Source organism: Lolium perenne, chromosome 3 (assembly GCF_019359855.2).
Source record: "Lolium perenne isolate Kyuss_39 chromosome 3, Kyuss_2.0, whole genome shotgun sequence".
Lineage (NCBI taxonomy): Eukaryota > Viridiplantae > Streptophyta > Magnoliopsida > Poales > Poaceae > Lolium > Lolium perenne.
In genome coordinates this window covers 21393537-21465625 of record NC_067246.2, presented here as the reverse complement: position 1 = coordinate 21465625, position 72089 = coordinate 21393537, and the positions used below count along the sequence as shown (strand labels likewise).

General features: G+C 44.6%; 2 protein-coding genes, 1 long non-coding RNA gene and 1 pseudogene across 3 annotated transcripts; 2 read left to right on the top strand and 2 right to left on the bottom strand.

The window, feature by feature from the left end:
- Positions 1–23767: 23767 nt before the first annotated feature.
- On the top strand, positions 23768–25097 carry LOC139837485 (uncharacterized). The gene is made up of 3 exons (XR_011753968.1): positions 23768–23876; positions 23972–24139; positions 24974–25097. It is a non-coding gene; the product is annotated as an uncharacterized lncRNA (long non-coding RNA).
- A 5471-nt stretch (positions 25098–30568) lies between these two features.
- LOC127339139 (uncharacterized) lies at positions 30569–48193 on the top strand (annotated as a pseudogene).
- An 11707-nt stretch (positions 48194–59900) lies between these two features.
- On the bottom strand, positions 59901–62107 carry LOC139837484 (uridine 5'-monophosphate synthase-like). Its single transcript, XM_071826914.1, has 3 exons — positions 61540–62107; positions 61100–61186; positions 59901–60192 (listed from the first exon to the last, which is right to left on the bottom strand). Exons 1-3 carry the CDS (start codon positions 61657–61659, stop codon positions 59977–59979), a joined length of 423 nt encoding a protein of 140 aa, XP_071683015.1. The 5' UTR covers positions 61660–62107; the 3' UTR covers positions 59901–59976.
- A 1226-nt stretch (positions 62108–63333) lies between these two features.
- Positions 63334–68800, bottom strand: LOC127339138 (uncharacterized). The gene is made up of 8 exons (XM_051365021.1): positions 68326–68800; positions 66284–68199; positions 64321–64834; positions 64103–64217; positions 63913–64023; positions 63744–63813; positions 63550–63645; positions 63334–63465 (listed from the first exon to the last, which is right to left on the bottom strand). Exons 1-8 carry the CDS (start codon positions 68798–68800, stop codon positions 63334–63336), a joined length of 3429 nt encoding a protein of 1142 aa, XP_051220981.1.
- Between the last annotated feature and the right edge of the window lie 3289 nt (positions 68801–72089).

Sequence of the window (72089 nt, the reverse complement as noted above, 5' to 3'; positions counted from 1 at the left end):
TGAGGAGGAACCGCAGGAAGTTATGATGATACAAGTTCCTTGGATGCAGGTTTATGTGGCATATATCACAAGGAAAGAGATACCCGAAGATCCGGTGGAGGCAAGACGAGTCATCCGACGATCTAAAGCCTTTACCGTGGTCAAGAGAGAGCTATACAAGCGAAGTATATCAGGAGTGTTGCAAAGGTGCGTCACACCCGAGGAAGGAAGAGTTCTACTGAAGGATGTACACGAAGGAGTATGCGGCCACCATGCAAGCAGTCGAGCAATAGCAGCCAAAGTCTTCAGGGCAGGTTTTTACTCGTTAACAGCAGTAGAAGATGCAAAAGACATAGTGCGTACCTGCGATGCGTGTCAAAGATTTGCGGCTAAACCTCATTCTCCGGCAGCAGAGCTGATGCCAATACCATTGGCTTGGCCCTTTGCACAATGGGGTCTCGACATTGTGGGGAAACTACACAAGGCTTGGCCAGGAGGATACGTATATCTGCTCGTGGCTGTCGACAAGTTCACGAAGTGGATTGAAGCAGTACCAGTAACTTCGGTGGATGCAGCATCGGTGGTGAGCTTCATCAAGGGCATAGTTTTTCGATTTGGTGTCCCTAACAGCATAGTTACAGACAACGGCAGCAATTTTACCTCCAAAGAATTCAAGACATACTGTGCAGAGGTAGGAATCAAATTGCACTTCGCATCGGTGGCGCACCCGCAAACCAATGGTCAAGTCGAAAAAGCGAACGGCATTATCTGCAACGGCATCAAGAAACGGCTGATAACACCATTGGAGAAAGCTCGACACACTTGGCCAGATGAATTGCCTAGCGTGCTATGGAGCATACGAACAACACCCAACACAGCGACACAAGAAACTCCGTTTTTCTTAGTCCATGGAGCTGAGGCGGTACTCCCGATAGAAATAGAACGTAATTCTCCGAGAGTGGCGGAATATGATGAAGAAACCTCGAGAAAGGCGCTGGAGGATGATGTCGATGCACTCGACGAAGCCAGAGACGAGGTACTGTCGAGAGTCACCACGTACCAACAGAATCTGAAAAATTACCATAGTCGACGCTTGCGACCGAGGTCTTTTCAAGTTGGCGACTTGGTTCTTCGGCTCACACAGGACAGCCATGAAAAATTCGAGTCTCCTTGGGTAGGACCATACATTGTCACCGAGGTGATCGCAGGAGGAGCATACAGATTGAAGGACAAGAAGACAGGGGTCGCAGAACCAAACCCCTGGAACGTGGCACAGCTCCGGCGTTTTTACGCATAGAAGCCAAAATAGAGTTACATATGTAAGCACACAATGTACTGAAAAACTCGCGGGTTTTCAGACGCACTCTTTTCCTTTCAGGGCACCGAGTGGGGCTGAAAGGTTTTTAGTGAGGCGGGCTCGCGATGCTGCAATATAGTAAAAATATTGGTGATATATATCTTCTTCGTCAAGACTCGGGGGCTTAAAACCCGCAGATTTACCAATATATACTTGATCCTTACAATATATAACTCAGAAACTATTCGCCTTGGTTCAAACACCTCGCGAATAATAAACATACATACACCGTACCCACCGAAACACTCGGGGGCTAGAGAAAAAGAAAAAACAAACTTGCTTTAACTATACATGGTTCTCGCAATATACAGACAAAACTCGACAGCAGAAAAAAGAAGACAGGGCTCATATCAAGTCATCTATATTTATTCTTTCATCCTCCGCAGAAGCACCCATGGTATCAGCATAATGGTATTCCTTGAAGAAAGCAGCATCCATCCGAAGAAGATCCTCAATCATTTTCTCAGCTGCGGGTGTCACCGCGTCATTGATCTTGTCGACGTTCCTTCTTCTTTTTCTCAGTTTGGCGTGGCAGAGGTCAACAACGTTGGACACATCCAACTTCGGGTAGCAGATTTGCAACATGATCAAAGAAAATCTAGCACCAGCCATTAATTGGGCTTTCACAAATCCATGGATTCGACGAACACTCTTGAATTTGTCCATCAAGTCAGGAAGAGTTTTAGGCTGAAGATTCCGAGGAAACATGGCATTGTAAACCATGGCCAGTGTCTTCGTGCAGAATTCAAGATATTCCCGAACCTGAGCCGCGCGGTCTTGAAATCGTACAATTCGTCGGGTGCGGTCTGGGCTAGACCAAAAGCTAGTATTGTTCTGCAGAGCAAGTTGAACAAGAACCTCGGATCTTGCATCAACACGCTGATCTTCGGCAGCAGCGTCCAAAAAGGAGCCTAACCACGTTAAAGGGAACAATGAGGTATGAAAAAGGCACATACGGATAGTAAAAGGAGTAATGAAGCGCAACATACCCGCCATATGTAGACTTGCGTCAGTCAACTGCTCAAGCATGTAATTTTCTCGAGCGGCAGCCTAAAAAGCTTCGGCAACTGCAGTTTCTTTCAGTTCCAGAGTTTCCTGAGACTGTCAGAGAGCAATTTTCTCACGTTTGGAGGATTTGCGAGATTGGTCCATGACAGTGATAGCTTGTTTTTTCGTGGCTTGAAGTTGCTGTCGAAGTTCAGTTAGTTCTTGCTGAATCGAGTCAGCACACGAACAATCGTCCAAGAAAACATCGCCAGGTATCCGCTTAGAGTGAGATGCAGCAGGAGAAGCAGAGGACGGTCCAGCGGTCTCAGAATAGTTATCAAATATGAACTGGAAGAAAGAAATATCGACATCAATCATTCAGCAAGGGTCACCTTTTTTCATTAATAGTTGAGATATTTACATAATTGAGGCCCCTTACAAAAGATGACGCTTAACGAGTCGACAAAGTCGCAAATCATAAAGATAGCGACAACTACAAAATAAAAAAGAAAAGAAAGGGATAAGTTGATCTACTTGACCTCCGGCTTGGCAGTGCTAGTAGATGCAGCAGGTTTGTGCCCCAGGAAGGCAAGGATCTTCTTCGAGTGAGGCTTTGCAGCCTTCACTAGAGTCTTCCATTTGTCCTTGTTCATTCCCTTGGGGTCGCCAACCTTTGCCCAGTCAACATCTTGGCGGCTGTCGGCAACCAGAGCAATGGTTCCTTCGACTCCGACCTTCAAATTCTCCTGTCGATAAGCCAACGCAAGGTCTTCCTGGGGAAGGAAGCGTCTGACAAGCTCGGAGAAAATTTGTGGCTGCGTCTGCTTGGGGAAGAAATGGGGGAAGAGGCGCGTGAACGCAGCTCGCGCATCGGAAATATTGGTGCGCGCCAGATCCCCGTGCATCTCGAGGATTGAGAGGGTGTCGAGAAGACGATCCTCCTCAGCTTCATGCAAGGTGAAATCTTCACCCATTTTTCCCGCTGGAACAAAATTCGAGTTCATCAAAATACGCAGAGAACCAATCCCACAAGAAGCTTGGAAGATAAGAGTAAAAACTTACTAACAAACCGTCGGTTCTGAGTTTCCAAACGAGCTATGATGGCGTTTTCGCGCGCTATCTGTTGAGAGACCTTGTCACTCAGAGCATTTTCAGCTTTGTGAAGCCTCTGGCGAAGATCTTCAACAGTAGCGGCTTCCTGTTCAGCTTTCTCGCGAGCCTTTTCGCTTCACTCAAGCTTAGCAGCGAGCTCTTCAGCGTGTTTCTCGGCTCGGTCGAGGTTTTCTAAAAAAGAAGGTCCAAAGGTAAAAAATTGTCGTCAAAAACAAAAGGAGGTTTGCTGAGGAAAGTGGGCTATACAGAACAAAGAAGGTGTTACCTCTCATGTCTTCGGCCGCATCACGATACCCAATAAATTGGGTCCCAAGCTTGATGAGGTGTTTCATCACAGGCTACAAAGAGCATCAAAAAATAAATTCAGAAGGGAGAAAACTCGACAAATGATCAAAGATAGACTAGCAAAGAAAAATAGTAAATCAAGAAAAAGAAGACTTACATCGTCCATAGCAGAAGTTGAGGAACCCCCCGCGACAATCGCATGACTATCGCCAGTCCCAATCCTTGCTCTCTTCGGCGAGGGGGCTCGGGGGCTGGCTGTAGGAGGCGAGGTTTCCATGTCTTGTTGAGGGGGAGGTGAGGATTCCTCGGCAGCACGGCGATCTTCAGAAAGAACCAAGGTGTGGGAGGTACTCGTTAGAGCCGTCCCATGAACCTCGGGTTCCTTTTTTTCCTCTTCTTCGCCACTGTCAACATAGAAAAATAAGCGCCAATGAAAAAACAAAGTTGGAAAAGAAATAACAGTAAAGATAGCTTACGAGCTAACGGAGCCTACGTCATCGTAAGGGTTAAAGGCACCCTCTTCTTCGGGTGACGTTTCTTCGGCAGCAGGGTCCGTGGGCTTGGAGGTGCCGGAATCCTCGACTTCATCCCTCTTCCTCTTGCTCCTGGGAGAAGCAGCGGAAGGAGGGGAGCGCACTGATTCGGAAGCATCCGATTCAGATCTTTCGGAAGAAACCGCGGATTTGTGAGATCCCGCGACTCCACTCTCAGGACGAGAGGGTTCTTGCGAGTCGTCAGTGACAACAGCTCGCTCGTCTACCTCTCCACCTTCAGGAAGGGGAGGAAGAGAAGATAGAACTTGGTGGTTCTGCACGATGAACAAGCAACATCATGGTCAACATACAAATCAAATGAGGAAGCAGTCGAAAAATAAAAGCACAACTCGAAGAATAAGCTACTTACTTTGGGAAGGGCGTGGTTCCCACTATACGGTTCCACGCGGCAGGTGGTTGGAACATCATGCTTTTTGCTTAGCGAGGAGAAACGTCGAATGAGCTTCTCCAAGTCCTTCACAGAAAGATCCTTGGATAGGCGATCAACATCTTTCTCGCCAGCATTCATCCAAAGTGGGTTTTTGCGAGCCTGCAGAGGCTGCACCCTGATCCTAAGGAAATAAGCAGTAATTTGGACACCCGACAGTTCTTGACCGCGGGTGTTCTGCAGCTCGTGGATGCGCTTCATCAGAGCATCCGTAGCTGTTTTCTCTTCATCAGTAGCCTCGGCGTCCCATGATCGGCGCCTGAGGATTTTTGCGGCACCATCAAAAGGAGCAATGTTATACTCTTGAGAGTTGTTGTACTCCTCCTGAACGTATAGCCACCTCTTGCGCCACCCTTGAACGGAGTCGGGGAATTTGACGTCGAAGTAGTCAACGTCGGGACGGAAGCAGATGACAACGCCGCCCACATTGTAGGCGACATTGCGGGAGCTGTTGCGCCGAAGATAGAAAATGCGCTTCCACAGGCCCCAATGAGGATGGGTCCCGAGGAAGCACTCACACAAGGTGATGAAAATCGAGATGTGGAGGACGGAGTTAGGGGTCAGCTGATGTAGCTGAATCCTATAGACAAAAAGAAGTCCACGAAGGAACTCGTGGATGGGGGTGGAAAGGCCGCGAATGAGGTGGTCGATGAAAGTTACCCGGTATCCAATCCGAGGCGTTGGGAAACTTTCGTCGCCAGGAAAGATCAGCGCGTCCTCGTTCATCAGCCCGAGCTTCTTGAGGGTCTTTTGATCTTGGTTTGAGATCTTGGATCTCTCCCATCCAGAGATCTCCATCCCCTCCACCGGCGTGTTGGTCCCTGGAGCGGTGTGCTTGGTGAGCTTTGTGCGCGGTGGCATTAAGGCAAGCGTTGGGGGAGAATGGAGATGAGCGGAAGCGTGAGGAGCTTGGGGACGGCAATGGCGATTTTGGAGAGAGAGGGGAAAGGTGAGCGGCGCAGCGAAGGGGAAGAATGAGGACGAAGGAGAAGATTTATAGCAAGCCACCGATCTGTTGTGCCGTTGGATAAAAAAAGAGATGGATCTCGCGCCCTACGCGTGTCAATAAGGGTACAATCGTCTTTTCGGCAAGAAGTTACTGGACAGAAGTTACTGCGCGCGTGCCGGTAATTGCGGAGGACGTGTGTCCCCCACTTGCGCAACGTGTCGACCGTGCAGAACTTTGGACCCACACTTCAGCGACGTGACAGGAGCCGTGGTTTTCCAGGAGGTGGTCGTGGCTATCGTCAGCAATGATATCATCATGAAGGAAAATATCGGGTGGTTCTATCAAATATAGCGACAGCAAAAACAACGAGTGAGCTAACCAGAAAAGCATCGGGAGCTTGTGATCAAATACAAAGCATTTGATCACACGCTCGGGGGCTACTCTTATCAGAAATATGGTTCATATTTCTGATAAGAGGGAGAGGCGGCAAAAGAAAATATCAATTTGATACAAGATAAAAAAAATTGAGCCTAGAACCAAGTACAAGTACTTGCATGTAGCCTCGGGGGCTACTCCCATCGGGAGCGCTGGTCGCGCACCCGATAAAAATGAAAAAAGATGGGAAGCTGACAATATAGCGACAAAACAGCAAAAAGGTGAGCCTACAACCAAGTACAAGCACTTGGCTGTAGCCTCGGGGGCTACTCCCATCGGGAGTGCTGGTCGCGCACCCGATGAAATATGAGGAGTGATTTTGTACATCTTCGAGTTAAAACATAACTCTTCATATACTCCCATCGGGAGGTCAAGATAATACGACAGCATATGACTCGAATAAATATGCCATTCCAGCAGCCGGAAAAAGCACTCGACAATATATTCTCAGAGCGCGTCCGTCGCGAAAAAATCTCTAAATGCCGTAATATTTTACGAAGGTAAGTCCCCGGGATCTGTCCTGTGTGGCGTGGTATCGCACATGAATGCGCTCTGCTACTTTTTTCCGTATCAACAGATGCGAAGAAAAATCCTAACGGACGCGTTAGGTACCCGATAAAACATGACTGGAATTCGGATCATGGTAAGACCTTAAGCGGCACATGTCGAATTATGCCAGTATACCGGGGTCGAGTCCAGGGACTTGACCTTGAAGTAGGTTCTTGCGGGATTGCCACGAGAGCAGTTAACTGGTACCTGATCCGTCAGATGAACCAGCCCCATTTACCATTATCCCTGTACAATATATAATTATTTAATGAAGATTGTCTAGTAACTCGAAGAAATAGTGTGTTAATTATAATGATGGAGATTTTACTCGATTCTACGATTCAAGAAAAATCTCGGGGGCTACTGACATAGGCATCCCCAATGGGCCTGCCGAAGAAGGTACCCGGGGTTTTACTGAAGGCCCACGACCCGAAGATTATAAAGCTCGGAAGCCAAATAAAGCGTCAATATGGAAGTTAGAGATATATATGGAATAGACTTGTAATTATACGGGACGAACTCAAAGAGTCTCCCGCTGTTTTGTAACTTGTACATCACGAAACCCTCGGCTCCGCCTACTATATAAGGGGGAGTCGAGGGAGAAAGAGAGGATCGATTCATTGTCAACACAACCCTAGTTTTTAGCAGTCGAGCACCTTTTCGGCTGAAACCTTCGAGATCTACTTGCCCTCTACTTTCCGTGAAACCCTAGTCTACAATCTGTAGGCATTGACAAGTTAATACCTTGTCACTTGGGGCCCGGGGGCTCTTCGTCGGCTCAGTGGCTTCAGGAGCAGTCTTCGGCTCGTCGGTGACAGTTAGCGTCTGAGATGTACTGGTTCTTGCTATCCCGGCGACATTGCTTTCTGAAGGCACTTCCTCGTCTCTGGTGGAAAGATAAGAGGTGTTGAGCTAATAACTTAAGCAAGAAGTGTGTGATACAATAGAGATAAACTTACGAGCTCATGCCAAGGGCCGCATCAAAGGGGTTGAAGGCGACAGTTTGACCTTGAGAAATTTCTTCGGGTACGTCCACAGCTAGTTTGGAGGTACCCGAATTTTCTTCGTCGCTCTGCCTTTTTCTTTTCCTTCCATCTGGGGAAGTCGCAGAAGGAGGGCGGAGTCCGTTCGGGAGGATTCGGAGATATGAGTCGATGAGCCCGCATTTTTATCAGATTCCGCGGGCTCGCTTTCGCGAAGTGAAGTTTCCTGGTAATCGTCGGCAGGTGTTCGTTCGGATATTTCCCCATTTTCGGGGACAGGTGGCAGGGAGAAGAGAGAAACATGTTTCTACACAGTTAAATTCACGAGTTAAACTATGAAAGACTAGTTGGGCAGAAAACGTAAGAAAAACTTCGAGAAGGAACTTACAGCGAGAAGGGGGTGTGCGCTACTGTATGGCTCCACCCGGCAGGAGGCAGGAACTTCAAATTTCTTGCTGAGGAAAGTAAATCGGCGAACCAATTTTTCCAAATCCTTAACAGAAAGATCTTCAGAGATCCTTGCAGCATCGCCAGCGCCAGAATAAAGCCATTAAGGAGATGAATGAGCTTGGATAGGCTGTACACAAATCCGAAGGAAATGTGCCAGTATCTGTACACCCGACAGTTCTTTTCCTCGGGTATTCTGTAACTTCCTAATTTGCTCCAGCAGATGTTCTGTCGCCGCAAGTTCCTCCGGAGTAGCTTCGGCATCCCAAGAATGACGCCTAAGGATTTCCTGCGACATATCAAACGGGGTGAGGTCGTATTTCTGGTCGCCAGTTGGTTCATCCTTCACATAGAGCCATTTCTTGCGCCAGCCTCGGACTGAATCAGCAAATTTCAGATCAAAATATTCGGCTTCAGGCCGAACGCAGATACAGACACCACCTACGTCGTAAATGGCATCCCTAGAGTTGTTGCGGCGAAGAAAGAAGATGCGTTTCCACAGGCCCCAATGAGGGTGGATGCCGAGAAAGCATTCGCAGAGAGTAATGAAGATAGAGATGTGGAGGATGGAGTTGGGAGTTAGCTGGTATAGCTGAATTCCGTACACAAAAAGAAGCCCACGAAGAAACTCGTGAACAGGAGTGGAAAGGCCGCGAAGGAGGAAATCAGAGAAGATTACCCGGTATCCTTCCGGAGGATTGGGGGTCGCTTCGTCCCTGGGGATTTTCATCTTCCCCTCATCAGTGAGCAGCCCCAGCTTCTTCAGCTTTCAGTATTCAGCTGGGTTGAATTTGGATCTATCCCACCCAGAGACTTTCTTCTTCTCAGCGCGGCCGACGGCTGCACCGGCGGCGCCGCTCCTGCAGCGCTTGGTCCTAGTCATGGTCGCGGAGGAACAGCTGGAGCGAGGAGAGAGCGCAGGAAGTGGATTGCGCTTGGGAGCAAGAAGTGCTAGTAATGGCGTAGATGTTTTGTGCGGTGGAAGTGAGAAGGGGAAAAAGTGAAACTTAGGGTTTCACCTTTTAACCTGAGGAACGAAGCACGTCAGCCATTCAACAGAGAAGATTTAATCTCAGTCCTACACGTGGCAGAAGACTAAGAATGTTTTTTACATATATTCTGAGGTAAAAGTGGTTACAACGTGCGCGTCGGACGCTTCGGAGAACGTGCGAGCCCCACTAAGTGCAACGTGGGGGAAGGGCAGTTAAACTGGACCCACAAAACAGTGGTCCCTCAACAGTCATAGTTCAACGAGTCGACATCACATTACCTTGGTCAGCATTGATGTCAGGGGCAAGAAAATCTTCGAGTTGGCAAGACAATATAGAATGCGTGGTATTTGGAGCCTATGTCCAGCTGCAAGCACCCGATCATAGGCTCGGGGGCTACTCTTATCGAGAGCATTATTCATGCTCTCGATAAGATACAAGATAGAGAAAAATTCTGGAGTTGATTAAAAGCAAGTTGAGCCTACACCCAAGTGCAAACACTTGGCTGTAGCCTCGGGGGCTACTCCCATCGGGAGCGGTGGTCGCGCACCCGAAGAAATTTGGCAATATAGAAAAAGCATTACAGCAAGACAATATAGATGAATTTGAAGAATCTCGATAGTGGACATACATCTTCGAGTTTTGTAAACTCGTCATGTACTCCCATCGGGAGCGTTGAGATTTCATTCAACAAAATATAGTAATCTAAAGAGATGTTGTGACCCGACGAAATAGGGCATTCCATTAGCCGAACAAAGGCACTTGACAATATATTCTCAGAGCGCGTCCGCCACGGTAAAAACTCTGAATGCCGTGACCCGCAAAAAGGGTCACGAAGGTAAAACCGTAGGATCCGTCATGTGTGGCGTGGCATCGCACACGAATGCGCTCTCCCACTTTATCCACGTCAACAGATATGAAGAAAATCCCAGCGGACGCGTTGGGTACCCGATAACTTAGCTGGAGTTCAGTTTTCGTTAAGTCCTAAAGCGGCATGTCCTGAATTACGCCAGTATCCCAGGTTCGAGTCCAGGGACTAAACCTGAATTAGGTTTATGCGGATTTGCCACAAGAGCAATTAACTGGTACCTTATCCGTCAGATGAACCAGTCTCATTTACTAATATCCCTGTACAAAATAGATGTCGAATAAAAATAACGTCTTCACATACTCGGGGAATTTGTAAAAAGAGACGAAGGATGGAGATTTTACTCGATTCTACGACTCGAATAAAATCTCGGGGGCTACTGACATGGGTATGCCTAATGGGCATGCCGTATATATATCCCTGGTTTATGCTTTTAGGTATCGAAGGAGTTCAAGGCCCATGGATCCGAAGGTTTGAAAGCCCATGAAGATGAGGACGTGCGACTTAAGGAAGCATAGTCAATATAGGAAACACTTGTAATAATATATGGAAAGGTCCAGTCCGGCCCGATCTATGTGTACTTGTACGACACAGAAAGCCTTGGCTTCGCCTCCTATATAAAGGCGAAGCTGAGGCCGAAGAGAGGATCGATTATTGCCAAACCCTAAACCATCATATTACTTTGAGTTGGACGCCTTTGTTCGTCTGACAACCTTCGAGTTCTACTTGCCCTCACGTTCCACGAAACCCTAAGTCTACAATATGTAGGCATTGACGAGTTAATCCCTCGTCATCCGACAACCTCGACAAATATCGACTAAAGCTGAACCCGAACAAGTGCTCCTTTGGAGTCCCTGCGGGGCAACTCCTCGGATACTTAGTTTCGTCTAGAGGAATCGAAGCTAATCCTGAAAAGATTCAAGCAATCTTAAAAATGAAGCGACCAGAGAACCTCCGAAACATTCAACAGTTAGCAGGATGCGCCGTAGCATTGAGTCGATTCATCGCCCGCTTGGGCGAGAGGGCACTACCATTTTATGCCCTCATGAAGAAGTCGGAAAAGTTCGAGTGGACCGATGAAGCTGACAAAGCATTTGAAGAACTCAAGAGGGTGCTTTCCACACCACCAGTGCTGGTCGCACCCAAGGAAAAAGAGCCGCTACTGCTGTATATCGCTGCCACCCATCAAGTGGTCAGCACATTCTTGGTTGTTGAGCGACCCGAGGAAGGAAAAACTCATGGTGTCCAACGACCGGTTTATTACCTGAGTTAAATACTTTCACCTTCCAAGCAACGTTGTGACAGCCCAACTCTTGTAACCTGGTTTAAACAGAGTTTAGTGGTGTAAAAATGAGGGCAACATATTTTTGTGTGATTAACCCCTTGAAACCATGTTTCTTGTCTGTCTATCTTGTCTGATGTGTTAAGCATGACTATTTGAATTGGTAGTCGAAATTTTTTTTTGTGAACCAACACAATCTTGGTGCCCTAGTGATCATGTCATTCAAAATATTACTATCTATTTGACAAAAGTATTATCTTGGCAACTTCTCTTATTTCAACTGATCAAGCTTTTCAAAAAAAACAATGAGCCAAGTTTTATTTTGACACAAAGTTTTTTTTTTCAAAAGCTAAGTATTTATAAAAACCATTTGGGATGTCCAAATTGGTCTGATCCCACTATTTTACAAACCCTCGTGTTAGATAATTTTACAAATGGTTTCAAACACCTTTGTAAAGCTATAAAAATATAAGGAGATGTTCCTGTCTCCACTATTTTCTGGAAAATCTTGCAAAAGCTTTACTCCCTTATTTGAAAACCCTTCTTCAACATTACCATGACATGATCATCCTTGAGCACTTGCTCAACAATCATTTTTCGGATGCCTGGTTAGTTGCTATTGTTGACCTTGTTTGATTAGTGTGAATTTATATGACTTCTTGTGTTTGGTTTTGGTCTACAATTGGGCATTTGGCCCAATCTACCACTACATCTTTGTGTGCCCTAAAAACAAATGAACCAAAGAGGATCTTCACCTCAATAGAATCAGGATACACTAGTAGAAAAAAAGGCCTTCCATACGACCCCTTTAGTCCCCAAAATATTCGAACCGCGACTAATGGGGTCTTTAGTCGCGGTTCTGCAGGTGAACCGAGACTAATGCTCCACCAACCGGGACTAAAGGGCTATGGTGTTACCAACCTTCCATACGACCTCTTTAGTCCCGGTTGGTGTTACCAACCGGGACTAAAGGGTACCCTTTAGTCCCGGTTGGTGTCCCCAACCGGGACTAAAGGTTTTTCCAGGTTTTTTACTCCCCACGCACCCTTCACCCCCCCCCCCCTCCCTGTGGATCGCCTTTTTTTGCTTTGTAAAATACAAAAGAAAATGATAAAAAATTTAAAAAATAAAATGTTTTCAGATTCTTGTATGTTATGCAACCTACTATTCGGTGAAATTAAGAAATTCGAATTTTCACTTTTTTTTTGCAAAAAAGGGTTGAAAAATGGTAAAACAGCATTAACTTTTGCATACGACGTCGGAAAAAAACGTATAATATATCAAAATCATCGTGGGAAAAAGTTACAGCGAGAAGGGGTGTGCGCTACTGTATGGCTCCACCCGGCAGGAGGCAGGAACTTCAAATTTCTTGCTGAGGAAAGTAAATCGGCGAACCAATTTTTCCAAATCCTTAACAGAAAGATCTTCAGAGATCCTTGCAGCATCGCCAGCGCCAGAATAAAGCCATTAAGGAGATGAATGAACTTGGATAGGCTGTACATGAATCCGAAGGAAATGTGCCAGTATATGTACACCCGACAGTTCTTTTCCTCGGGTATTCTGTAACTTCCTAATTTGCTCCAGCAGATGTTCTGTCGCCGCAAGTTCCTCCGGAGTAGCTTCGGCATCCCAAGAATGATGCCTAAGGATTTCCTGCGACATATCAAACGGGGCGAGGTCGTATTTCTGGTCGCCAGTTGGTTCATCCTTCACATAGAGCCATTTCTTGCGCCAGCCTCGGACTGAATCAGCAAATTTCAGATCAAAATATTCGGCTTCAGGCCGAACGCAGATACAGACACCACCTACGTCGTAAATGGCATCCCTAGAGTTGTTGCGGTGAAGAAAGAAGATGCGTTTCCACAGGCCCCAATGAGGGTGGATGCCGAGAAAGCATTTGCAGAGAGTAATGAAGATAGAGATGTGGAGGATGGAGTTGGGAGTTAGCTGGTATAGCTGAATTCCGTACACAAAAAGAAGCCCACGAAGAAACTCGTGAACAGGAGTGGAAAGGCCGCGAAGGAGGAAATCAGAGAAGATTACCCGGTATCCTTCCGGAGGATTGGGGGTCTCTTCGTCCCTGGGGATTTCATCTTCCCCTCATCAGTGAGCAGCCCCAGCTTCTTCAGCTTTCAGTACTCAGCTGGGTTGAATTTGGATCTATCCCACCCAGAGACTTTCTTCTTCTCAGCGCGGCCGGCGGCGGCACCGGCGGCGCCGCTCCTGCAGCGCTTGGTCCTAGTCATGGTCGCGGAGGAACAGCTGGAGCGAGGAGAGAGCGCAGGAAGTGGATTGCGCTTGGGAGCAAGAAGTGCTAGTAATGGCGTAGATGTTTTGTGCGGTGGAAGTGAGAAGGGGAAAAAGTGAAACTCAGGGTTTCACCTTTTAACCTGAGGAACGAAGCACGTCAGCCGTTCAACAGAGAAGATTTAATCTCAGTCCTACACGTGGCAGAAGACTAAGAATGTTTTTAGATATATTCTGAGGTAAAAGTGGTTACAACGTGCGCGTCGGACGCTTCGGAGAACGTGCGAGCCCCACTAAGTGGAACATGGGGGAAGGGCAGTTAAACTGGACCCACAAAACAATGGTCCCTCAACAGTCATAGTTCAACGAGTCGACATCACATTACCTTGGTCAGCATTGATGTCAGAGGCAAGAAAATCTTCGAGTTGGCAAGACAATATAGAATGCGTGGTATTTGGAGCCTATGTCCAGCTGCAAGCACCCGATCATAGGCTCGGGGGCTACTCTTATCGAGAGCATTATTCATGCTCTCGATAAGATACAAGATAGAGAAAAATTCTGGAGTTGATTAAAAGCAAGTTGAGCCTACACCCAAGTGCAAACACTTGGCTGTAGCCTCGGGGGCTACTCACATCGGGAGCGGTGGTCGCGCACCCGAAGAAATTTGGCAATATAGAAAAAGCATTACAGCAAGACAATATAGATGAATTTGAAGAATCTCGATAGTGGACATACATCTTCGAGTTTTGTAAACTCGTCATGTACTCCCATCGGGAGCGTTGAGATTTCATTCAACAAAATATAGTAATCTAAAGAGATGTTGTGACCCGACGAAATAGGGCATTCCATTAGCCGAACAAAGGCACTTGACAATATATTCTCAGAGCGCGTCCGCCACGGTAAAAACTCTGAATGCCGTGACCCGCAAAAAGGGTCACGAAGGTAAGACCCTAGGATCCGTCATGTGTGGCGTGGCATCGCACACGAATGCGCTCTCCCACTTTATCCACGTCAACAGATCTGAAGAAAATCCCAGCGGACGCGTTGGGTACCCGATAACTTAGCTGGAGTTCAGTTTTCGTTAAGTCCTAAAGCGGCATGTCCTGAATTACGCCAGTATCCCAGGTTCGAGTCCAGGGACTTGAACCTGAAGTAGGTTTATGCGGATTTGCCACAAGAGCAATTAACTGGTACCTTATCCGTCAGATGAACCAGTCTCATTTACTAATATCCCTGTACAAAATAGATGTCGAATAAAAATAATGTCTTCACATACTCAGGGACTTTGTAAAAAGAGACGAAGGATGGAGATTTTACTCGATTCTACGACTCGAATAAAATCTCGGGGGCTACTGACATGGGTATGCCTAATGGGCATGCCGTATATATATCCCTGGTTTATGCTTTTAGGTATCGAAGGAGTTCAAGGCCCATGGATCCGAAGGTTTGAAAGCCCATGAAGATGAGGACGTGCGACTTAAGGAAGCATAGTCAATATAGGAAACACTTGTAATAATATATGGAAAGGTCCAGTCCGGCCCGATCTATGTGTACTTGTACGACACAGAAAGCCTTGGCTTCGCCTCCTATATAAAGGCGAAGCTGAGGCCGAAGAGAGGATCGATTATTGCCAAACCCTAAACCATCGTATTACTTTGAGTTGGACGCCTTTGTTCGTCTGACAACCTTCGAGTTCTACTTGCCCTCACGTTCCACGAAACCCTAAGTCTGCAATATGTAGGCATTGACGAGTTAATCCCTCGTCATCCGACAACCTCGACAAATATCGACTAAAGCTGAACCCGAACAAGTGCTCCTTTGGAGTCCCTGCGGGGCAACTCCTCGGATACTTAGTTTCGTCTAGAGGAATCGAAGCTAATCCTGAAAAGATTCAAGCAATCTTAAAAATGAAGCGACCAGAGAACCTCCGAAACATTCAACAGTTAGCAGGATGCGCCGTAGCATTGAGTCGATTCATCGCCCGCTTGGGCGAGAGGGCACTACCATTTTATGCCCTCATGAAGAAGTCGGAAAAGTTCGAGTGGACCGATGAAGCTGACAAAGCATTTGAAGAACTCAAGAGGGTGCTTTCCACACCACCAGTGCTGGTCGCACCCAAGGAAAAAGAGCCGCTACTGCTGTATATCGCTGCCACCCATCAAGTGGTCAGCACATTCTTGGTTGTTGAGCGACCCGAGGAAGGAAAAACTCATGGTGTCCAACGACCGGTTTATTACCTGAGTTAAATACTTTCACCTTCCAAGCAACGTTGTGACAGCCCAACTCTTGTAACCTGGTTTAAACAGAGTTTAGTGGTGTAAAAATGAGGGCAACATATTTTTGTGTGATTAACCCCTTGAAACCATGTTTCTTGTCTGTCTATCTTGTCTGATGTATTAAGCATGACTATTTGAATTGGTAGTCGGAAAAAAAAATTTGTGAACCAACACAATCTTGGTGCCCTAGTGATCATGTCATTCAAAATATTACTATCTATTTGACAAAAGTATTATCTTGGCAACTTCTCTTATTTCAACTGATCAAGCTTTTCTAAAAAACAATGAGCCAAGTTTTATTTTGACACAAAGTTTTTTTTTCAAAAGCTAAGTATTTATAAATACCATTTGGGATCTCCAAATTGGTCTGATCCCACTATTTTACAAACCCTCGTGTTAGATAATTTTACAAATGGTTTCAAACACCTTTGTAAAGCTATAAAAATATAAGGAGATGTTCCTGTCTCCACTATTTTCTGGAAAATCTTGCAAAAGCTTTACTCCCTTATTTGAAAACCCTTCTTCAACATTACCATGACATGATCATCCTTGAGCACTTGCTCAACAATCATTTTTCGGATGCTTGGTTAGTTGCTATTGTTGACCTTGTTTGATTAGTGTGAATTTATCTGACTTCTTGTGTTTGGTTTTGGTCTACAATTGGGCATTTGGCCCAATCTACCACTACATCTTTGTGTGCCCTAAAAACAAATGAACCAAAGAGGATCTTCACCTCAATAGAATCAGGATACACTAGTAGAAAAAAAGGCCTTCCATACGACCCCTTTAGTCCCCAAAATATTCGAACCGCGACTAATGGGGTCTTTAGTCGCGGTTCTGCAGGTGAACCGAGACTAATGCTCCACCAACCGGGACTAAAGGGCTATGGTGTTACCAACCTTCCATACGACCTCTTTAGTCCCGGTTGGTGTTACCAACCGGGACTAAAGGGTACCCTTTAGTCCCGGTTGGTGTCCCCAACCGGGAATAAAGGTTTTTCCAGGTTTTTTACTCCCCCCGCACCCTTCACCCCCCCCCCCCCCCCCTCCCCGTGGATCGCCTTTTTTTGCTTTGTAAAATACAAAAGAAAATGATAAAAAAAATTAAAAAATAAAATGTTTTCAGATTCTTGTATGTTATGCAACCTACTATTCGGTGAAATTAAGAAATTCGAATTTTCACTTTTTTTGCAAAAAAGGGTTGAAAAATGGTAAAACCGCATTAACTTTTGCATACGACGTCGGAAAAAAACGTATAATATATCAAAATCATCGTGGGAAAAAGTTACAGCGAGAAGGGGGTGTGCGCTACTGTATGGCTCCACCCGGCAGGAGGCAGGAACTTCAAATTTCTTGCTGAGGAAAGTAAATCGGCGAACCAATTTTTCCAAATCCTTAACAGAAAGATCTTCAGAGATCCTTGCAGCATCGCCAGCGTCAGAATAAAGCCATTAAGGAGATGAATGAGCTTGGATAGGCTGTACACGAATCCGAAGGAAATGTGCCAGTATCTGTACACCCGACAGTTCTTTTCCTCGGGTATTCTGTAACTTCCTAATTTGCTCCAGCAGATGTTCTGTCGCCGCAAGTTACTCCGGAGTAGCTTCGGCATCCCAAGAATGACGCCTAAGGATTTCCTGCGACATATCAAACGGGGCGAGGTCGTATTTCTGGTCGCCAGTTGGTTCATCCTTCACATAGAGCCATTTCTTGCGCCAGCCTCGGACTGAATCAGCAAATTTCAGATCAAAATATTCGGCTTCAGGCCGAACGCAGATACAGACACCACCTACGTCGTAAATGGCATCCCTAGAGTTGTTGCGGCGAAGAAAGAAGATGCGTTTCCACAGGCCCCAATGAGGGTGGATGCCGAGAAAGCATTCGCAGAGAGTAATGAAGATAGAGATGTGGAGGATGGAGTTGGGAGTTAGCTGGTATAGCTGAATTCCGTACACAAAAAGAAGTCCACGAAGAAACTCGTGAACAGGAGTGGAAAGGCCACGAAGGAGGAAATCAGAGAAGATTACCCGGTATCCTTCCGGAGGATTGGGGGTCGCTTCGTCCCTAGGGATTTTCATCTTCCCCTCATCAGTGAGCAGCCCCAGCTTCTTCAGCTTTCAGTACTCAGCTGGGTTGAATTTGGATCTATCCCACCCAGAGACTTTCTTCTTCTCAGCGCGGCCGGCGGCGGCACCGGCGGCGCCGCTCCTGCAGCGCTTGGTCCTAGTCATGGTCGCGGAGGAACAGCTGGAGCGAGGAGAGAGCGCAGGAAGTGGATTGCGCTTGGGAGCAAGAAGTGCTAGTAATGGCGTAGATGTTTTGTGCGGTGGAAGTGAGAAGGGGAAAAAGTGAAACTCAGGGTTTCACCTTTTAACCTGAGGAACGAAGCACGTCAGCCGTTCAACAGAGAAGATTTAATCTCAGTCCTACACGTGGCAGAAGACTAAGAATGCTTTTTACCTATATTCTGAGGTAAAAGTGGTTACAACGTGCGCGTCGGACGCTTCGGAGAACGTGCGAGCCCCACTAAGTGCAACGTGGGGGAAGGGCAGTTAAACTGGACCCACAAAACAGTGGTCCCTCAACAGTCATAGTTCAACGAGTCGACATCACATTACCTTGGTCAGCATTGATGTCAGAGGCAAGAAAATCTTCGAGTTGGCAAGACAATATAGAATGCGTGGTATTTGGAGCCTATGTCCAGCTGCAAGCACCCGATCATAGGCTCGGGGGCTACTATTCATGCTCTCGATAAGATACAAGATAGAGAAAAATTCTGGAGTTGATTAAAAGCAAGTTGAGCCTACACCCAAGTGCAAACACTTGGCTGTAGCCTCGGGGGCTACTCCCATCGGGAGCGCTGGTCGCGCACCCGAAGAAATTTGGCAATATAGAAAAAGCATTACAGCAAGACAATCTAGATGAATTTGAAGAATCTCGATAGTGGACATACATCTTCGAGTTTTGTAAACTCGTCATGTACTCCCATCGGGAGCGTTGAGATTTCATTCAACAAAATATAGTAATCTAAAGAGATGTTGTGACCCGACGAAATAGGGCATTCCATTAGCCGAACAAAGGCACTTGACAATATATTCTCAGAGCGCGTCCGCCACGGTAAAAACTCTGAATGCCGTGACCCGCAAAAAGGGTCACGAAGGTAAGACCCTAGGATCCGTCATGTGTGGCGTGGCATCGCACACGAATGCGCTCTCCCACTTTATCCACGTCAACAAATATGAAGAAAATCCCAGCGGACGCGTTGGGTACCCGATAACTTAGCTGGAGTTCAGTTTTCGTTAAGTCCTAAAGCGGCATGTCCTGAATTACGCCAGTATCCCAGGTTCGAGTCCAGGGACTTGAACCTGAAGTAGGTTTATGCGGATTTGCCACAAGAGCAATTAACTGGTACCTTATCCGTCAGATGAACCAGTCTCATTTACTAATATCCCTGTACAAAATAGATGTCGAATAAAAATAACGTCTTCACATACTTGGGGAATTTGTAAAAAGAGACGAAGGATGGAGATTTTACTCGATTCTACGACTCGAATAAAATCTCGGGGGCTACTGACATGGGTATGCCTAATGGGCATGCCGTATATATATCCCTGGTTTATGCTTTTAGGTATCGAAGGAGTTCAAGGCCCATGGATCCGAAGGTTTGAAAGCCCATGAAGATGAGGACGTGCGACTTAAGGAAGCATAGTCAATATAGGAAACACTTGTAATAATATATGGAAAGGTCCAGTCCGGCCCGATCTATGTGTACTTGTACGACACAGAAAGCCTTGGCTTCGCCTCCTATATAAAGGCGAAGCTGAGGCCGAAGAGAGGATCGATTATTGCCAAACCCTAAACCATCGTATTACTTTGAGTTGGACGCCTTTGTTCGTCTGACAACCTTCGAGTTCTACTTGCCCTCACGTTCCACGAAACCCTAAGTCTGCAATATGTAGGCATTGACGAGTTAATCCCTCGTCATCCGACAACCTCGACAAATATCGACTAAAGCTGAACCCGAACAAGTGCTCCTTTGGAGTCCCTGCGGGGCAACTCCTCGGATACTTAGTTTCGTCTAGAGGAATCGAAGCTAATCCTGAAAAGATTCAAGCAATCTTAAAAATGAAGCGACCAGAGAACCTCCGAAACATTCAACAGTTAGCAGGATGCGCCGTAGCATTGAGTCGATTCATCGCCCGCTTGGGCGAGAGGGCACTACCATTTTATGCCCTCATGAAGAAGTCGGAAAAGTTCGAGTGGACCGATGAAGCTGACAAAGCATTTGAAGAACTCAAGAGGGTGCTTTCCACACCACCAGTGCTGGTCGCACCCAAGGAAAAAGAGCCGCTACTGCTGTATATCGCTGCCACCCATCAAGTGGTCAGCACATTCTTGGTTGTTGAGCGACCCGAGGAAGGAAAAACTCATGGTGTCCAACGACCGGTTTATTACCTGAGTTAAATACTTTCACCTTCCAAGCAACGTTGTGACAGCCCAACTCTTGTAACCTGGTTTAAACAGAGTTTAGTGGTGTAAAAATGAGGGCAACATATTTTTGTGTGATTAACCCCTTGAAACCATGTTTCTTGTCTGTCTATCTTGTCTGATGTGTTAAGCATGACTATTTGAATTGGTAGTCGAAAAAATATATTTGTGAACCAACACAATCTTGGTGCCCTAGTGATCATGTCATTCAAAATATTACTATCTATTTGACAAAAGTATTATCTTGGCAACTTCTCTTATTTCAACTGATCAAGCTTTTCTAAAAAACAATGAGCCAAGTTTTATTTTGACACAAAGTTTTTTTTTTTCAAAAGCTAAGTATTTATAAAAACCATTTGGGATCTCCAAATTGGTCCGATCCCACTATTTTACAAACCCTCGTGTTAGATAATTTTACAAATGGTTTCAAACACCTTTGTAAAGCTATAAAAATATAAGGAGATGTTCCTGTCTCCACTATTTTCTGGAAAATCTTGCAAAAGCTTTACTCCCTTATTTGAAAACCCTTCTTCAACATTACCATGACATGATCATCCTTGAGCACTTGCTCAACAATCATTTTTCGGATGCTTGGTTAGTTGCTATTGTTGACCTTGTTTGATTAGTGTGAATTTATATGACTTCTTGTGTTTGGTTTTGGTCTACAATTGGGCATTTGGCCCAATCTACCACTACATCTTTGTGTGCCCTAAAAACAAATGAACCAAAGAGGATCTTCACCTCGATAGAATCAGGATACACTAGTAGAAAAAAGGCCTTCCATACGACCCCTTTAGTCCCCAAAATATTCGAACCGCGACTAATGGGGTCTTTAGTCGCGGTTCTGCAGGTGAACCGAGACTAATGCTCCACCAACCGGGACTAAAGGGCTATGGTGTTACCAACCTTCCATACGACCTCTTTAGTCCCGGTTGGTGTTACCAACCGGGACTAAAGCCCCAACCTTTTTTTGCTTTGTAAAATACAAAAGAAAATGATAAAAAATTTAAAAAATAAAATGTTTTCAGATTCTTGTATGTTATGCAACCTACTATTCGGTGAAATTAAGAATTTCGAATTTTCACTTTTTTTTGCAAAAAAGGGTTGAAAAATGGTAAAACCGCATTAACTTTTGCATACGACGTCAGAAAAAAACGTATAATATATCAAAATCATCGTGGGAAAAAGTTACATTCGAATTCACCCGGTTAGCCAAATTTTAAATTCTCAAAATTCCAAATGAAAATACGAAAGCAGGAAGATTTTAGTTTTTGCTATAAATTACGGATTCTATATATTTTTTATTTTTAAAAAAATTAAAATTAATAATTGCATCCTGCATAAAGATTACTATTACTTTTACCCAATTTTTAGATTTTCAAATTTTTAGGTTTTAGGTTTGGCAAAAAAAAATTTTAAAAAAAATAAAAAAATTAAAAATAATACAAATTAAAAAGTTAATATTTACTTATTTATTCAATATTATTATTACATCATTACTTTTGTTTATTAAAAGAATTATTTGAAATTCAAACAATAAAGAAATGTGACATCGACCAACATATGTTAATAGGATTGATATGATACTAGTATCACATACATGCGCGCGAAGCACTTGGATGCGGGATGGGATGGAACTCGGAAGTTAAGCGTGCTAGTGCTAGAGTAGTGGGAGGATGGGTGACCAAGCGGGAAGTTTGACCACGAGTAAGTAATTTGACTAGAGATAAGTGTAGTTAGAGATAGAGACTAAACTATGGAAATAACTGAAATAATAGAAATTCTGAAAAAAATAGAAAAAAAATGGAGTGGAAAAAAATTAGAAAAAATAAAATTAGAAAAATTTACCTGGGGAGACATTTTCGCCCCGACGCACGGGACGCACGCGGATGGACCTTTAGTCCCGGTTCGTAAGCAACCGGGACTAAAGGGGGGGCCTTTAGTCTTGACCCTTTAGTCCCGGTTGCACAATCGGGACTAAAGCTCGTTATGAACCGGTACTAAAGTCCCTTTTTCTACTAGTGATAAAACTCACCCCAATATCGTCTACATCTATTCTGGAAACTAGATGACCATAGCTCTACCAAAAACCTTGAGCTTAAGTCTCAATTAGACCCTGAAGTTTTCTCCCGGCCAATACATGTCTTCTTGGAACGATGGCACTAACCAGATCACCCTGATCTTGTGCATTTTTTTAAGAAAACCTTGCATACAAAGATTCCCACTCCAACTCTATTTTGAGCCCTTCCTCATTTTGCAAACAAAGTCTCTATGACCTATAAATTCTTTCCTTTTTGTTTTTGTTTAAGAAAGAGGTTTGAAAATAATATTTCTTCACTTATTCTCACAACTTTATTTTTATCTTCCTATTTAAAATTTTGTTTCCTCCTTCATTTAGTCACTTAAAACTATCTATCTCCTTGGTTATCAACTTATTTACAAAATGGTTTTTGGCGTATGATATCAAGAAAAGAGTTTGAGGACCAATAACTTTTTTTTCCGAGCATAATCTTTACAAAAGTATACTCTTATTTCGAAAATTCCCTTCTTTTCCTTAATGCATTGAAATGATGTTTCTATCATTTCTTGCATCAAACCATATATTTTGAAAATTTGAAAATTTATGCAATCCTCACATATATGGGTATAAAGCATAACTAGCCCAAGAAACTATCTGGGTTATTTTCAAAATCTCAAAACCTTCAACTTTGTCTCTATTTTGGCTATATTTGAAAATCACTTCAAAAAGGGACAAAATTTCATCTCAATTATTTTCCTCCAAATCTCATGGATTAGTGAACTACAGCTTTTCTATCACTTTTCCACTAGGGGAAGTACACCTCTTGTATTTGGGCAAGTTTTGGACATAACACGTTTCTTCCTCTCTTCTTCTTAAGCTTGTATTTCCTGCACTCTCTCCTTCTGCCAGCCATCTACCTCGCTTGCATCTCCTGGACATCTTTGCATGGTGCGTTGGTTGATTTCACAAAGAATTTGAGAACAAGAGAAGGCCGAGGCTAGTTTTAGTATAAAAAACTCGTGTTGATCGTCCAGCTCATACCAGACCACCTGAATACCTGATCGACCTAGGCCATCCCAGAAACCCTCCCTGGCCCATACTACGGACGCGCACACACGCGCAACAGGCGCACCTGCCCGTGACCAACCCACCCGATCACCACGGCCATGTCGCGAGCAGCCTTGCCGGGCCGACCGAGCCAGACGCGTTCGTCCGCGCGCACGCTTACAACTTCTCCGCCATGATGACGCCAGCACGGCAACGTCAGCAGCGCGCCGCCCGAAGCGACGCCATGACGCCATCTTTTCGTCAAACACCCTCTGTGCAGTGGCCCCGCTCTATCTCCCGCCCGTTCCTGCGCGCGGCGCCTCTCCAAAATTCTAGCCCGCACTGGACACGCTCCTCCGCCGCCCATTCTGCCCAATGGCGTAGCCATGGACCAGTGCACCGCCGCGATGCACCGCTTCCACCATGCGCCCTCGCTCGGCTATAAAAGCGGCCCGACCCTCTCCCCTCCCTCACACCACTCTCTTCCTATTACCGTCACCTCTCAGTTTAGCAGAGAGCGCCGCAGCGCCTCTCTGGCCTCTGCTTGGCGAGGAAAGTTTCCTGCCCGCCGGTCACCGAGCGGGTGACCACCAAGGTGGAGCTCGCCAACGTCGCCGTCCGCTCCCCTTTTAGATTCCATTCGACTCCCCTGAACACCCTCGTCCTAACCTTCCGCCTCTCCATGCCCAGGACTACCGGTAGCCGTCGCCATTGGAGGTTGTTCGGGAGGAGCTGCGACGAAGACGTCGTCCGCGCTGCCGACTGGAAGTGCCCCTTCTCGAGCTGGGCGCATCCCTGGAATGCTCCGGCCCGCCGCTGCACCTCCGAGCTTCGGCCTTCCACCACCGCTGCCTCCCGGTGAGCTCCCGAGGCCTGGTCATCGTCTTTCAGCTAGCACGCACGAGTTGGTAGTTGATGCATGCACGGAACCTGTGTGCACGAATATTAACGCAACCTTCTTTTTCATCTTAAGTCTTTTGGCTAGATAACTGCCGTTAGATCTAATCCAATGGTGACGTGCCACTTCAGTTTACAATAAGAGTATGACGTGTGGGACCTGTAGTCAGGTTTCTTACTTTTTTTTCCATCTCAGCTCAGACCCGAACTGGGCCGGCCTGCCCCTGGCTCCGCTCGGCCCGTTAAAGATTAGCCCGTGTAGTTTTTTTTTTAGGAAAGCTTTTATTCTTTGTTTGAATCAGAGAACTTCAAACTTGAATAACTCAAAATCTACAAACCAAAATGAGATGAAACCAAAGATAGTGGTTTAACAATTTTGATACCTTTCAAATTCCACTGACCCCATACCCATGTGATTTTCCCTAGATTAAGTGGTTAAATATTTGTGCTCTATGTGTGTTTTAAATTCGAAATTTGATATGAATTTTTAGGAAACTCCCTTTGCTGCAAATAAAAAAAAATTGTTTAAACTATACTGTAGACACAACTTTTCTTGTTGTTTGGTCTCAAAACATGGTTTTATTTGTCATTTAAAATCTATGCGTATGTGTGGTTGTAAAAAAAAAACTTTAACCTTAATTATAAAAATCAAATGTTAAGGAAATACTTGCAGAGGTATTTTAAAGATAAAATAAAATCTATGTACCTAGTGCAAAGTTTTATTGTTTGGTGTGCTGTGGTGAAGTACTAGTTGGTGATTGAGCTTGTTTGTATATTTTTATTTCGCGGCGTTAGATTCAAACGTTGAAGGGATTGAAGGAGAGGAAGGATTTGAAGACTTTGAGGAAGACCAGGGACAAATAGCCAACAAAGGCAAGCCATCTTTTGATCTCATGCCTCTATCCTATTTGCATTTCTGCACCACTTATATTTCCTCGCCACTTGCATTACTTTTTGATGTTGATATTATTCATCAAATGCTATGTACTTGGAAATTCCCAAGTTTGAGTACCTCCTTTGACACCCAATTACCACTCCTCACTAGTAGTATGATGAATAGCATCGTGCTCTTATTGTAGCCCTTGTTCAAGAAAATAAAACCATAGGTTGGGAACCCCTTGGAAATACCATTTTCAAAGTTTTGAAAACCTTGGGAAGGATTGGTCTTGCCCAAGTGTAAGTTTAAAGTGGAAATGCTTTATATTTTCGAAAAGTGGTACAAGAATGGATTTGTTGGTAAAAAGGTGTTGTGGTAAATGTTTTTAAAGGAGCACTGCGTATAAGTGTTCGCCAAATCAACTTTTACCCGTGCAACCACACTACCCTGAAGTGGGACGGGGCGTAACTCGTAGTTTGTTTGCCTTAGTATGGGATGCCTCACAACTATATAAGGGTGCAGTCACCCCGGAATCCGGATTGTCGTCAGTTTAGAGCAATCGTATAACGGGATGCCTTCGGGGCTACCCGTCAGGAAGACACTATGGGTCTCCCGCCGTGGCAATGGAGTCACGCTCGAAATGATGAGGTGAGCTGCCATGGTTTGCCGAGGAGGTATACACTCCATAGGGTAGGGTCCTATGTTAAGGCGAATAAGCGAAAGGTTATGTCCGGGTATTTGTCGTGGCATATGTTGTTATGCGGGGATGATGCCCACACGATAGGTATCCGGATAGTTGTGGGGAAAGTGTACAACCTCTGCAGAGTGAAATCTATTCGAATAGCCGCGTCCACGGTAATGGACGAGTTGGAGTGGCCATATTTAACCTGGGCTGGTTTTGTTTTAAAAATGGTTTACCAAAGGAAAGAGGAAGTTGGTTTCGGAGTACCGGAAGGGTACGGAGGAAAGTGGAAAGGTTTTGGGGTCATATGGTGATGGCCGGAGAAAGGAAAATAGGGTTACCCCATCCTAGTGGTTTTAAACTAATCTTCTTTTTGAAGTATCTTCTTCAACAAAAATATAGAGATACTATATCCACAAGAGAAACTATTTCTCTCACATTGTCGCCATAGTTTAGAAGCATGTTCCTTGCTACTGCCATATTGCATCCCCTTGTTTTCTCTTGATGGTTTGCGAGTACAATTCCAAATGTACTCACGGCTCTGTCCCTGGCTATTTACTTGGCTAGACTATGAGGAGGATTATGAAGACGAAGGAGGTTATGATGACGACTATGCGAACTAGGACGTTCTCCCAGTCAGCTGCCTGTAGGGTTTAAGGCATGACTTGGGCCCGATGCCGCTGTTTTGTATCCACTGCTATGTTTGTTTGAATTCAGCCCGATGTGGCATTATTGTAAGACTTGATCATGTGACTGTGTTGTAAGACTTTAAATTTGGTATTGTAATGGATGATGTAACTTTAATATCAGTTCAGTTATGTGTTCATGGCGCACTGATCATGGGATCGTGAACTGAGTACATAACGGGTATTTCGGACAGCTAGTCTGGGGTCCCCACTACTTTTCGGAGCATCCGATCATAGTGGTCAATGAAGCACCTCTATCGAACATACTCAACAACCCAGAGGCAATCGGACGTGTCTCCCTTTGGGGAATCGAACTTTCCCCTTGGTACATCACGTATGAAAAGAGCAATGCCATTAAGTCACAAGTTTTGCCTGATTTTACCGCTGAGTGGATGGAGATGCAAAACACGGTCCTCCAGATCTATCGAGTGCTTAGACCATGTACTTTGACGGATCAAAAAGACTCAAAGGTGCAGGAGCTGGCGTAGTGCTCATATCACCGGAAGGAGACAAGATGAAGTATGTCCTTCGGATGAGTTTCCCAAACCCATCCAATAATGAAGCAGAATACAAGGCCTTGTTGCATGGCATGCGGATGGCCAAAGCATGCAGTGCAACTCGCCTGAAAATCTTCGGAGACTCAAATTTAGCGGTCCAACAGGTCATGAACCGTTGTGACGCTATCAATGAAAATATGGTTTCCTATCGAGATATGTATCTTAATCTGGAGGGCTTATTTGATGGGTGCGAAGTCTCGCACATCAGCAGGGCCAGCAACGATGAAGTCGGCGCACTGGCAAACATTGGGTCCCAGTGCCTGCCTATTCCACCTGGAGTCGTATGGGAAGAAATTAAGGTACGATCCATCAAAGAGAGACAACCCGAAGAAAAGGCCAAAACAAAGAAAGGCAAAGCATCGAAGCAAAAGCTTGACCCGGGGGCTTCCGCGGCACCAGGCAAAGAAGATGAAGAGGAAGAAGACGAAGACGAAGGAGCCGAAGAGGTATTGGTGGTAGAAGTCGCATGGATGCAGCCGTATCTAGCATATATGATGAATAAGGAGTTGCCTGAAAACCAAGTCGAGGCACGAAGGATAGCTCGTCGGTCGAAGGCTTTTCGAGTAGTCAATGGGGAACTATACAAGCGAAGCATATTGGGTGTGCTTCAGCGGTGCGTCACACCACAGGAGGGACATCTGATCTTGAAGGATATCCATGGAGGAATTTGTGGTCACCACGCGAGCATCCGCGCAATCGCGGCAAAAGCATTCAGGGCTGGTTTCTACTGGCCTACAGCAGTGCAGGATGCTAAGGAGATCGTCAAAACGTGCGAACCATGTCAGATCTTTGCACCCAAACCTCACGCACCCACAGCAGAGCTAGCTCCTATACCTTTGGCATGGTCGTTCGCTCAATGGGGACTCGACATGGTAGGACCTCTGCATAAATCATCTCCAAGTGGACATACATATCTGCTCGTCGCAGTCGATAAATTTACCAAGTGGATTGAAGCAAAGCCTGTTACAACTCAAGCAGCACCAGCAGCCGTGGCTTTCATCAAAACCATAATCTTTCGCTTTGGAGTACCCAACAGAATTATCACAGACAACGGCTCCAACTTTACCTCTGTCGAGTTCAACGAATATTGCGATAGCTTGGGCATTAAGTTGAATTTTGCCTCAGAAGCACACCCGCAAACCAATGGCCAAGTCGAAAAGGCCAACGATCTCGTTTGTGCAGGGATCAAGAAAAGGTTATTGGTTCCGCTTGACAGAGCAAAGGGCGCTTGGGTAGATGAGTTACCCTCCGTCCTTTGGAGCCTACGAACAACACCTAATGCTGCTACGCAGGAGACACCTTTCTTTCTAGTCCACGATGTTGAGGTCGTGCTTCCAGTCAAAATTACTCATAATGCACCGCGGGTGACGAAGTATGAAGAAATCCAGTCAACCGAAGCACTTGAAGATGATGTAGATGCAGTTGACGAGGCACAAAACGTCGCACTCGCAAGATCTGCAGCATATCAGTAGAACCTGCGAAATTTCCACAGCCGACGGTTGCATCCCCGGTCCTTTGAAGTTGGCGACCTGGTGCTCAAACTCAAGCACGATGGGCATCGTAAGATCGAGTCTTCATGGATCGGACCATACATCGTTACAGAAGTCATCCCTGGAGGAGCATATAGATTGAAGGATAAAAAGAGCGGAAAGGAGGAGAAGAACCCATGGAATGTCGCGCACCTTCGGCGGTTCTATGCTTCAAAGTTTCTAGTTTATATTGTTCAAAAATAAAGCCTTCGGCCAGGCTTTTTAGACAAAGTATCGTCTTCGTTAAATATAGTGTCCCACGGCCAGGCTCTTCAAGCCAAAAAGACATGTATCTGCGGATTCAACGTCAAAAAATATAAGTTCCTCATGATATTTTTCGATCGTACTCGATATTTCTTTATGAACCACCCGGTACTCAGGGGCTTCCCTACAATCGTACACGATAGGAGTAAAGTACCCATGGCATGGGAGCTCCGAGTCTCCAAGATGAGCATCAGAATTTCAAACACGTCTTGACCCAAGTAGTTGGTCTGACCCCGCAAAGGTGTCAGGCTAATGAAAGTGTCTCACGTCAAGTACAAAAAACATATATACTTCTCAAGGCCGAAGCACTAACACTACACACTAGTAGAAAACAGGCCTTTGGTCCAAAGTCCCTAGGAGCTTTAGTCCCGGTTAAAAAACGAGCCGGGACTAATGGGGGGGCATTGGTACCGGTTCGTTCGGCGCGGGACGACGCCACCCTCTAGTCCCGGTTCGTTTGGGGCCATTGGTCTCGGTTTGTAATACAAACCGGGACTAAAGGTCTTGCGTCAGAGCGCTTCAGGCCGTTTCAGGCCCTGAGCCCCTTTAGTCCCGATTGGTATTACAAACCGGGACCAAAGGCTAACCTTTAGTCCCGGTTTGCCTTACCAACCGGGACAAAAGGCCCATCTCTATATATATACCCTTCCCCTGCCCAAGTGTGAGCCATACTTATCATTTTCCACTTCTTAGCACAAGAGAGGTGTATGTTGCTTTGCTCTCTTCTTATGCACAAGAGGTGTTCGATGAAATGCCTAAGAGCTTTTGCCACTTGAGTTCACACAAAACAAGCCACACTTAAAGCTTGCTCCTGTCTTTTTCCTTCTCCATCGAGGTTAACAACTTTATCATTTCATCTGTCATTGATGAAATGCATGTGTATATATATACATCGCTTCACTAATCATGATGTTCTGTAATGCTTTTTGCTAAGCTTAATTATATCATGCAGATGAATCGGCAATGGATGTACATTGACCGACGCCTTCACGAGTTCACTTCGGGCCTGAATTTTTTTATCGATGTGGCTGAGGAAAACAAACGGGTTGGTTTTATATATTGTCCATGTGTTAACTGTCAGAATATCATAAATTACACTTCCTCGAGGACCATTCACACCCACCTGCTGCGGTCCGGTTTGATGCCCCACTACAATTTTTGGACCAAGCACGGAGAAAGAGGGGATATGATGGAAGACAATGAAGAAGAAGATGATGATGACAACTATCCCATGTTCGCTGAATACGGTGATACTGCAAAGGGGGATCGTTTTCCATTAGAAGGCAATGAAGACAATGAAGCAGAAGATCAAGAGGCATCAGATGAGCCTGCTGATGATCTTGGTCGGGCCATTGCTGATGCAAGGAGAAACTGTGAAACTGAAAAGGAAAGGTTGAACTTTGACCAGATGTTAGAAGAGCACAACAAATTGTTGTACCCAACTTGCGAAGATGGCCAGAAAAAGCTAGGTAGCACACTGAAATTATTGCAATGGAAGGCAGAGAACGGTGTGACTGACTCGGGGTTTGAAAAGTTGCTGAAAATAATTAAGAAGCAGCTTCCAAGGGGTAACGAATTGCCCGCCAGTATGTACGAAGCGAAGAAGGTTGTTTGCCCTCTAGGATTAGACGTGCAGAAGATACATGCATGCATTAATGACTGCATCCTCTACCGCGGTGAGTATGAGAATTTAGATGCATGCCCGGTGTGCACTGCATTGCGGTATAAGATCAGACGAGATGACCAGGGTGATGTTGATGGCTAGCGCCCTAGGAAGAGGGTTCCTGCAAAGGTTATGTGGTATGCTCCTATAATACCACGGCTGAAACGTTTGTTTAGAAATAAAGAGCACGCCAGGTTGTTGCAATGGCACAAAGAAGACCGTAAGAAAGACGCGATGTTGAGACACCCTGCTGATGGGTCGCAGTGGAGAAAAATCGATAGAAATTACCCGTACTTTGCAGAGGATGCAAGGAACTTAAGGTTTGGTCTAAGTACAGATGGCATGAATCCTTTTGGAGAGCAGAGCTGCAGTCATAGCACCTGGCATGTAACTCTATGTATCTATAACCTTCCTCCTTGGTTGTGCATGAAGCGGAAGTTCATTATGATGCCAGTGCTCATCCAAGGCCCGAAGCAACCCGGCAACGACATTGATGTGTACCTGAAGCCATTAGTTGAAGTACTTCTACAGCTGTGGGCCATAACAGGTGTACGTGTGTGGGACGAGCACAAACAGGAGGAATTTGACCTATGAGCGCTGCTTTTCGTAACCATCAACGATTGGCCTGCTCTTGGTAACCTTTCAGGACAGTCAAACAAAGGATACAATGCATGCACGCACTGTTTAGATGAGACTGACAATGTATATTTGGATAAATCTAAGAAGGTCGTGTACCTGGGGCATCATCGATTTCTTACGCGTACCCATCCCGTAAGAAAGAAAGGCAAGCATTTCAACGGTGAGGCAGATCACCGGAAGAAACCTGCCCACCGTGATGGTGCTCATATATTTGGTATGGTCAAGGATCTAGAAGTAATCTTTGGAAAGGGTCCTGGCGGACAGTCTGTTCCGAATGACGCTACCGGACACACGGCCATGTGGAAGAAGAAATCTATATTTTAGGAGCTACCCTATTGGAAAGTCCTAGAGGTCCGCTCTTCAATCGACGTGATGCACGTGACGAAGAATCTTTGCGTGAACCTGCTAGGCTTCCTGGGCGTGTACGGGAAGACAAAAGATACACCGAAAGCACGTGAGGACCAGCAACGTATGAAAGACCCAAGCAAACTGCATGAGACATATAAAGGACGTCATTACTACAGCTACGCTCTTACAAAAGCAGAGAAGGAAATCTTTTTTGAATGCCTGAGCAGTATCAAGGTCCCGTCTGGCTTCTCCTCCAATATAAAGGGAATACTAAATATGGCAGAGAAAAAAATTCCAGAACCTAAAGTCTCATGACTGCCACGTGATAATGACGCAATTGCTTCCGATTGCATTGAGGGGGCTTCTACCGGAAAATGTTCGAGTGCCCATTGTGAAGCTATGTGCATTCCTCAATACAATTTCTTAGAAGGTAATCAATCCAGAAAGTCTACAGAGGTTGCAGAATGATGTGGTCCAATGTCTTGTTAGTTTTGAGCTGGTGTTCCCACCATCCTTCTTCAATATTATGACGCATCTCCTCGTTCACCTGGTCGATGAGATTTTCATTCTCGGTCCTGTGTTTCTACACAATATGTTCCCCTTTGAGAGGTTCATGGGAGTCTTAAAGAAATATGTTCATAACCATGCTAGGCCAGAAGGAAGCATCTCCAAGGGCTATGGAACTGAGGAGGTCATTGAGTTCTGTGTTGACTTTATTCCTGACCTTAAGCCGATTGGTGTTCCTGAATCGCGGCACGAGGGGAGACTGAGTGGAAAAGGCACGCTAGGAAAGAAAGCAATGATAAGTATGGACGGGCATTCTTTCACTCAAGCACACTACACAGTTCTACAAAGTTCCACCTTGGTGGCTCCGTATATCAATGTACACAAGAATTTTGTACGCTCCCAGAACCCAGGGCAGTCGGACGACTAGATTATACGTGAACACATGGAGAGTTTCGGTGGTTGGTTGCAAAAACATCTCATGAATGACACCACTGTTGGAGATCAGCTGTACTTGTTGGCCTAGACACCATCTTCGACTCTATTGACTTTCCAAGGGTACGAGATAAATGGGAATACATTTTACACGATCGCCCAAGATAAAAAGAGCACCAACCAAAACAGTGGTGTCCGCTTTGATGCAACAAACAACAAAGGACAAAATGACACATACTATGGTTACATAGAGGAGATATGGGAACTTGACTATGGACCTTCTTTTAAGGTCCCTTTGTTTAGGTGCAAATGGGTCAAGATAACAGGAGGCGGGGTTCAGGTAGACAAGTTGTATGGAATGACAACAGTGGATCTCAACAATCTTGGGTATAGAGACGAACCATTCGTCCTAGCCAAGGATGTGGCCCAGGTTTTCTATGTGAAGGACATGTCTACCAAACCGAGAAAAAGAAAGAATAAGCAAACGAATACATCATACGATGAGCCAAAGCGGCACATAGTTCTTTCAGGAAAAAGAAACATCGCGGGAGTGGAGGACAAGACAGACATGTCAGAAGATTATAATAAGTTTGATGAAATTCCGCCCTTCACAGTGAACATTGACCCAAGCATCAAGTTAAATGATGAAGATGCTCCATGGTTATGGCCGAAGCGATCAGAACAAGGGCATACACGAAGAAGGTTCATGGCACACATGTGTATCTCAATATGGCAATCAATTTCCCATTTATTTTGGTGTAATAATGTAACTGTATGTAAGATATTAACGGTGGAGATGGTTGTATTGTTTTTACTAGTTAAATAGAGGTTTCCGAAGATGTCCTAGGGTGTGTGCACCAAAGACATCTTCGAGAAACTCCGCCACGGGAGATTTCCCAACCCTTTCCCCAACAATGTTACGGGAGATGGAGGCTTTCACGGCCTTGCGGGGAAAATTTTCTGAGGCGGAGTTTCCGAAGATGTCCTAGGGCGTGTGCACCAAAGACATCTTCGAGAAACTCCGCAACGGGAGATTTCCCAACCCTTTCCCCAACAATGTTACGGGAGATGGAGGCTTTCACGGGCTTGCGGGGAAATTTTTCCGAGGCGGAGTTTCCGAAGATGTCCTAGGGCGTGTGCACCAAAGACATCTTCGAGAAACTCCGCCACGGGAGATTTCCCAACCCTTTCCCTAACAATGTTAAGGGAGATGGAGTCTTTCACGGGCTTGCGGGGAAATTTTTCCGAGACAGAGTTTCCGAAGATGTCCTAGGGCGTGTGCACCAAAGACATCTTCGAGAAACTCCGCCACGGGAGATTTCCCAACCATTTACTCCGGCTATGGGGACGAAGCTCCCTACCTTCTAGGTTGGCTTGTTGAGCTGCTTGCCATGGCGATTATCGACGGTCCTTTTATAGGCACGGTGTCGCTTCTCCTTCGTCTGGTTCCTCCGACAGGGCGTCGTGCGCTACATGCCTTATCTCATCTAGCAGTGCGTCCACCCACGCGTCCTTATCCTGCCGACAGCTTTAGTCCCGGTTGCACCTACCAGCCAGGACTAAAGGTTACCCACACGTCCTTATCCCACCGACAGTTTTGTTAGATGACACAAAAAACCACCTTTAGTCCCGGTTGCACCTACCAACCGGGACTAAAGGTTACCCACACATCCTTATCCCACCGACAGTTTTGTTAGATGACACAATAAACCACCTTTAGTCCCGGTTGCACCCACCAGCCGGGACTAATGGTTGCCCACACGTCCTTATCTCGCCGACAGTTTTGGTAGATGGCTTCTTAAACCACTTTAGTCCCGGTTGCACCCACCAGCCGGGACTAAAGGTTAGATGGCTAGCTCCGACTTCCTCTTCTTCCTCCTCGTCATCATCATCATCGGCGTCATCCACGATGAAGCCATCATTCTCTCGTACTCGTTTTGTCACTCCTCTGCTCAGCACCAGCTCTGGCTTCCTCTTCTTCCTTCTCTGCTCACCACCAGCTCTGGCTTCCTCTTCTTCCTCCTCCTCATCATCATCGGCGTCATCCACGATGAAGCCATCCTTCTCGTAGATCATTTTTTCCCCCATATGCTGACCACCAGCTCTGGCTTCCTCCTCCTCATCATCATCGGCGTCATCCATGAATAAATAAAGGCAAAAGATATAAATTAATGCATTTAAAATTAAAAATGGCAAACTGGTTAGTAGTTTGGATAGTTAGAATAATTATTTTAGAAAACATAAAATGGTTTTAGATTAATTATCTAAATTAAAACACTTTTTATGTTGAAAGTTTTGTCACATTCAAAATTATACATAAGTTATTTAAATTCATATTCAAATACTTAACATAAGGAATTTAAATAATTAAATGTTCATCATGAATAAATTATACTTTTATTACATAGAAATTTCTTTTCTAAACATTTTGATATGCCATATGTTATATTTTGATTTGAAATAAGGCGGGAAACAAAATAATTTGAAAAGGCATAGAGAAATAGACCTTTGGTCCCGGTTGGTAATACAAACCGGGACCAAAGGTCTATTTGCGCGCGCAGCGGAGCAGACGCGGCGAAAATACCCCTTTGGTCCCGGTTCGTGCCACCAACCGGGACCAAAGGGGGGCCTTTGGTCCCGGTTCGTGCCACGAACCGAGACCAAAGGCCCTTCGCCTATAACCGCACCACTTCGTCTCCGCGCGGAGATCAATCGCGCGGAGAGAATCAGAGACGCCGCCAGGCTGCCCGAATCGCCCGCCGCCACCGCCACCGCGCGCGCCTACGCCGCCGCCCGCCTACGCCGTCGCCGCCGCCCGCTGCCCGCCGTCCACGTACTCCTTCCTCGGCCTCGGCCTCGGCCTCCATCTCCTTCCGCCGCGCGCCGACGCCGCACGCCGCCCGCCGGTAAGCTCGCCACCCGCACACCGGCCATTTTTTTGTTATAAATTTTGTTAGAAATTGCACAACTACAAGGTAAAAAGTGGAATTATGTTAGAAATTTTTTGTTACAAAGTTAGAAATTTTGTTAGAAATAGTTTTGTTACAAAGTTAGAAATAGTTTTGTTACAAAGTTTTGTTAGAATTTTTTTTAAGATTAGCACAATATTATGTTTGTTTAATTGTTAGTATATATATGATTTAGTTTTCATAGCTAGATGATGTCGCGCCCCCACCCGCGTCGTGGACTTGGCTCTGGGAGCGTTCTGGACCAGATGATGATGACCGAAGTCCGGGACTGGGCTCCGCCGGGCTGGCACTGGGAGGTGTTACCTTCTGGGGCGCGCACCTTGGTGCGGAATCCGGGTCCCGTCGTCGACCCGGATCTTCTTTGGTGGCGGTCGTGTGGGCCACGATCGGTGCAGGGGGAGCCGGCCCCCGAGGAGGTGGTACATCGCCGCATTAGAGAGGAGGATGAGCACGTTCGCCATTACATGCATGTGTTGGACAACATATATAGGAGCGGTTGGGCGGTTATGCAGGGATCTCACGTGAGCTATGATCCTGTGGCTGTTCCGTATATGTGGTTGTCCACCGCCCGCGGCTCAGCACCCCGCGGCTCAGCACCCGGTCGACGTTGATAGGTTCATGCATGAGAGTCGTTTGTAGTGATGTATTAGGGTTAAATAAAAAATGGACCCGAGCTATATATGTAACTGCAATCTCTGTTTCGAGCACTACATTATCCTTAATTAATAGCTATATATGTAACTCCAATCTCTGTTTTGTGCATTATACTTAATTAATATCTATATATGTGATTATATGATGGTTCCTATAACTTGCAAGTCGTTGCAGAAACTATGGACGCTCACAGAGACGAAGTACAAGAAAAATTGATGGCGGACCTCATAGCCGGTGGAGATGTCGATGTCACCGCAATGTATTTGAATGACCCCGGTGAGGGAGTGGAGGATCTTGAGCGAAGAGAAGATGACGGCTCCGGTGCGGGAGAAGATAATGGCTCCGGTGAAGGAGAAGATGATGGCTCCGGGACCTTAGTTATTTCAAAGTCCACCGAGGTATATAAATTAAGCCGCTGCTGACTAGATGCATTAACTGATTTGTATATATATATTGACGATGAATTCTTTCTTTTTTAGCCCTCCGGATCGAGCCAATCTTCTGTAAAGTCGAAGAGAGGCCCGGCCAAAAAGTTGACCGATGGTGTTAGGTTCGACATCGTCGGAATCGCTACTGATGGCTGGCCGACTGCTCCCTAGAAGGCGGCACAATTATTATTAAGTCAATGCGGAGTGATTGTTAGGGACTGCATCTCGATCACCGTTCGAGACTGGCACAAGCCAAAGGCTGAAGAGGTTGAAGAAGGTACTTATGTCGATGATATAGCCAAAAGCAACCTTTGGCGTCAACTCATGGCACATTTCAACCTACCTCCAGAGGAGAATCCCGATATAGCCAGAAAGATGGAGGAGAAAGTCAAGGAGTTTGCTCTAAAGAAGATGGCTGAACAATTCATGAACCACAAGAAAAGATTGTACCGGTTGTTTGTCAAGCAAAACAAAACTCCGGACTTCACTGGAGCGTATGAGAAGTTAAAAGATCACTGGCCCGAATTCGTGAAGTTCAAGCAGTCTGATGAAGCTAAGAAAAGGTCGGAAAGAAATAAGGCAAATGCTGCGTTGAAGAAATATCACCAAGTTACGGGTCCAGGTGGCTACAAGGCTAATAGGCCTAAGTGGGAGAAAGCTGAGGCGGAACTGATCAACAAAGGGATCAGTTTAGGGACAGAGGGTTGGGCCGAACGGACGAAGGAGTGGTTCTACGGGGTTGAGGGAAAGTTGTGTTGGAGATATGCCCAAGAGGCAATAATAAATTAGTTATTGTTATATCTTAGTGTTCATGATAAATGTTTACATCCCATGCTATAATTGTATTAACCGAAACATTGATACATGTGTGTTATGTAAACAACAAGGAGTCCCTAGTAAGCCTCTTGTATAACTAGCTTGTTGATTAATAGATGATCATGGTTTCGTGATCATGAACATTGGATGTTGTTAATAACAAGGTTATGTCATTGGGTGAATGATATAATGGACATACACCCAAATAAGCGTAGCATGAGATCAAGTCATTAAGTTCAACTTGCTATAAGCTTTCGATGCATAGTTACCTAGTCCTTCGACCATGAGATCATGTAAATCACTTACACCGGAAGGGTGCTTTGATTACATCAAACGCCACTGCGTAAATGGGTGGTTATAAAGATGGGATTAAGTATTCGGAAAGTGTGAGTTGAGGCATATGGATCAACAGTGGGATTTGTCCATCCTGATGACGGATAGATATACTCTGGGCCCTCTCGGTGGAATGTCGTCTGATTAGCTTGCAAGCATGTGATTGGATCACAAGAGATGACATACCACGGTAACGAGTAAAGAGTACTTGTCGGTAACGAGGTTGAACTAGGTATGGAGATACCGTTGATCGAACCTCGGACAAGTAAAGTATCGCGTGACAAAGGGAATCGGTATCGTATGTGAATGGTTCAATCGATCACTAAGTTATCGTTGAATATGTGGGAGCCATTATGGATCTCCAGATCCCGCTATTGGTTATTGCTCGGAGAGGAGTCTCGACCATGTCTGCATAGTTCACGAACCGTAGGGTGACGCGCTTAAGGTTCGATGTCGCATAAGTAGATTGGAATATGAGATGGAGACCGAATATTGTTCGGAGTCTCGGATGGGATCCAAGACATCACGAGGAGGTCCGGAATGGTCCGGAGGAAAAATGTGTTTCGGAATTGTTCTGGAAGAATTCTGCTGTTTTGTATTTCAGAAAAGTTGTTCTGGAAATATTCTTGGAATTGGACGAAACAAAAGCAGAAGTTCCTATTTTTCTGTCATGGAGCCAGAGTCAAAAGAGGAGACGGAGAAGGGCCATGAGTGGGCCACACAACACGGCGGCGCGGGCCCCCCCCAGGCCGCGCCAGCCTATGGTGTGGGCCCACCAGGCACCGACTCCAGATGGTTTTTCGGAAACCCTAACCCTAGTTCCCGACTATATATAGTGGGATAGTTTGGCCGGCCAAAGCTGCGACGTACGCAACCCTAATCCGCCCCCTCTCTTCCTCCACCATACGCTGTTCCGGCTTAGGCGAAGCCCTGCAGCTTTTCTTCCTCCATAACCACCACCACGCCGTCGTGCTGCTGGAACTTGGAGGAGATCTACCACAACCTCCGCTGCCCGCTGGAACGGGGAGAGGACGGGCTTCATCGACACCGTACGCACGACCGAGTACGGAAGTGCTGCCGGATTGCAGCACTGGATGATCGACTACATCAACAACGAGATCTAATCTCGTAGATTTTGGAAATCTTCGAGGGTTAGTCTCACATCCATCTCGTTGCTTCGATCTTCATAGATTAGATCTTGGCTTTTCCTAGATTGGATCTTGGTTTTGTTCTTGTTCACGGTAGAAATTTTTTGTTTTCTATGCAACGAACCCATCAGTGGTATCAGAGCCGTGTCTATGCATAGATCTGTTGCACGAGTAGAACACAATGGTTTTGTGGGCGTTGATGCTCTTGTTGTTTTTGGTTAGTGTACTTTGCATCTTGCGGGATGGTGGGATGAAGCGGCCCGGGCTAACTTTACATGACCGCGTCTCATGAGACTTGCTCCACGCTTGACATGCAACTTGTATTGCATAAGTGGCTTTGCGGGTGTCTGTCTCTCCCACCATAGTGAAGATTCAATCTACTCTTTCTATTGACAACACTAGTATCACCGTTGTGGTTCATGTTCGTAGGTAGATTGGATCTTACTCGAAAACCCTAAACCACGTAAAATATGCAAACCAAATTAGAGGCGTCTAACTTGTTTTTGCAGGGTTTGGTGATGTGATATGGCCATGATGTGATGATGATTATATTTGATGTATGAGATGTTCATTATTGTATTATGGCAACCGGCAGGAGCCTAATGGTTGTCTTTAAATTTGTTAAGACCTGCGTGTCTATTCATCATGTAATAGCTTTATTTCAAGTAGTTGTTATAGTAGCTATAAGTGATGGACAACCATGAAGCGGCGCCATGGACCTTGGTGCAATGCTGGTGATGATGGAGATCATGCTCGTGTGCTTTGGAGATGGAGATCAAAAGCACAAGAAGAAAGGCCATATCATATCACATATTATGAATTGCATGTGATGTTAATCCTTTATGCATCTTATTTTGCTTAGATCACGACGGTAGCATTATAAGATGATCCCTCACATTAATATCAAGATAATAAAGTGTTCTCCCCTCGTATGCACCGTTGCTACAGTTCGTCGTTTCGAAGCATCTCGTGATGATCGGATGTGATAGACTCTACGTTCACATACAACGGGTGTAAGCCATGTTTGCACACGCGGAATACTTGGGTTTGCTTGACGAGCCTAGCATGTACAGACATGGCCTCGGGACAATGGAAACCGAAAGGTTGAACACGAGTCATATGGATGATATGATCAACATGTTGATGTTCACCATTGAAGCTACATCATCTCACGTGATGATCGGTTTTGGTGTAGTGGATGTGGATCGTGTACCACTTAACAACTATGAGGGATGTTGTATTAAGTGGGAGTTCATTAGTAATTAGATTAAAAGATGAACTAATTATCATGAACATAGTCTGAATAGTATTTTGAATTGAATTTGTAGAATTGGCATCCGTTATCTACCATGCGCTAGTCTTGTAATTGAGATAGAAATACTGTTAAATCTGACAAATAACTTTACGGACTGGTACCGTATAGTTAAAAGAATCAAGTAATGATTAAGTCCTATTGCAAACTTTTGGTAAAACTCACATTAGAGCAATGTTTTCAATTAGTACCTAAGATCATCTTGTCTCCGTGAAACTTGAAGTTCAAATCCGTTTGAAAAGTAAGGAGCTGAAAATTTTGTTTTCAGAAATAAGCGAGGTATGAGATATATGTGATATCTAAGACCTTATTGCAAGATGATAGAATATAATCAAGTGAGACTACATAAACTCATAAGTTTTATGGGAATGTACGAAGGTTGAAGACGCCAGGCGTCCCGATCCTCCAACTAGTTGGGCACTAAACGATATTCGCATATCCATGAAGTGATCGTCCTTAGTATGCACCGTTGCTAAGACTCATCGTTTCGAAGCATCACGTGATGATCGGGTGTGATAGATTCTACGTGTGCATACAACGGGTGCAAGCCAGATTTGCACATGCGAATACTGAGGTTAAACTTTACGAGCCTAGCATGTACAGACATGGTCTCGGAAAGTCGTCATGATATGATGGATAAAATTATGAGTGAAATTGTTCATCATATTACAAAGTTACTAATAGTGAAATCTGGAACACTTGTCATATGATGATCAACTTCAAAGTAAGAACCTCAAGGTTATTGGTATTTGACCAATGGACCTAGAAGTTATTGAAGGTGAAGTGTTTTCTAAATATGAGGAAAGCTAAAAGAGAAACTACAAAAGATTTTGGCAGAAAGAAAGTAAAGACTAGAAAGTCTAGCTCAGGTGTATATAGATGATATACGAGTTATGAATGTATTCTTTGATTGGTCACATAATGAAATTCTTGGGTATTTGTACCAGATTGGTTGGTATGAGATGTCATACAACACAACGCAATACAAGAATACAATGGCCTAAGTGACTGATAAGGAATATGGTAATAATGCACGTCTAGGACATAAAGTGTTATTATGTTTGTCGTTGGCATTCTACCTAGCCCTTAGGATTTATAATAAAGAACTTAATAATTGTTATTTTGCTCTGGTCAAATGAAAACAACGAGTTGTTCAAATTATGACCTTACTCCATGTACGATGGATAAGTTATTATAAATCTTAATGGTGAAACACACATACATAACACTGACGCTAAAATGCCATAAGGCAAATGATTTGAATTCCACTTATTTGTGGAACCGTCATTTAGGTCATGTTAGAAAGGAACGCATGAAGAAACTCCATGCAGATGGATTTTTGGAGTCATTTGATTTTTGAATCGTTTGGCATTTGCAAATCTTTTCTAAAGAGAATGACTAAAATACCGTTCATAGGCCAAGAGTTGAACGGGCAACTAACTTAGTGGAAACATACATGATGATGTATGTGGTTCACTGGGCATAGTTGTGTGCGGGAGATTCCTCTACTTCATGAAAACTTCCAACAATGAATTGAGTGTATATATAAGGATATATTTATTCAATAAGGAAGAAGTTTGAAACATTTGAATGGATTCAAATAAATTTCAGCATGAAGTAGAAATCATCGTAAAAGTCAAATATCTATGATTGGATCATGGTGGAAATATTTGAATTACGATTTTTAGCGAACATCTAAGAGAGTTATGAAATTGTTCTACAACTCACGTTTCTTGGAGTATCATAGTGATGATGGAGTATCCAAGAGACGTATCCAAACCTTGTTGGGTTAATGATGAGATAAAATAAAATGATGCCATTATATTTTTGTGGATTATGCTTTAGAGACTACCGCTTTTACACTAAATAGAGCGTCATCATAATCCGTTGAAATGACACCATACGAGTTATGGCATGGGTATAAACCCTAATAGTCCTTTCTTAAATTTTGGTATGCGTAGCATAAGTAAATGAGTTTACAACCAAAATCGGATGAATGTCTTTGTTGGTTATCCTAGAGAATTAATTGGGAATTCTTTCCACTATGGAGTCAAAGACAAAAGTGTTTGTTGATGTTTCTTACTTATTTCCAAGAAATTGTTTCTAGCGAAGTATTTGAGTGGGAGGACAATGGAACTTGATGAGGTTTATGAACCTGAGCATGATGATCAGAGTAGCGCAGCATCGGAAATGGTTCCGGAAGCGGCCACGATGATCATGGCTCCCATGTCTACAAAGTGTTATAGTCATGAAGATCAAAGTACCTATTGAACCTTGTAGATGTGGTTTACTTTGTGATCAAATAAATGATTTGTGGACAAAGGATTGATTTTGAACAATGATAAACCAACTACATACAAAGAAGTTATGATGGGCCCTGACTCCGTTAAATGGCTATGCGCCATGAAATCCAAGATAGGTGACTACTTTTTGAAAGTAAAAAGATCTATAAAATTAAATAGACTTGGATGCAATATCCTTGAAGAAGCTCGACTTGTCGAAAAGATGTTTTACGACAAAGTTCAAAGAGTTGACTACGATAAGATTAGATCTTCCGTAGCGATACTTATAGTCTATACGGATTGTTCTAGTAATCGCTACATATTTCTTTTATGAGATATGATAGTAGGATGGCAAAATACATTACTTAACAGAAGTGTGTATTAAAAGTGTATACAAGATACAACCAAGAGTTTTGCTGGTCCGTGGAATACTAGATAGGTATACAAACTTCAATTGGATGAAGTGAGTATCACGGAGTTGGAATCTTCACCGGATGAAATAGTCAAAGAGTTTTGATTTCATCAGAAACGATGAAGATGCTTGCATTTGCAAGAAATTAAGTGGGAGCGCTAAAACATATTTATAATACTTTATGTAGATGACATATAGTTGGTTATAAATGATGTAATTATATACTTGATTATAAAAGGTTTCATTGAGAATTAACTTCAATGAAAGGATATGGACTGAAACATATTTAGTGTCAAGATCTATGAAGATAGATTGAAACACATAATAAGTTTAAGTCAAAGTACATAGAATGGATATTGAAGTAGTTCAATATAGAAATATAAAGAAGATGTTCTTTTCATGTGAAGGTTTAACAAAACTTGAGTGTATTTGACACTCGATGAGTAAAAACACATGAGTGATTTTAGATCACGAATAATATGTACAAAATCAGATGTCCTGTGCTCTAAAAAGTTAGGAGCATATACCAGAATGATTCATGTGATGATCATTGGACAACAGTAAGAATATCCTTGAGTGCTTTAGAAGAACCAAGGATATATATGTAGTTTTGTATGGGTAATGACAAACAGATCGTTGTAAGGTGTTGCACCGATATTAGTTTGGTCTCATATAAAATAAAATTTCAATCTCAATTAGGCTAAGTGTTGTTTAGAAGGTAGCACAATGAGCTAGAAGAAGTCTATGCTAGATTTAGATGAGTTCTAAATATTGTGACGGATTCTACAAACAAAGGCAGAGTATGTCATTGTTTTGACAATGACTGAGGATGTTAAGTCGAGGAGTTCTTTGAGAACTTGGTGTAGTTCCGATAGTGTCAGAACTTTGAAGCTATATTGTGTATGACAATATTAGTGACATATTTCAGACCGCGGAATTAAGGTTCCACCAGAAGACCAAACATATTTAATGCCGACTCATTTGGAAAATGAGTGATGTGTTGAGACGCAAATGAATTGCAAAATACATACGTTTCTGAGCGTGTCAGATCCGTTGACTAAAACCTCTCCCATGAGCAAAACATGATAAGCACCAGAAGGCCAAGGTGTTATATCTTTACAAATGTAAACTAGATTATTGACTCTAGTGCAAGTGGGAGACTGTTGGAGATATGCCCAAGAGGCAATAATAAATTAGTTATTGTTATATCTTAGTGTTCATGATAAATGTTTACATCCCATGCTATAATTGTATTAACCGAAACATTGATACATGTGTGTTATGTAAACAACAAGGAGTCCCTAGTAAGCCTCTTGTATAACTAGCTTGTTGATTAATAGATGATCATGGTTTCGTGATCATGAACATTGGATGTTGTTAATAACAAGGTTATGTCATTGGGTGAATGATATAATGGACATACACCCAAATAAGCGTAGCATGAGATCAAGTCATTAAGTTCAACTTGCTATAAGCTTTCGATGCATAGTTACCTAGTCCTTCGACCATGAGATCATGTAAATCACTTACACCGGAAGGGTGCTTTGATTACATCAAACGCCACTGCGTAAATGGGTGGTTATAAAGATGGGATTAAGTATTCGGAAAGTGTGAGTTGAGGCATATGGATCAACAGTGGGATTTGTCCATCCTGATGACGGATAGATATACTCTGGGCCCTCTCGGTGGAATGTCGTCTGATTAGCTTGCAAGCATGTGATTGGATCACAAGAGATGACATACCACGGTAACGAGTAAAGAGTACTTGTCGGTAACGAGGTTGAACTAGGTATGGAGATACCGTTGATCGAACCTCGGACAAGTAAAGTATCGCGTGACAAAGGGAATCGGTATCGTATGTGAATGGTTCAATCGATCACTAAGTTATCGTTGAATATGTGGGAGCCATTATGGATCTCCAGATCCCGCTATTGGTTATTGCTCGGAGAGGAGTCTCGACCATGTCTGCATAGTTCACGAACCGTAGGGTGACGCGCTTAAGGTTCGATGTCGCATAAGTAGATTGGAATATGAGATGGAGACCGAATATTGTTCGGAGTCTCGGATGGGATCCAAGACATCACGAGGAGGTCCGGAATGGTCCGGAGGAAAAATGTGTTTCGGAATTGTTCTGGAAGAATTCTGCTGTTTTGTATTTCAGAAAAGTTGTTCTGGAAATATTCTTGGAATTGGACGAAACAAAAGCAGAAGTTCCTATTTTTCTGTCATGGAGCCAGAGTCAAAAGAGGAGACGGAGAAGGGCCATGAGTGGGCCACACAACACGGCGGCGCGGACCCCCCCAGGCCGCGCCAGCCTATGGTGTGGGCCCACCAGGCACCGACTCCAGATGGTTTTTCGGAAACCCTAACCCTAGTTCCCGACTATATATAGTGGGATAGTTTGGCCGGCCAAAGCTGCGACGTACGCAACCCTAATCCGCCCCCTCTCTTCCTCCACCATACGCTGTTCCGGCTTAGGCGAAGCCCTGCAGCTTTTCTTCCTCCATAACCACCACCACGCCGTCGTGCTGCTGGAACTTGGAGGAGATCTACCACAACCTCCGCTGCCCGCTGGAACGGGGAGAGGACGGGCTTCATCGACACCGTACGCACGACCGAGTACGGAAGTGCTGCCGGATTGCAGCACTGGATGATCGACTACATCAACAACGAGATCTAATCTCGTAGGTTTTGGAAATCTTCGAGGGTTAGTCTCACATCCATCTCGTTGCTTCGATCTTCATAGATTAGATCTTGGCTTTTCCTAGATTGGATCTTGGTTTTGTTCTTGTTCACGGTAGAAATTTTTTGTTTTCTATGCAACGAACCCATCAAGTTGGACCCAGAAACATGGAAGTGTATTTATACAAAAGAACATCTCAAAAAACCTGTTGAAGAGCTTGTAGCAGCACATAAGGACGTGCGGGAGGGGAGGTTCCATCCCGAAAGAGAGAACGACGAGCTGACACGAACCTAGGGATGGCACCCGCAGGGTATGGGTACGGGTAGAGCCATCCCATACCCATACCCGTCGCCTTCAATCTTACCCGTCACCCGTACCCATACCCGCGAACGGGTACAAGTTTTTCCCATACCCGTCACCCGGTAGGGTAAATGGGTACCCGCGGGTAAAAAATACCCGCGCTTACAACGTATCAAGTTTTTCAAAAAAATATGAAATGAGGTAAAGCGATCCTAAATAGTGGTCTAATCCTCACTAACCTACCAGCGATTGTCAGATTAGAAAGCGTGAGGTTCAACCAAGCAATGTGAAGGCGTGGTTAGGGCAAAATTAAGTAGTTCAAAACATTACGGCTGCCCACTTGTCAAATTTATATGGGTAAATGGGTACGCGGACATGGGTTGTACAATCCCATACCCATACCCGCTCTACCCCATGGGTATGATATTTTCCCGTTTACAAACCCATGGGTAATATTTTGTCCCATACCCGTATTCCTATTGGGTTTTTACCCGGCGGGTACGCGGGTCATAGGTACCCGTTGCCATCCCTACACGAACCCTTGGGAATAAAGAACATGGCAGACGAACACGAGGCACAACAGGCTCCGTTCCGTTGAAGTATGGCTTCCTTGAGGAAAGGAAGAGATTTCCTGATAAAAGCCATGAGAGGAGAAAGGCAAGGGAAGCAGACCGCATATCGTCCTTAGAGGAATCTGTGAGCGCCCTTAGAGCCGAAATTCAAGAAGTACTTAGCCAGCGATCTCAGGGGCAGCATGAAGATCCTGCCATCGACCCGCAGCAATCTCAGCACCGAAAAAGCAGCGTGGCTTCCACGCAGCTCGACGCAGGTGATGATCAGGTGATGTTGGTTCCTCGCTACCCCGTGGATGATATCACAGAGAGCCGTCCTTGTGAGCTGCATGTAAAAGTTGTGAACATATCCATGAAGGCGGCGGTCGGCTATGTCTTACCTACAACAACTTACCATTCCAGTCCGGTTCCAGATGGCTATGCTGTTGCGGGGGTGGATGAAGTGATGGCAGGATATGAGCCGGTGATGCTTGACCATCCTGCAGGTGAAGATCGGGAATTGATTGAACTGGGAGAAGCCATTAGAACCACCGTTCTATGGCGAAAGGAATACTTTGTGTTTCCAGGGTCGAAGCCAAGCAGGCCACCTCCAGCTCATTCTCCGCCGCCTCCGCCGTCTCCACCGCCTCAGCAGTCTCCTCCGCGTGAGCATACTCCGCCGCCTCCTCCTCGTCAGGACACTAAGCAGAATCAGCAAAAGAGGAAGACTGCCCCGAAGAAGAGATCATCAGCTCCGAAGAGGTCTAAGACTCCTGAGTTGTTACCATACGAGATGACTGATGAGCAAACCGATGAATGCGTAAAGGCCAAGGTGAAGGAGCATTTTGCACCGAAGAAGCCTCAGCCAAAGCTGTTTATACCACCGAATACAGTGAGGCACTTTGCCGAGACGAGAGCAAAGCAAGCTGAGTTGGCAACTGACTATGACCGCTCTCTTGGACAGTCCTCTAGAGCGGATTACGAGAGAAAGTATGGAAGTAGACCTTTAACAGGGAGAACAATTCCCCAGCTCGGACAACAGGAAAACCAATCGCTAGCCCCCTTGGTCGTGCACTCCTATGATGATCCGGAGACTAGAGAATTGATCGAACGGTCGGCTAGACATCTTGGAGCAACCGTTGAGTACGATGACTACTTCCCCATGGCTGAACCCACATACAAATACAAATACGGTATGCCTCTCGTCAGTAAGGACAAGCTCCCGCTTCTACAAACTCAAATGCGAAAATTGCATGACTGGTACATGCAAGCCTCTCATAACTCGGAGGCCTACCTCATAGTGGGAATTAAAGATGAGCATTACTTCCGGGGAAATGAGGAGATAAACATTGAGTTTGAAGAACTATTTTAGTTATTCAATCAAGACGCCCTCGACAAAAGTCTCATGAGTTGCTACTGTCTGTAAGTGATTTATTTATGTAATTAAATCTCTAGCTCAGCTCGTTCAATGCACTAACAATTATCCTCACTATATTCTTTTATACACTATATATTATGCAGAATGAAGATGCTCGAATGCAGAAGAGGCGGACTATATGACATTGGGTTCATTGACCCAAACACCGTTCATGAAGTTACGATAAACAAATTCCCCAAGGACACAGAGGAAAACTTGCTAAGGTTTTTACAGAAGCAAGAAAACAAATCGGAAATATTCTTTCCTTACAACTTCGAGTGAGTGTTATAACTGTCTTACATACATTCGATTTCGCTTACTCGATGTGAAGTCTAACTAATCCGGTGAGTTATGCATGTGCAGCTTCCACTATATTCTCCTAATCATTCAGCTTGACAAAGGAGTAGTACTTGGCATGGACTCGAAACGTAAAGACCATGGGCAATGGGCGAACCTGGGTGCCATGCTCCAGAGGTATCTTCTGTTCGGCATCTTCTGTTCGGCATCTTCTGTTCTCATTTCATGATATCAATTAATTAATAACTCATTTACTCATTTTTTTCTTTGTCGGACAGGGCTTGGAAACGGTTCATCAAGACTGCTAGGGCTGAATGGAAACCGGAGCTTACATTTAAAGATCATCATGTAAGTAGTACTATATATAGCTCTGGCCGCGAATCTCTTTGTTTTTTTGTTTCATTACCATGCATTATCATGCTTGATTATTAGTTTGATCGGACAATTTTTCGTAAAGTGTTTGAAGCAGGAACCCGGGACTAACCTATGTGGATACTACGTCTGCGAGTTCATTCGCGAGATAGCCGTTCACCGGGAGCCGGAAAAGATTTTACATGCCCTTCATGTACGTGAACAATATTTCACAATCTTATTTTATTACCACCAATTGTATTGAGTTCCATTCATATATATTGATCTCCTTTTTTTCAAATTAGATGGAACGCGTGCGGGACTCTCTCCTAACGGAGGATCGCATAAGAGCAATTCAAGAGGAAATTGCAGGATTCTTAGTTAGGGAGGTCATAGCTCCAACTGGAGCATACCATCGGGAGATCATATATGACATTAGAGATAGAAAATAGAGATGGTAAAGAGGATCGACTTAATTTATATTGTAAACATGCATTACGTGTACTGTATTTCATGACGATGTCTATATATTCATGACGATGTTGTGGTTTCTTGAATGATGTATGCATTGCAGATTTGAATGAATAACATAAAACCCTGAAACTCTGCCGCGGCAGAGAAACGCTGCTCCACCCTATACCTCTGCCGCGGCAGAGAAACGGCCATTTCTCTGCCGCGGCAGAGACCCTTTAATCCCGGTTCGTATGACAAACCGGGACCAAAGGTCCTACACCACGAGCCCCCTGGCCGCACCACGTGGAGGACCCTTTAGTCCCGGTTTATTTTTGAACCGGGACTAAAGGGGGATGCCTTTAATCCCGAAGGCGTAGTCCCGGTTGCAAAACCAGGACTAAAGCCCCAAATGGCCCGGGACTGAAGGCATGTTTTCCACTAGTGACAAAGTAAATATATATACCACTCAATGATTACGTCATCATGCAGAAGAACATTATACAAGTAAATTTACACTTTGAAGTTAATGAAAAACTGAGCATCTTGATCAAGCATGTGGTGGATGATTCTGATAGCTAGCTTTTGGGCATCCGCATAGAAGGGATCCATGTTGATCAAGCCACCACCTTCGTGTTCAGGCAGGCTTTGAGAAATAGAGTCCAGATCCAACGATGGATAGTGCACCCAGCAGCCATGCAAGAGCAAGAAAAAGCTAAGGTCGATACATGAATCAACCATAAGAAAATGCAACACATAGAAAAGCTATCCATTTTCTATTCTATTAAGATGCCGCCATCTAGTAGCCTGGAAAAATAAGTCATGAGCAACCACTAGCATCTGGTTGCATCCAGTAACCATATCCTCCCGTTGCTCCGGCGGGAGAAGGAAAACCCATTGTTGAATCTAATGAGCAGCACGCCGAATAACCTGCAAAAAATTAGTTCCACTTTGTTTATTAAATATAATATCATTCCTAGTTCTCCAAATAGACCAACAAAGTGCAGAAACGCCAATACGAATCTTCTCTTTATCGTTCTTTCGCACACCATTCAGCCATTTACCAAACATATTAGTAATATTAGCTCGTGGAGGAATATTATAGGAAAGATAAACCATGCGCCATATAATTTTTGCAAAAGGGCAGCCAATGAACAAATGATTAACGGTTTCAGTAGAATCACAAAAATAACATTTTTGACATCCATTCCACTTCCGTTTAGCTAGATTATCCTTAGTAAGGAGCACCTTGTTACTAAGGAACCACATAAATATCTTAATTTTCAAAGGGATCTTTAATTTCCACAGATATTTACGAAGAAATATAGTATGTCCATTCATCAAATCAAGATAGATAGACTTGACTGAAAAAATACCCGAATCCGTGAGTTTCCAAACAAACAAATCAGGTTCGGTAGACAGAGAAATTGTCATTAGCCGCTGACAGAGATTCAACCATTGCAACCATTTGTTGTCATTCAGACCTCTTCTAAACGAGATATTCAAAGGCGCAGTTGCAAATACCGTTGAAACTAGAACATTTTTATGTTGAACAATATTATACAGTGCCGGATATTGTTGACACAAAGGGATATCCCCCATCCAAACGTCTTCCCAGAACCTCACACTCTTCCCATTTCCCAGTTTGAAAAAAGCCCGGTTAAAAAATTCATTCTTAACATGCATAAGGCCTTTCCAAAAGGGGGAATCATTAGGTTTAGCTTCAACTTGTGGCAGAGTTTTATTTTTGAGGTATTTATTGTGTAACAATTGCTGCCACATACCCTCCTCCGAAAGGAGTTTAAACAGCCATTTACTAAGTAAACATTTATTCTTTAACTCAAGTACCTCAATTCCTAACCCCCCTTGATCCTTAGGTCTGCACAAAATATTCCATTTTGAAAGTCTATACTTCTTCTTATTTTCATCAGATTGACAGAAGAAATTTGAGCGATAATAATCTAGTCTCTTCCTTACCCCAATTGGGATTTCCAAAAAGGAGAGCATAAACATAGGCAAACTTGTAAGAACAGAATTAATCAGGACAAGTCTGTTACCATAAGAAAGCGTTTTGCTACGCCAACAACTTAGCTTAGAAGCAAAACGATTCTCAACAGGGTTCCATTCCGCATTTCGGAGTGTCCTATAATGTATAGGAATACCCAGGTATTTAAAAGGCAAGGAACCAGATTCACACCCAAAAATATTACTATATTGATGCTCCATATCTTTAGCCTTACCAAAACAGTAACTTTCACTCTTATGAAAATTAATTTTTAGTCCCGATAGCTGTTCAAAAATGGATAGGATAAGTTTCATATTAATAGCCTTAGCGGTATCATGTTCCATAAATAAAATCGTATCATCCGCATATTGAAGTATAGAAATTCCCCCATCAATTAAATGCAGTATCAAACTCCCAATTTTGCCATCCTCTTTGGCACGAGCAATAAGAATAGCTAACATATCGGCGACAATATTAAAAAGAATCGGAGACAAAGGATCTCCTTGCCGTAAGCCTTTCCTAGTTTGGAAATTATGATCGGTATCATCATTTACCCGAATTCCCACACTCCGGCCTTGCACAAAATGTTTTATTCTATCGCACCATATAGGGTCAAAACCCTTCATGCGAAGAACTTGTTGCAAAAAAGGCCATTTCACCTTATCATATGTCTTTTCAAAGTCAATTTTGAAAATTACCCCATCATGTTTTTTCCTATGTATTTCGTGTATTGTCTCATGAAGGACTATCACCCCTTCTAAAATATGTCTCCCTGGGATAAACGCAGTTTGTGTAGGTCTAATTACTTTTTGAGCTACATCTGAAATACGATTTGTTGCTACTTTAGTGAAAATTTTAAAACTGACATTCAGTAAACAAATGGGTCTATATTGCTGAATCTGGGTAGCATTTTCCTTTTTTGGGAGGAGAGTAATAACTCCAAAATTCAGTTTATACAACGGCAATCCTCCTTTCTGAAAGCATTCAAATAGTGCCATCAGGTCGGTTTTGACGACCTCCCAAAAATGCTGATAAAACTCAGCCGGAAATCCATCTGGGCCCAGTGATTTATTATGCTCCATCTGAAAAATAGCCTTACGAATCTCTTCCATCGAATAATCCATAATTAATAAGCTATTCTTTAGTTAAATAAAGCAAACCTGTGTGCATCTATTGATGCAGAGGCTGGGGCTATGCTCCCTTATCTATATAAAAAAGCCATGCAAGAGCAACTTTCGCACCCGCAACCAGTTGTATCAGCACAAACTTGTGGATTTCACCACCATCCTTGAAAGTCCTCATCAAAGCTGGAAGCCCTTTGGGTTGTGGATTCCTCGGGAACATGGCAGTATATACAAAAGCCAGGGCAACTCTGCAATGATCCACAAATTCATTGACCTCAACCACTCGATCTTGCAGGAGCGCCAGGGTATGACTTCGGTTGCTATCAGCCCAGAAGTCGTTGGTTGTTCCAACCGAGGTTTCGTGCAGAATGGTCAGTCGAGCTTTCAAACATTTTTCTTCATCCATAGGATTCATCCGAACACCTGAAGGATATATAAAAAGAATCGACTAAGGGAGAGGCTAGAAAAAATCTAAGACTCAGGGGCTTTGCGAAAACTCGCACTTCATGGCTTCACTCGCTCGGGTGATCTCTTGCAAGATAAAATATTCGCGTTCGGCAGCCTTTTTTGATTTCGACAGTGCAACCAGTACTTGTGCCATCAGACTCTTCTGACCATGTTGTATTTTGTTGATCAGCCGAACCTTTTCTACATAGAGTGCAGATCCAGCTGGGGCAGCTGTAGGTTGGTCTATATCAAGAATGGGACGGGTTTCTTCGGGTATTAACCCTCGGTCTGGTGAACCCAGTGGAGGAGATGAAGCATTTACTTCTTCAAAGACATTCTGAAAGCAAATATAAGGCGAAGAATTCAACAGAAAACATACGGAGCAAAGATAGCTATTATTACGGTATCATATTACAGCAAAATGAGTTTGGGCCACAAGATGGGCTAGTGCATTACAAAAGAGTGAAAAGCAGAAGAGTAAGAAATCCTAAGGTGATGGCATGGAAGTAAACATATCTAAGGCACCTCGGATGTGGTGGCACTGGAAGAAGGCTGCGAGGACGAAGCCCCCTTTGCTGGTTTGCTCGGGGGCTGAGTCGTGGCAAGAAAGATCTTCGAAAACTTCTTGGCTTCCTTGTAGAAGTCTTTCAGTGGCTTCACCTTGCCAGCTTCGTCCTTGGCGTAAGAAGAACTAACCTTCAACCAGTCGACGTTCTCCCCATGCATCATCGCCATGGCCATCATCACCTCGATGCTACTCTTGGTAATAGCCCGACGGAACTCTGGAGTTGGGTCGGGGTCAGCACTGAATATCTTGGCCAACTCGAGGAAGCTGACGTCCTTGGAGAGTGGAGTCGAGGGGAAGAAGTGCTTGTGCAGCCGAAGGAACGCGCACTGCGAGTGTGATAGTTGAGCACGTACTTCGATGTTGTTGCCCTCCACAACGGCAAGTGCCCGCATCACGGGATCTTCGGGTGCATTTGCATCCAGGCCCACGTCGGTTCCCATCCTCTCTGTTAGGACAACAGAAGGAAAAAAGCGATGACAACATAAAAATTGAAGGATCTGAAAGAACAGACACAAAACATAAAGACAAGCTTACTGATTAAGGAAGTATTGAGAGCATCAAAGCGCTGGCGGATGTCTTCGTCCTGAGCAGCCATCTTCGAGTTCTCCATCCGCAGTTTTTCTTATTCAAGAACAAGCTAGGACTTTTGATCCGCCCATTTCTTCTCTTTAGCTTGAGCCTTCGATTTCTCCTCCTCGGGGGCTTTTTTCAGCAGCCTCGAGCCTGGACTCTAAATCGTCAGCTCTCTTCTTGGCAATGGCGTAGGCGGATCGAAGGTCCGTCACCTCTCTCTCTAACCCGATGAATCGGGTGGCCACACCAATCATCTCTTGGGTGAAGGGCTGGAAACATCGCAATAATTAAATGGTGCCAAAAACTGAAAGTGCAAAGATAGCAGTATATACTTACATGGTCTAAGGGCGCGGTCGGAGGATTCTCAGAAATGGCGATGCCTTTGGCAGTGGCTTCCATCCTCGCCCTTTTTACGGGTGGCGCCTTGGGACTCCTTGTGCCCTCCGCCACCGCAGGGGACTCGGCGGCTCCCTCTGTTGACTCCGCCGTTTTTGCTGGCGTCTTCACAAAGGCTGCCAGGTCACGGGTGCCATCTCCAGAAGGGTGCCTCGGAGTGTCATCCCCGTCACTACAAGAATAACAAAGGAGAATAAACAAAGGAATAACAAGTCAAAAGAAAATAGTGAATCAAGCATTTAGCTCACGAGCTAATGTTCAGGCAAGCTCTGAAGGGGTCCTCTTGATTCGAGGAGATAGATGCAACCGCACTTATTGGTTCGACAAGTATCGGGTGCACATCACTCGAATACTCTGAATCTTCGGATGCTATCTTCCTCTTTCGCTGGCCCGCAGATTCTTCTCGGCTGCTTGCAGGCGGCAACGATGTATGGGTGCGGGAAGATTCGGAGGCGTTACCCTCCTCTTCTCCGGCAGCTTCAGTGGTGGCGCCAGTTTTGGCTGCCTCACACTCGGTATCAGCCACGACGGTGGCAGCTTCAGGAATCTCGCCACCCTCAGGGAGTGGCGGAAGAGAAGAAAGAAAAATATGGTCCTAGCAAAAACATAGGGAAAGTTGAAAGGAAGAAGCAAAATTACAAAGAAACAAGGTGTAGCATATGCAAAAAAAGTGCGTTCAACAAAGGATCGAATACTTTGTCACCCGACAAGATGTAGGAATCTCGTCCACTCCGGTCAGCTTCGTCAATCGACGAGCCAGCTTGTTCAGCTCGTCGACAGTCAGGTCCTCCTTCGAGATCCTCGAGGGATCCTTGGAGCCAGCATAAGTCCACATAGTAGTGGGTCGAGCCTGCAGCGGTTGCACTCGAATCCGAAGAAAATTTGTCAAGATTTGAAGATCCGACAGTTCTTTACCCTCCTTGGTCTGGAGCTCCTCGATTCGCTGCATTTGAGGCTCGGTTTCTTCGAGTTCGGCATCAGTCAGGGGAAGATCCCACGACTTCAGCTTCACAACCTTCTTCGTGGAGTCGAAGGGGGCGAATCCGAACTCTTGATCGTCGACTGGCTCATCCTTGATATAGAACCACTTTTTCCTCCAGTCTTGGACTGACTCCGACATTTTGATGTTGAAGTACTTCGTGTCGCCGCGGATGGAGATGATGGTGCCGCCAACATCGTGGACGGTACCCTTCGACGCGTTGCGCTGGATGAAGAAAATGCGCCTCCAAAGGCCCCAGTGCGGGTTAATGCCAAGGAAGCATTCACAGAGGGTAATAAAGCATGCAATTTGAAGAATGGAATTTGGCGTGAGCTGGTGTAGCTGCACGCCGTAGATGAACAGCAGCCCACGTAGGAATTTGTGGGCTGGGATGGAGAGGCCACACAAAAGGAAATCCCAGAAAATTACCCGGTAACCAGGTTCTGGATGCGGCATCACATCGTCACCAAGCATCTTGATCGCCGCCATCGCAGGGAGAGCGCCGAAGGACCGCAATTTCTTCAGGTCAGTGGAGGTGAAGGTGGAACGGCTCCAGCCGCTAGCAAGATCCTTCTTGGAGGTGGTGTCACCTGCTCTGCTGCGTTTTGCCTTGCTTTTCCCCATGATCGCCGGAGTTGGGTGGAGGAAGATGAGAGAAGAAAAATGCTGGAGGTCAGAAGAGCGCAAGGAGTAAGTACGAGCGGCAATGAGCACGAGGAGGAAGATGGATGCAAAGGGGACGAATGAACATCAATGTGCGGTGATTTCTCTATTTAACGGCAGGATGGGTTCAGGGTAACCGTCAGATCAAGTTGGACGGACGACGTGTGCCCAATCTAGGGCAACACGTGTCATCAAGAGATGAAGCGATAGGGGCGCGTGTCCCACTACCGCCGTAAAACAAGGAAGTTACTGCACCGCTTTTGACAACCGCCTTGATTTTTACGCGGTCATGGGGTCGTGGTGTCAAGTCAAGAGGTGTGGGCCTGACAGAGCGTCCGTCAAGCTGACCAAGGGGCCCTCTTCTGTCTACTCACGTCAATCATCTCTGCAGAGGTACTCGACCACGCCATCATCGTCATCTCTGACGTCATGAGCGGTACAAAAAATCATTGAGTAATGAAGACAATGATTTGGGTACAAATATATGGAGTTGCTACCCAATTTGGAGCCTATACTCGACTTCAAGCATTCGAGAATAGCATCGGGGGCTAATCCCATCGGGAACGCTGTTCGCGCACCCGATAAAAAAATAAATTTAGTATGGAAATTTCAAATACTTCATAAATAGCTCCCATCGGGAGCGCTGATCGCGCATTCAAATGAACAAGGAGAATTTTTCAGATAGGTACGTATAATCATGATTTCATTATATGTAGCAGGTCTTATAAAGAATCGAGCCTATACTCGACTGCAAGCATTCGAGAATAGCCTCGGGGGCTACTCCCATCGGGAGCGCTGTTCGCGCACCCTATAGAAAAATATTTAAAGGAAGGACAATTAGACGACACAAAAGTCTCGAGTTCATGACCAGTGGTAAACACTTGGCCCATAGTCTCGCCTTTTACTCCCATCGGGAGGATGAGCACTCGATAAATATACAACTCGATAACTTCGGGTACTACAACAGCCAAACAAGCCATCCGATGAAAAAATTCCTAGACCGCATCCGCCGCGATAAAATGTCTGGATGCCGTGCTTTTCAGCATGAAGATAAGACCCCAGGATCCGTCTTGTGTGGCCTAGTATTCGCACAAGAATGCGCTCTGCCAGAATATTTTCTATATCGACGATATGATGAAAAATCCCGACGGACGCGTTGGGTACCCTTAGCATTTAGCTGGAATTCAGAATTCGATAAGACCTCTGCGGCCCGAACTGAATTACGCCAGTAATTCGAATTCGAGTCTAGGGACTCGAGTTTGAAGTAGGTTCACGGTGTCTTTGCCCAGGAGCAATTAACTGGTTCCCGATCCGTCGGATGCACCAGACTCGTTTTACCCATATCCCTGGAACAAAATGAAGAGTTTTCTGTAAATGTTAAATAATTATTTGAAAGAGATTTCGAGTTCGTCAGATTATAAAGAAGACGTTAAGATTGGAGATTCAACTCGAGTCAGCAACTCAAGTAGAATCTCGGGGGCTACTGACATGGGTATACCGAATTGGGTATTCAATATTATCATCCCTAGATAAAGGTCCAAGAAGGAATCCGCGATAGCCCAAGAGGCCCAGAAGAAGTACAGGCTCGGGAAGTACATAGAGTCTTAGGCAAGTTGTAATCGAATCGGGTAAACCGACATAAACACTGTAACCTCCCCGGATGTGGACTCTGAGACCTAGCCCACTATATAAGGGCTAGGAGGAGCCACCGGGGAGGGTATCCAGAAGCTCTTGTACTACCCAAACTTGTAAACCCTAGATTTGAATACAATCTCGGCGATTCTTTTCCTCCACGAAAATATACGTCGGATGCCTAATTCGTCTGACAAGTATGCAGATCTACTAGCGCACTCTTTTCCCCATTGCCGAGGTTCTCCCTCGTCAGCAGCCACCACCATCCTCCATCCCCGGGAGTGAGGAGAAGTAGACGGAGGCGGAGGCGTAGGAGGTGCAGCAGATGGAGACGGCGCCCGGGAGGAGATCAGAGGCGGTAGCGTCGCAGGCCTCTACCTCAGGTCTGAGGAGGAACGGGGCTGACGGCGTCGAGGCGAGGTCGGGGAGGCGGAGACGCGCTGGGTGGCGCTTGGCCGAAACCCGGTGGGAGCTAGAGGTGCGTGGCGCATGGTTGGCGCTGTCCTCGTCGCCCACCACTCCTACGGCCGCAATGGGGGCGACCTGGTTAGGGGAAGAGGAGGCTCGAGCGGAGCTGCGCGGTCGAGCTTCGCTGGAGATGCGCTAGAGCTGCGCCGGGTGGAGTCAAGCTCGTGCCGGAGAAGGGCGCTGCTACCAGGGGCCCATGGCCTCGATCTGATACGCGATGGTCTCGAGCTGAACGAGCCATTTCGCCGCTAGGCTCCATGGGGAAGGGGTGCTTGCTGGAGAGGGTCGCAGGGAGGAAGAGATGAACCAGAAGATCACCTCCCGGAAGGCCCTCTCGATCATCCTCTGGCACGATAATGGCAAGACCATCATGCAACAGGAACAATCAGTATGAATATGTTTTCAGATGCTTCTTTCTAGCTGTCAATGCATAGCTCTGTATGACATGGTAGTGTGGATTGAATATTGTGTACTTGTCATGATATTTTTCCAGGTAATTGTGCTCCATGTTGGTTAATTTCTGAACCATGTGAACATGACTCCACCAGCAGCCCGAGGTGAGCCCAGACCTAGAGAACTTCCTCTTATTTGCTTTTGAAACGCCATGTGTTATCACTCCCTTGTGCTAGTTGCAGTAATTATGCTTATGATGTCCTCTTTGTTTTCTCCCATCAAACTATAAAATGTTTGACAGAACTTCCATGGTTCTCTGCTATGCTGTCGAGCTAATGTCCCGATCTATATCGAGCAGGTTAAAAAGGAGAAGCCTGACTTGGACTTTGTGCTACTGGTGGTTTGTTCAAATAGGAGGTATGATATCTAACTAACCACATCACATTTTCTGTCCAGTATTGACTCCAAAACTTATTTGGGCCATTGGTTAATCATTATAACAGTGATTTGTTCCAAAGCACCATTTAATCATTATCATGGTGTATACTTCCAACATTTTTCCGAGCTGATTGATGTAATTTCCACCTTACAGCTTACCTAGATGTCATTTCTGCTAATATATTACAGGTGTATTATTTGTCTTCCATCAGTTTTCTTGATTAAAGTTTGCTAGGTTTATTTCATTTCCTACATTTTTTTTGGCATTTCCTAAGAACCGGGTTGATTGTTTGAGCAGTTTGTGATATTTGGACGGCATTGAATAAAATTCTTAGTTTTGTTTAGGATTAAGTAAAGCAGAGAGAAACATTTGCTGCCTAGCCTGTTCTGAAGAATGCTTGATAGGTTGATTGGGTATGGAGTTTTTATGTCAGCCAACATTGGCGCCTCATATTGGATTCCCATTTACCTTGTGAGGGTTGACTGAATTACACTTTGTTTTATAGGAAGTGGTGTTTACTTTTGTAGTTAGGTTGTATTCATAATAATGCGTGATCCCTTTATTCTGCTGGAAACATAAATTTGTTTGAAACATACTCTATTAAAAATATTTAGTCTCCTGGACAATTATATAATGACATGCTTTCGTTGTCTTCTATATATTCTTTTTATCATCAACTTTATTTGCATGTTCATGTCCCTGCTTTCTTTTGTGAATACCTTATGCACAACTTTCTCTTTTTCTCCGCAAAATGAGTTTCTTTAGTCAGATAGTCCTTTCTTCAGCATGCTAATTTTTTTTTTGATGCTGGAGACGGATTTGTAGAAAGTTTTAGTAGAAAATGGGAAACATGTGTGTCTCCTACTACTAGGTGTGTGCAATGTTCAAACAATGTTATTTTTGGATCTGTTCCATGTTCTTAATAGTCTATCTGTATTCAGTTTGTAATATTCAGTAAAAAGTATAGCTTCGTTCGGCACATCCTACTACTGATTTGTAACTTTGCTTCCCTAAGCCAGAGTATCCATACACGCAAGTTGTACTCTAGGTTTACCCTTTTGGCAAACACTGCAACATGCCATTTTTTTTATGCCTACTCTTGCTTGCTGCACTACTAGGAAAAGGCTTACCGCCGGCGACCTAAAAAGGCTTACCGCCGGCGCTTTCGGATTCGCCGGCGATCACCTCGCCGGTGATAAGGGGTTATCCCCGGCGCTTTCGTGTTCGCCGGCGGTAACTCCAACTTATCACTGGCACCTTCTCCAATTCGCCGGGGGTAACTTTGTGTACCGCTGGCGCTTACGTTCTTGCCAGGGGTAAAACTAAAATATCGCCAGGGGTAATAATAACATGAGCCAAAAAAAAATCTCAAATTACACTGTATATACACCATAATACACAGTATATACACAAAATATACAGAGAAATACCAGAATAAGATACACATCAGTAACACAACAGATATAGAAAGTACCCAAATGTTCATAACATGCATGCATCAATAACACAAGTGTAGTTCAAACTTCATCTCCAACTAGCAAATATTACACAAATAGATACAAGTTCTCCAGAGTTGCACATGTGAATACAAATCTCCGTCCAGCGGCTAGCTAGCTTCTGGCTCCCCGCTAGCTGCTCACCAGGCTTCTCGCTGCTCCGCTGCCTGCCGGCCAGCCTACTTGCTGAATCGCCACCAGCCAGCTCCTCCTCCTGCGTGCTCGGACTCCGAAGCCGAGCTCCCTACACATGGAAGTATCATTATTGTTTGTTTAGTTCAACCGAAGAAAATGATAGATTTGGTACTCTAGGATTCAGTGAACATCTCTCAAAACAGAAAATGATAAAATTGGTACTTGACTAATCAGCTAGTAATACATAAGTCATGCAGTTCATTTGGAACAGCGAAACAACTTTACAAAAAATGAGTTCTGTCATCTAGTGCAGTTTACCATAACCAACAATATGCTTGTAATCAAAAAACGATGCAAAACAAAAGCATCTTCATTTTTATATTATACTAACAAGCTATAAAGTCTTCCTGCTTATGAACACATGCTTATTAACACAATGAATGGCAGCACTGCTGCTTTTTAAGGACAACCTTCCTGCTTATTAACACAATGGATAGCAGCAGTATAACTTATTAACAAGCCTTACTAGTAGCCCCAGTTCAATGAATAACAGTAGTCATTCGTTCCTCATATAGTTTGTGCTACGGTTTGGTTTGTTTGACAGCTAATTATGTACGTGAAATGAACAATCAAACTAAGATTGCAGATTATCCAAAAAGGTACGCGCCAAAGAGGATTTGCTTCCAGGAGATTGCACAAAACGACAATGACGGAGGGAGTTCTGGATTGCACGAAATTGATGTGGAAGAGGGGGAATCGGAAGGAGGGCTCACCGTGGAGTTCTGGATTCTAACAAATGCAGAAGAGACACTGATACATGCTCCATAAATATAACAACATGAACAAAGACACTATGTACTGAACCTACACCTGGTTTTTTTTCCCATAATGATCCAACATCAGATTAGTGACAGAAAATTCCATTTCATATACTAGCAGACATAAAAATGTGAAAAAAGATCATCAATCATAAGGATGGTGGACAGAAAATTTGGTTGCATCTTAAGTTAACATACCGATCGGAGCTTGCCACCAAAATCTGGCGTGAAATCAGATAAATTAATATCCACATGGGTCTTTAACATGCAAATCTCCGGACCAGCCTACATGTTAAGATTGGGGACATAGTAACTCAGATTCAAAAGGGCATGCAAATTAGTCGAATTAACTTTGGAAAGATAGTGGAAATTAATGTCAAATCTAATCCAGCTTAGGGAAGAGCAAAATGCGACTATGAAATAACACTACTTAGTAAGTTAGTATTACAACAACATTAGCTTGCTCAATAAAAGTATTTACAACATTATGCTAGCGCAGGTTTACCGATAGGAAGATTTATAAGCCAGTGTCATCCAAAATGACAAGTGACTTGCTGACGTGACTTAATTCCAAGTGTCTAACTAACCCATCTGCTCATGAACACTAACAAAATGCAAGTTGCTTATGACTTTTGTACCTTGTTGGCGAGCTCAAGCAGTTGTTTTGCTGTCTGAACATCCGCAGCAACACACAGGTTGCTGTGCTTGGCCTCCATAACCTCGCACAGCCTCCTCCCCATCGGATTCACAGCCAGCATCGCCCTCTCCGCAAACCTCGATGATATGGTTAGTGATTAATTAGTCTCACTGCCCCATCTCTTCATAAGCTGATTTTCTGTTATTCTACCATTAGCATCTACAGAACCACCGGTCGGAAGCTTAGCGAACCCTAACTGAAGTCCCGGCGGCAGCACGGGGCGGCAGGGGTGGGGCGGCCAGGAGGCAAAGCCCGCGCGCAAAGTGGGGAGGGGAGAGCGAGCGGGATGCGTTACCTCCTCCTTGAATCCGCTTCCGTAGAAGGCGGCTATGGTGGCGTCGACCACCTGGACGTCGATGGGATGGCTCAGATCCCTCAGCTTCTCCGCCATGGCGGCGGCAGGGAGAGGACGGGCGGGGGCGGGGGAGCGGAGCCGAGTTCTCGCGGCGGGGGAGGGGGCTGCGAAGTGGCGCGGCGTCGGAACCCTAGGAGAGGCGGCGGCGGTGGGGAGAGGCGGCAGCGAGGGGTTGGGGTTGGGACTTGGGAGGGAGAGAGGGGAGGGGGAATTTTGGTCGTGCCCCGAGTGGATGGAGATGGGGGGCCGCTGCTACGTGCACCGAATTGTGGTCTACTTTATCCCCGGCGGTAACGAATCATAGAGGCCAGCGGTAATTTTGGCCCAAATGGCCCATAGGATCCCACTTTACCCCTGGCACATACGAATTGATTTCGCCGGCGGTAATTAAATTACCCCCAGCGTCTTCTAGACCTAACCGCCGGCGGTAAGGTGAGGCCACCCTGGAAGGCCTTACCGCCGGCATCTTTAAATCGTACTCGCCGGCGGTAAGGAGTGCGGCTATAAGCCTTTTTCTAGTAGTGCTGGTGGTACTGATTTGTAACTTTGCTTCGCTACGTCAGGGATCCATACCGTTTTACTCCAAGTTTACCCTTTTGGCAAACACTGCAACATGCCATTTGTTTTGATGCATATTCTTGCTTGCTAGTGGTGATATGACGAGTATCACTTTTTTGTTGGCAGTAATTTTGATCAAATGCTCTTATACAATTTAATTTTTTAGTAGCTTACTTTTGATTGCGTCAACACATGTTACTCCTTTTGGTGTTTGGCCCTGCCAAGGAAGTAATAACCTGGAACCGGTAAAATTTTCTTCGTTCCATGTACTATCACTTGAAGAGAGCGAAGGTCTCTCATACTGGAAGTTGCAGAAAAGATTCAGGTACATCCATATTCCAGTCGGTGAATATAGAGGAAAAATATGTCAAGGCTTTACACTAGTGGAGACAGGCCCTTCAGTTCCGGCCCGTAAGGGGCTTTAGTCCCGGTTGGCAAACCGGGACTAGCCAGATGGGACTAAAGGCGAACTTTTAGTCCCGGCTCGATTACCAGCCGGGACCAATGGCCCTCCACGTGGGTGCCGCGGAGCGCGCTGGGGGCACCCCCCTTTAGTCCCGGCTCGTAATACGGACCGCGACTAAAGAGTCTCTGCCGCGGCAGTAACTTGTGCACTTTCTGTGCCGCGGCAGAGGTGTTAGGGTTTAGGGTTTAGGGTATTTATATAATTTCAAAATAGTTTTCGTATATTTCTACGCGTACACGTTCGTACATATATATATAAGATAACTTGTCTTACGATCGAGCATATATATACAATTACATGGGGATCACAATTACCGGGACTAGAGCCCGTCTATTCGATTACACGGACCGACATTTTCAGTAATGGCCCTGAGCTACACTAAATCGTCCTTTGTCTTCTATAGCTTCTGCCCTCAAAAAATCCGCCAGCTCCTCTGCAACAGCAATTGCACGTTGCTCTGGTTGGGACTTCTCCCGCATGGCGTCGAACTATATAAGAAAAGGAGATCAATATGAATATCAATCATGATAACAAAAAGTGACGGTAATAAAATAAAGTTGTGAGTTGCTTACGTCGTATGTATAATCCTTGTGCTCAGAGGTATACGTGCGAATGAACTCGCAAATGTAGTATCCACATAGATGCGTCCCCGGTGGTTGCTGGTCGCACTTTACGAGAATAAAATTTAATCAAATAATAAACTAGCATCATAATTGTATTTAAAATAGAAGTAAAGAGATGCACGGCCCTATCTTGTACTGCTTACCTGAACACTCCTAAACGTCAGCTTCTCATGAGAGATACCGACAGTCTTGCTCTTGAACCGCTTCCAAACCCTGCCTGGCAAGGAAAATGAATTGCTAAGTTATTCATTACTTGATATCTCAGAAAATCATCGGAAGAGACCGATATAGCGCGAGAATGATTGAAATTACCTTTGGAGCATGTCCTGCATGCTTTGGAACTGTTCCATGTCTCTCGTTAATGGGTCGAAGACATCAACTCTTCTCTTATCAATTTGAATGTCTAGCAGAATCCAGTGGAAGCTGCACACGTATATAAATACGTCAGTAACTCATCAATTGCACTTGTGAGTGAATGGACACAACAGAGTAAGACCGTCACCTGAAGTTGTAAGGAAACAGCATGTGGTCACAGAAATTTTGGTCCATTAGAAACCTTAGAAGGTTTTCCTCCGTCTCCTCGGGCTTATCAGTTAGCGTCTGTATATGAACTTTATCTGGGTCAATGATATAATGAGTACAAAAGGATATAATGAGGATAATTACATGCAATGAACTGAACAACTTATATGTAGAGAACGAATTGAACAACTTACAGACAATAGCAACTCATGAGAGATTTGTCGAGGGCTTCGCAATTGTACATCTGGAAGAGTTCGTCAAAGTCGACATGGATCTCTTCGGGTCGGCCGTAGTACTCCTGTGGGACTTTCACCACGATCATTATTCTCCCATTCTTTGCGGCAGTCAGGTACCATGCATGCAAGTGATGCATACGTGTTGGCATTTCGTCCAACATCTCTTTGCTGACCAAAGACTCCCCCATGATAAATTTAGGCTTAGGGGCTACAACAGCCTTCGGAAACAACTCGTCTTGGGAAGCCAAAATGTCTTCAACACTCATCCCCCATTCATCCGCCCACTTCTGTGCTTCTTCCAAACTTTGCTGCTGCACGGATGGTGGGGGAACATTTCCGGATAACACCTTGAGGGGTGGGATCGATTGTTTGGCCTGTTGTCCGAGCTGGGGAACGTCTGATCTTTTCCCGCTTGCACTTTTAATTGATTTGCTCCCACTTGCACTGCTACTTGATCTGCTCTTTTCCCCTTGGTTCTGCAGTGTGCGTAGATAGTCATCAGGCTTATGGTGCAAGTCATATTGCGATGGCAGGGTTAGTAAGTAATTTGCATAATTTTTTTGCTTCTCGGTGTATACCGGGCGGGGCTCGGGTTTCTTCTTTTTCATCTGCGCATCACAATGTTCCTTTGCGATCCTTTCGTTTTCCTCGGGGGTACGATCGTAAGCTCTGATTGGAAGATTCGGATGAGGTACCTTTGGGAGGGGCGACATTTTTCGCTTTGGGGGGCTCCGTCGGTTAGAACTCATCGACGGAGCATTCTTGTTGGCACGCTTCCGCTTAGGTTCCTTAGCGGCCGGCGGCGGAGACGGCCGACCCAAGTCCGGCGGCGGAGATCGAGATGGACTCGCGCTGTGGTGGCCGTAGTCATGGGGTGGGCTTCTTTGAGGTGATGGAGGTGTAGGTGACCTGCGACGACTCGGAGGCGGTGTTGTCCTTGGTGCCGAGCCTGGAAGCTTGATGTAGTTCTTGTCCCATAGAATGATTCCACCCACTACTTCTCCGAGTGTCCTCTCCTCTTCAGGTCCAGGGATGTCAAGCTCCATATCATGAAACCTCGTTACGATTTCATCCACCACGACTTTAGCATAGCCAGCTTGAATCTCACGGCCATGTCAGCGTGCGTCAGGTGGACAAGGTAAAGCTTGTCCGACCGCCACTTTCATGGATATGTTCTTCAATCTCTGATGGAGCTCACAAGATATTGACTCCTTGATTCCATCCACGGGGTAGCCGGGACCGCCCTCTATAATCCGTCGTGCATCGTCAGCCGGGGCCTCCGAGTCAGCCACGCTGCTTTTCCGAAGAGATGTGCTGGCGGTAATATCGAGTGCAGGATCTTGCGGGCGCACTACTCATCTAAGTTCGTCAATCTGCTGCTGCTGCTCGTTAACTCTAGCAAGCAACTGGTTGAACTTGTCATTTTCCTCGTCCTGCTGTCGCTTCTTTGCTCTCGCTCGGCTTCTGTAAGAATCTTGGTCTTTGGCAAACCCAAGCCACCACGGGTAAGAAGGGCCAAAGCCTCGTGTTCGTCCTCCGTGTTCGTCATTCCCAAGGACTAGTGTCAGCAAGTCTTTCTCTCTATCGGGACAAAACTTTCTCTTTCCATCTTTAATTTCTTTCACTATTTTTTTCCAATTTTCCCTGGGTATCCTAAGACCGTCACTGCAAACAAGGTCCCCTGTTTGTTCGTCCAGCCCCGTCTCCAGGAAATGGGGGCCCGGGTGCGACTTAGAAAATGGGGCCAAAATTTTCTTTGTTCAAACTCAATAACTAGTCAAATAAAATTATAAGTTCACTTTAGTATATAAGTTCAATATGCACTATTCCGTACAATGCTCAAACATATATCAAGTTTTCATTGTAACAGAGAACTATAGCACTAAAAAAGCAGTAAACGAACCTCATGTTCTACCGAAAAGCACCATCCGTCTTGTATTTCTTGAAATAAAATCTTCGATCATCTTTTTATAATTGATCTTCTCCAAGATATCACTCTCGAGTGCTATTGTCGCCAATGAACTGAGTCTTTCTTGTGTCATAGTAGAACGCATGTAGGATTTCAACAACTTGAGTTTAGAAAAGCTCCTTTCCGCAGATGCAACAGTAACAGGAACGGTTAACAAAATTCTGTATGCGACATTAGCAAAAGGATAAAACGGATGCTTCTCCAAAAACATCAGAATATCAAGAGGACCCATAGATTTCTCAAGTAACTCCCGGATCAGAACTAACTCCCTCCACAATTCTTCTCCATCAATATCCATAAGCGTTTCGGTTTCCTTTTCATGTTTAAGTGCAGCCTCAAGTTTCAGACAAGAATCCTTCAAACTCTCATCATCCAAGGATCGCAACCTATCAGAAGTAAACAAGAATCCAAAAGTGTTTCCATACTCTTGGTATTGTTCAAATCTGGTTTTAAGTGAAGCAATAGCTTGATCAACAATACGCAAAAAATAATTGATCCTAAATGACTCCTCTGCAGAATGTGATTCAGTAGGTGCATCAGCCGGTCCCTCATCAAACTGTCTTTTTCTTGTAATTTTACGCTTGGTGCGAAAGCCTGGATTAATATCCAACTCCATTGCAATTCTTTTAGCAGCTTCCAATGCCTTTGAAAAGCCAGTATCTCTATACTTAGTGAAAAAGGAAATCAACCCCTGTACAGACTCAATGGCAATATCAATAATCATATCTTTTGATTGCAGTTGCTTGCTTACCACATTAATATAAGATAATATCTCATACCATATGACTATAGAAACGATAAACTCAAAGTCACCAAGCTCATGTTCTGCCAATGATTTAGCTACACTACTTGTAAGTGGATCCTTATCACTTTCAGCCACTTGCAGCAAAGCCTCCCGTATATCTGACATTTGGAACCTTATAGCCTTAACACTCTCAACACGACTTTCCCAACGAGTAGCTGACAATGACTTGAGAGTCAATCCTGTTATATTATCTTTAAGAATTTTCCACCTCTTTGTAGAATTAGCAAATGTTGTATAGATGCGCTGGATAATTCCAAAAAACTCGGTTGCATTACGACAGGAATTTGCCATATCACATAGTGTCAAATTCAGGCTATGACAACCACAAGCTGAATAAAATGCTCTTGGGTTTACATTCAAAAGTTTCCTTTGTACGCCTTGATGTTTCCCTTTCATATTTGATCCATTATCATATCCTTGTCCTCTCACATTGTTTATATCAAGTTCAAGACTCTTCAGTTCATCTTGTAAAACATCAAACAGTCCTTGGCCAGAGGTATCATTCACACTCAAAAAACCTAAGAAAGATTCCTCGATGCAAACGGAACCAGAAGATGCATCAACATACCTTATTATCAAAGACATCTGTTCTTGGTGGCTTACATCAGGAGTACAGTCAAGTATAACTGAGAAGTACTTTGCCTTTTTTACCTTTTCAATGATTTCAGACCTGATTGCAGTAGCTAGCAAAGTTATCAACTCATTCTGGATGGAAGGACCAAGATAGTGATCACGAGTTTGATCATTGGTAATTCGGTCAACATGCTCTTTCATAACCGGGTCAAATTTAGCCAACATTTGAACTAGTCCCAATAAATTGCCATTGCTGTCTTGGTACAACTTACAATTAGTGCCACGAAATGCTATGTTATGTTCTCCAAGAAATTGTACAATCAAGAGAATCCTGTACAAAACTTTTCTCCAATGATCCCTTTCCTTTTCAAGTTCTCGCTGAGCAACTTTATCAATTGTTTGATTGTTCTTCAACCTCGTACGCAAGTCATACCATGTGCTCATATTTGTGACATGTTCTCTACTAGTTTCATGTTGTTGAAGTCTACTGCTAAGATGTATCCAGTCACTGAAACCTTCATTTGCCAATGATCCTCTCACAAGCCCCTTTCTCAATAACTTGCAACAAAAGCAAAATATCTTGTCAAGATCTTTACTGTATACAAGCCATTCTCTATCACATGTTTCTCCGTTTGGAAGAACTCTACTATATGCCGTTGCAGAAAACCTTCTAGATATTTTGTCTCTAGGACCATGCTTAATTGACTTGTCTCTTTTAGGACCCTTTTGCAGCAAAATGTCGACCATTTTAGGATCAAGACCCTCCCAATATCTTGGATCAAATATATCAGGATGAAAAGAGCTATTGGTGTCATCGTGAACAGTAGCATCATTATCTTCCACACCAGTATTAGCATCATTACCTTCATCATCAGTATTAGCATCATTACCTTCATCATCAGTATAAGCATCAGCGCGTTCGTCACCACTATCACCTTCATCAAATTCTGCAGTATGAGCCTCAACTTCAGAACTTGCTTGAGACTTTTTCACGATAAATTTATCTAGAGCACCCTTTTGCGACTGAGTTACTGCATCCAATCTCTTTCTTTTCTTCTTTTTTTCAGCACCAGATAGACACTTTGTTCTTCTCATGATCCTATTTAACAAATGAACAAAAAATATAAAATAAGGAATCATGAGTTCATGACTAGGTGTAGACTACCTGAATAAAATACAGGCAGCGAATCAACAATCCTACCTTGAAACTTGAATGCGTATGTAAGCAAACTCTAATTCTCTAAACTGAAACTCAGATTCTCAAGCTGTATGGAAGCCAACTCTAATTCTCTAAACTGAAACAACAATAAGTCGTGAGCAGCAACTTCTTGAAATTCAGGCTTACGAGTGATTTACAAGGAGATTGCCAATTGAATCTGTCATGGCTGTTTCTTACGAGTGAAATTCAGGCAAACGAACCTGACGCCAGTTTGATCTCCGGAAGGATCGGATCACCGGAACCGCGGAACGGGATCACCGGATCAGCAGGGGCGGGCACGCCCAAGCCCAATCGCCAATCGGCAATCGCCCACGCAGACGAAACGACGGAAGAGCAGCGAGGCGAAACCCGTCGCGTGGTCTCCTGGAGTTCTGATCGAGAAGTTGAACTGATCGATGCCTTGCTGGGCCTAGACGTCTCGGCTGCAGAACACAGGTAATAGACTAGTGGGCTTTAGAAAATCGGGGGCCCCTGAAATTTGGGGGCCCTGATCGATCGATCGTTTCGATCGTGGGCATCGACGGGGCTGTGTTCGTCGTATGAACTGCCATGCGCAAGGACGGGTACGGGTGACAGGCTTCGACCGGGTTTTTGCCTTGCCATTGAAATGCTTGCCTTTTTTCTTTAAGGGATGCTTTTGCGGAAGAAAACGACGATTGTACGGGTACACATTCTTCCTACATTTTTCCAGATATATACTTTCTGTCTGATCCAAATAGTGCGTGCATGCATTGTATCCCTTGTTTGACTGTCCTGAAATGTTACTAAGAGCAGACCAATCATTGATGGTTACGAAAAGCAACGTTCGCAGGTCAAATTCCTCTTGTTTGTGCTCATCCCACACATGTACACCTGGTTTGCCCCACAGCTGTAAAAGTTCATCAACTAACGGCCTTAGGTACACATCAATGTCGTTGCCGGGTTGCTTCGGACCTTGGATGAACACTGGCATCATAATGAACTTCCGCTTCATGTACAACCAAGGAGGAAGGTTGTAGATACATAGAGTCACGGGCCAGGTGCTGTGACTGCAGCTCTGCTCCCCAAAAGGATTCATGCCATCTGTACTTAGACCAAACCATAAGTTCCTTGCGTCACCTGCAAAGTCCGGGAACTCTCTCTCGATTTTTCTCCACTGCCGACCATCAGCGGGGTGCCTCAACTTATCGTCTTTCATACGGTCTTCCATGTGCCATCGCAACAACTTGGCATGCTCTTTGTTTCTGAACAGACGTTTCAACCGTGGTATTATAGGAGCATACAACATCACCTTGGCAGGAACCCTCTTCCTGGGTGCCTCGCCCTCAATATCACCAGGGTCATCTTTTCTGATCTTATACCGTAATGCAGTGCATACCGGGCATTTATCCAAATTCTCGTACATCTCACCGCGGTAGAGGATGCAGTCATTAGGGCATGCATGTATCTTCTGCACATCTAATCCTAGAGGGCAGACAAGCTTCTTTGCTTCGTACATGCTGGCGGGCAATTCATTCTGTCTTGGAAGCATCTTCTTCAGTATTACCAGCAACTTTTCAAATGATGAGTCAGTCACACCGGTCTCTGTCTTCCACTTCAGCAATTCTAGTGTGCTACCCAGCTTCTTCTGGCCATCTTCACAAGTTGGGTACAACAATTTGTTGTGGTCCTGTAACATCTGCTCGAACTGCAACCTCTCCTTTTCTGTATCGTAGCCTCGCCGTGCATCAGAAATGACCCGACCAAGATCATCAGCGGGCTCATCTGGTGCCCGTTCTTCACCCTGACCTTCTTCTTCATTGTCTTCCATTGCGGTATCAGCGTACTCAGGGAACATAGATCGGTAGTTGTCATCATCGTTCTCTTCTTCATCGCCGTCTTCCATCATAACCCCTCTTTCTCCGTGCGTGGTCCAAACATTATAGCCAAACATGAAGCCAGAGCGAAGCAGGTGGCTCTGAATGACTCCTGAGGAAGTGTGATCCTTCTCATTCCGACATTTAACACATGGACAAAACATAAAGCCACCACCATGCTGGTTCGCCTCGGCCGCATCGCGAAAAGAAAAATACATGCATCTACTAGCTATATTTTCTCGAGACTTACGACACAGCTTTGCTCTAGCTTATGTATGTATGGCAGTGTGCTTTGCTCTAGCTTAAGACTACCACCAATGTGTATTTCCCTGTGTTCTCCTTCTCCAATATGTAACCTTTATGTATGTAGGAGCAATGTTCAATCTTTATGCTATTTCTTTTAGCTGTAACCTTTACGTATGTAGGATGTGTATTTCCATGTTTAAACTTCTCTATATTCTATTTCTTTCAGGTTTTGGGTGGGATGAATGAGTAAGATGGAAAGTTCATCCTGCACTAGGTGATGCAAGCTTACAGTAGTATCACAAAATGTCCAATCTTACTACTATGTTTGTTTCCTCGCCAGTGTTGCTTTATACTGGAGGGCATTCATAGCTCTGGCTAAAGAAGTTGTTCTTTGAGATCTCCTGATCAACATGCTATTCGCTAAAGGATTTTGTTGATCGTTGTGCTTTAGTTTTCTTCCTCCTGATCTTTATATGCTGTTGACGAGTCTCGATGATCGATAGACTTCTGCTTTTCATACATATATATAATAGATTTTCCCAAAACTTCTACTCTGTCCGCATGAATTATCTATTGCTGACACATAGTATATACATGCCTATGCTCTTTTATGGTCATTCTATATAGCATTAGGAGCTTCAACTGGTGCTTAGTCGATTGCTACCATGAGCACATGCTATTTTTATATTTATACATAGACTGATTTGATTGCTTATGAAGATTATGCAGATACGAATTTCTGCACAAATGTTCTCTCAGTTGAACTGTGTACTTACATGATTGTAGGACTAACTAGACTAGGCAATATATACAGAGGTGCACCGCAAATCATGACTTGCATATAAGTAATCTACAGACAAGAGGTACTCAGGTAGCATGGAACTGAGACTAATAAACAAATTACCTCCTCTTTCTTACAATATTGTACTTCTCAAGTTGCTTCCATACGAGTTAGTTTTTGCATTCCAACAAAATTCAGTAGAGCAAATGATTGTGCTCAAATTTAGTAGAATATTGGCACAAGCTTCACGGGATCGTCCGCCAAGGCGCACATCTAAATCTAGTACATGAGGTACTGAAGCGT

Excerpts from the sequence above, each read along its gene's own strand:
- LOC139837484 (XM_071826914.1), bottom strand. The coding sequence starts at position 61,659 with ATGCTGGCTGTGAATCCGATGGGGAGGAGGCTGTGCGAGGTTATGGAG. Across the intron at positions 61,187-61,539 it reads TGCTTGAGCTCGCCAACAAG|GCTGGTCCGGAGATTTGCAT; the intron begins GTACAAAAGTCA and ends CTTAACATGTAG. Across the intron at positions 60,193-61,099 it reads TTGGTGGCAAGCTCCGATCG|GGAGCTCGGCTTCGGAGTCC; the intron begins GTATGTTAACTT and ends TTCCATGTGTAG.
- LOC127339138 (XM_051365021.1), bottom strand. The coding sequence starts at position 68,800 with ATGAGAAGAACAAAGTGTCTATCTGGTGCTGAAAAAAAGAAGAAAAGA. Across the intron at positions 64,835-66,283 it reads CAAGAAATACAAGACGGATG|AACCAAGGGGAAAAGAGCAG; the intron begins GTGCTTTTCGGT and ends CGCACACTGCAG. Across the intron at positions 64,024-64,102 it reads CTGTTTCCTTACAACTTCAG|CTTCCACTGGATTCTGCTAG; the intron begins GTGACGGTCTTA and ends ATACGTGTGCAG.